The 72,089-nt window shown below is 32.6% G+C and overlaps 1 protein-coding gene, 3 long non-coding RNA genes, 1 other non-coding gene and 1 pseudogene across 5 annotated transcripts; 2 read left to right on the top strand and 4 right to left on the bottom strand.

Annotated features, from left to right (window-relative positions):
- Positions 1-3,655: 3,655 nt before the first annotated feature.
- On the bottom strand, positions 3,656-3,872 carry LOC122514388. The gene has a single exon (XR_006303046.1). It is a non-coding gene; the product is annotated as a small nucleolar RNA U3 (small nucleolar RNA).
- A 14,187-nt stretch (positions 3,873-18,059) lies between these two features.
- On the bottom strand, positions 18,060-18,436 carry LOC122514198. The gene is made up of 2 exons (XR_006302997.1): positions 18,397-18,436; positions 18,060-18,198 (listed from the first exon to the last, which is right to left on the bottom strand). It is a non-coding gene; the product is annotated as an uncharacterized LOC122514198 (long non-coding RNA).
- A 1,198-nt stretch (positions 18,437-19,634) lies between these two features.
- On the bottom strand, positions 19,635-30,715 carry LOC122514298 (fatty acid synthase-like). Its single transcript, XM_043631030.1, is given in 17 exon segments — positions 19,635-19,890; positions 21,513-21,761; positions 21,814-21,966; positions 22,186-22,320; positions 22,384-22,400; positions 22,531-22,602; positions 22,675-22,829; positions 22,832-22,979; positions 23,055-23,372; positions 23,458-23,618; positions 23,731-23,776; positions 24,171-24,308; positions 24,393-24,508; positions 24,547-24,819; positions 28,394-28,582; positions 28,669-28,806; positions 30,568-30,715. Coding segments are annotated over 17 exon segments (2,661 nt in total). The 5' UTR covers positions 30,665-30,715.
- Positions 30,716-41,573: 10,858 nt separating this feature from the next.
- Positions 41,574-43,570, top strand: LOC122514217 (annotated as a pseudogene).
- A 2,548-nt stretch (positions 43,571-46,118) lies between these two features.
- Positions 46,119-46,580, bottom strand: LOC122514179. The gene is made up of 3 exons (XR_006302979.1): positions 46,541-46,580; positions 46,302-46,394; positions 46,119-46,173 (listed from the first exon to the last, which is right to left on the bottom strand). It is a non-coding gene; the product is annotated as an uncharacterized LOC122514179 (long non-coding RNA).
- A 6,562-nt stretch (positions 46,581-53,142) lies between these two features.
- Positions 53,143-56,479, top strand: LOC122514147. Its single transcript, XR_006302957.1, has 3 exons — positions 53,143-53,177; positions 56,060-56,192; positions 56,375-56,479. It is a non-coding gene; the product is annotated as an uncharacterized LOC122514147 (long non-coding RNA).
- Positions 56,480-72,089: the final 15,610 nt, after the last annotated feature.

Raw genomic sequence — 72,089 nt, 5'->3', positions numbered from 1 at the left:
GGTGTATATTTAAATTTTTAGATTTTCGACAGATTGAAGAAAGAGCAGAAAGATGTCGAAAAAAAGATTATTCTCATAGAAGGAGACATGAATCAAGTGAATTTAGGTTTGTCGGAGGAAGATCGTAAACGTATTCAAGATACCAATTTGATATTTCATGGTGCAGCATCCGTGCGTTTTATGGATAATATTCGTTTTATAGTTAATACGAATATTAGAGGAACAAGGGATCTCCTCTTGCTTGCCCAGGAGATGAAAAGTTTAGAGGTACTTTTTTCTAATATAATCACGGTTTCTCTATATAATAAAATAAATTTACCCTAGCAGAAATCATGGCGATGCTTGGTTGTTTCCAGATAAAGTCGTTTTATAGTTTAAGCTTATCAGACCAACGCTCAATCCCGGACCAGGAGTGCCTTTTCCCATCAGCTGTCCTCGACTGCTTATTCACTTTGTTCGCAACTAACTTCTATCCCTATCCGAGAAAAATAGGCTATTCATCTATCCGCAACCTGAGGACACACTGTGTCCTGGTGACTGGGACCCATTAACTCGATGAATTATAAAACCTTGTTTTACTTCCCTGAGAATAGCAGCTTTTGGGCTAACACAGAATCTGCAAGAGTTTATAGTTTAAAAAGAAATTTTTTTAAAAATAATTTATAAGCAACACAAAAATGCATTCTTTTTTTAATTCTATTGATAGAAAATTAATGCACATGGTTTCTTTCTTGTATAAATAAAAAGAAGACTGTGTCTTCAAAAATCTTTAATGATTTCAATACCATCGGCTTCTTCTTATCGTTGGTAAAAATAATGCGCTCTCTCTACTAGTAAAATGATTGATCATCTATAGAGATAGAATAAGTTCTCTAATGCTTTGAATAAATATTTTTAAGAGAATCACAATATTTGTTTTATCAGAAGAAACATTATTTTTTTTACCTTGTAACGAATCCATGCCTTGCTTATTCCTTGTTACAGTGGTTGAATTCTATTCGCATAATAATTCACATGGGATCTCTACGAATAAAAAATTAGTTAAAAGAAATCTTTATATTGTTAACCCATTGGAAAATGAAATTTATATGCATAGATCCGATGCTGGAACAAAGTCTTTTTCTTACAGCCGTATACTCTTAGATAAAACTATTTAAGAAAATAGTTTATGTATGAAATATAACAAATATAAATACAGAAGCAGAGTACCATAAATTGAATGAAAAAATAATATAATAAACATATTTAACTCAGTAAAGTATGTTTCTGAACATAATATTGCTAATCTACTTACTATTGTCTTTTATAATATTACTATAAAGAGTACGATTGTAATTCATCAGTATTCTTACATTTAAATCAGAAAAAAATTCATCCTATAGTTAAGGTATACAAAAACGCACAGCATGTTATCGTTTATTATTTTTAACTTTAATTGATGATCACTATAGAGAAGAAATGAAAGGAATTAAAACTAATATATTACTATACATACCTTAGTTAACCTCAAAAAATACTTTTATTACCAATATTCATGAATAATAAATGATGATGTGATGTGTATATTAAAATATCAGAATATAGATACCTATCAGTCCAAACTTAATTTAAGGGAGAATTATCGATTTACCTTATGCCGTAATTTTGAAATAGATGTGCCGACGCATCGTAAATTCCGACAAACTTCAAGATGTAGATTTAGTGATTGGTGTTCAAGCATCGTAAAAATTCATTTTCATCATCTTTTCTCAAACACTTTAAAAGAAGTATAATTTCAAGCACTTTTCACGATTTATAATTAAGGTGCAACTATGTTTATAATTTCCTATAAAATTAATATCACATACTCTAATAAAAATTTAGAAAAGTATAAAGTAAATTAAGCATACCTTAAAATACCAAAAATAAAAACGAAACAAAGAAAATCAAGACAAAAAATTTTTCATGTCGAGGATTCACTTCGACGATATTACGTTAAAGAAACTGTGTTTTAACTCATCACGCTACTGAAATGTAAATAAATATAAAAATTTTTTTAGAAATCCTACTACTCCTTTCTTGCAAAAGATTTGCTGTCTGTATTTCGTTAATGGTGCAATGTATAGTCTTTAAAAACTTTTACATTTGTTCAAAGATCTTAAAAAACTATGGCCAGAATACCTAAGATTAAACTTTTTAATTTTATTTAATATTTGTTTAATTAAATATGTATAGCATTCGTATAAGCATTTATAGTTGTTAAAAAGGTGTAATAAAACGTTACGAAGTAAATATTAACTGAGAAGAATACCTCTATCTAACTGCATAAGCTATTGTAAAAACTTAAAATTGTTTCTATAGTCGTTTAAATGTTATTCCAATTTAAAATAATTGTTATTTTACATTAGGTCTTATGACGATTCTGCCACACAGCAGAATAAATACATAAGTATTATAAGATCAAAAGCTACAAAGTGTCCTAAATTTTTATTACATTTAACTTCAATTCTTTTAAATTGATTTTGCACAATTATAATAAAATTAAAAGTACAGTCATTAGAGTTTAAATTAAGAACAATCAGAAAAAAGGTTATAAATAAATAAATTAAATTGTGTAATAGTCTAATTAATTATGTATTAGCCAGATATGATAACAATTTTTTTGTTTCCTACGTTGATTAAAAATGCCTGGCATTGTGGACAACAGCAATGAAAAACTCATAATTTTGGCAGGTCAAACTTTCCCTATAACATATATATGATATATAGCGTAGGAGAAAAGAGCTTGTATAAAAAAAGAGTCAGATATAGTATCTAGCAAACTGCAAAACTTAGAGTGTTTTCACGTTTTCACGTTTTGTTTATATATCAAGACGATGACTACCTAACATTCCTATCATTTATTATTCTTTACGACCGAAAATAAATAATATTTAAATGTCGCGATTCATATTTAGAGATTATAAAAACTTTGATATTCAGAATTAAAAAATGTGTAAATAAAATTTATTATTTCCATAAAAGAAAAGTAGAGGCATATAATCTGTTCAAAATTACACTAGATTTTTTCATATAAGCTATGATTACTAATTTAATTAATGATTATTGGTAAAAATTGCCACTTTTTTCTTTAACTGATTGACTGTCGTGTAGATCACCGTAACTTTAAAACAACCAATAGTAAAAAATTATAAGTTAAGTAAATATCGATACTGATAAATTTTTAAATAATACTATTGTTTTTATAACAGTAGGAAAAGAATAATGACATAAAATATGCAAAATAATTTTATCGTTGTAACATGTAACAACGGTATTTCTGTTCTTTATTGCTTGATAAGAGGCAATCCTCTTATTAGAAAATTTCATTAAATAAATCGCTAACTTAATCCTGAGATCGGAAAAGAAAATATTTTTCGAATTACTTATTAGTATAATATTTTTTAATTTACAGCACAAGTAATAAGTTGAAGATATATTGCCAATTTCCTGTAATATTTTATAGTGTTTTTATAGTTTTTATAGCTTTGAATGTTTGCTCTTTTTTCTGTGCTGCTTTCTCGTTTCGTAAAGTTTTCAATCACAACGTTTCTAAAAATGTTTTCGCTTTGAAAATCGTTGGGAAGAAAATGATATAATTAAATATAAAGCTAATTTTAAATGTTCCTTTAATATTTATTCGGAAAGCTCTACTTCCTTTAGCTCTCTTATTAAGTAATAGGAGTAAACGATCATCAGTGACCAAAATCTTGATGTTAAAACCAAAATTCCGAATCCGTCCTTCTCCACTCAAAGAAGAGAGCTAAAGCTGTCATCGTAGTTACATCGACTCAGCTTTATAAAAAGCAGTTTTAAATATATACTACAAAGATGATCCCATGAAGTACGATCTAAATTTTATTTTGATCGAATCATATATAGAGATCAAATATAGCATTTTACTTGTGAGAAACGGCAAATGGTATTCGCTCTCTGGTGACAAGTCAAAGAAGTAACTGATTTTTTCTTATATATGGTATAAGTTAACATTAAAACAAGATAGCTTTAGGGCAACTAACTTTATGCTGTAAATTTCAAATCGCTTTGCACACGCACCATAGATATAATTATATTATAAATCTTTTTACTTTTCCATAAACAGGTTGTTATCCTTACTATTTGAAAATCTCATAGGTGTACTGGATATTAATACTGCGTCATTGTTCTTCCTATCTAACTAATTTCTGTTTAAGTTTCTTCTGCGTACAATACTAGCAGCTGGAAGAATTTTTTTATATATTGCTTTTTCGTAAGATTAATTATTCATATAATGCTTAGAAAAAATAATAATTAAAACGTTAAATAAACAATTTAACTGATAATTAAATTCTTTCAAATGTTATAGATTGTTAATTTTCTGTAATATTTGTTTGTTTGTTTTTATATTAACTCATACAAATTTACAATTTGTCCATTGACATTTGGTAAATTGTTATATAAGTGAAAAACGGTAGCACGTGTACGGTTTCTCTAATGAGATAGTGTCGCTATTGTCGTTTATTTCATTTAGGTTTAGTTTTTACTAGGTCTTCTGGGTGGATTCTTTTGAGCTTTCTACGGATATATTGGTTTTAGTTATCTTTTGCTACCGGTTGTATGTGCGTATCAATTCTTCTTTTGTATCTGCAGGTTGACTTGGTTATCTCTTCTTCTATTGTGGGAATATTTAAGTCTTTCCTTATTATCTCTTCGATACGGACGTACAATGGAGCATTCACGATTTTTCGTAAGGAGTTTATGGATTGCTTAGCATAGAGCTTAGCAAAGGAACTTTTCGCTGCTATACCGCTTAGCGGTATTCCATAAGTCCAGATTGGTTTTATTATTTTTTTCCAAATTATTAGTTTGTCTTATATGCTAAGTTTTGATTTTTTCCAGTTTGCTAATCCATTTGTCTCCTTTTTAAACAAATTTCTTCGATTTTGTCATTTATATGCTTCTTCCATGTTAGATTGGAATCTAGGTGTAGTCCTAAATTCTTTACTGTTGTTACTTGTGGAATTTCTGTATTATATAATTGTAGTTTCGGTATTTTGTTTTTCCTCAGTGTAAACGTAATATATTTACTCTTGGTAGAGTTTACCTCGATCTTTCTATTATGTAGCCATTCTTCGAGAGAGTTGATTTGGTTTTGTAACGATTGAATTGCTTGTGGTGCGTCTTTCTTGATGGTAAGCATTGCTGTGTCGTCTGCAAATGTTAAGACTGTACAGTTTGCGTTTATTGGTATTTTTGCTGTATAGAAGGTGTAAAGAAAAGGTCCACAGATACTTCCCTGCGTAACCCCAGCTTTGATTAGTTTGATGTTCGAATGAGTGTCTTTTATTTTTACATAAAATGTTCTTTCAGAAAGGTAAGATTTTAGGAGTTTGTAATACGAGTGTGGAAAGTTTTTATTTATTATTTGTTATAATTCGTTATGCTACATTTTATCGAAAGCTTTTTCTACATCTATGAAGACGGCGGAACAGTACTCTTTATTTTCTAAAGCTTTGATTATCGTATTAGTTAGTCTGTATACTTGTTCAACGGTAGAGTGTTTGTTTCAGAATTTAAACTAATGGTCAGGAATCAGGTTTTTGTCTGAAATTATTCTTTTCATTTTATATTATTTTTTCCAGCAATTTAGATAGTAATAATAAGAGCGATATCGGTCTATATGAATTTACTGTTAGGATAAGAGTAATTTTTATGCTACTTATACTAGGTATTAAGTCGTATAAGTAGAGTGTGTATGTAGGCATGCGTGTGCAACGGTAGAAGCGATATCTATAAAGAAGACTCTTAACGGAAGTAAGAAGATAAGATGGCCAAGTAGATTACCTAAGTACATGTTCTGTGTATTCATAAGTATATATGTAATCCATAAGAATAAAATATTAAATAATGTTAAAATAATAATGGGAAGAATCTGATAAGGTGATGAGTAAACTCTTTGCACTCGAGCGGCGCCGATACAGCGCACGGTTGATTCCAAGTGTGAATTCGAGCTGCGCTGCTGCAGTGTCCGATTTATTTGAAATCTTAAATCAAGCGACTAAGTAAAACAGCACAAAAAGGGACTGCAAGGTTTGCTCTGACCGTAATACGACTTCTGGGTAAAACATTTTGAGATGTAGATGCCCACGCTGCTTCTTGTATACCATATGATAAATTATTAAAAGCTTTTTCTATTTGTAAAAACGTCTTGAGCGGAATATTACAGTTTAATTTGGATTCTAAAATTTCTTTTAAGATCATCCAATTTGTACTTTCATTGCACAAAGTTTGTGATTTTTTATATCTTATAGCTTTTTTCTGGTAAGTTATTATTATAGGTTAATAGTCTGAACTGAAATCAAGTGATGATTCGGTTTTGAAGTGCATTAGGTTTAGGCCATTAAGAACGCTGAAGTCTATTAAGTCGGGAGTATTATTAGAAGCTGATGGGCAGTATGTTGGTTCACCTGTCGTGAGAATGTCTAGGTTTGCGTTCGTTATGTAGGAGTTTAAAATATTACCTCTTGGTGAGGTGGTTTTTATCCCCAATATGGATCTTTGGCGTTAAAGTTGCCAGCTGTTACAAATTTATTCTCTAATGCCTTGAAAAAGTAGTTCCATTGATCTATTGTAATTTTGAATTTTGACGGTGAATAAATAGCCGAGAGTTTAAGGGAATTACCCTGAGTTCTTAAGGTAATTGTGGTGGCTTATAGGTAATCGTTGGTTGTTTTACTGAATAGATTATGTTTGATCTCGTTCTTAATAGTTAAGGCAGTTTCACCATGCGCTTTACCTGAAGGATGTTTTGTGTCGTACATGGTGTAGTATGAAATATTTAAATAGTTTGTATCTTTGAGATGAGTTTCGAAAACGAGTAGAATGTCTACGTCGCGCGTGTATATGATTGCTTTGGTATCTTTAATTCGTTGTTGTAATCCGTTTCTGTTTCAAGCAAATATTTTTATTTGTGTATCATTATTTGTTATTAGTAGTGTTTTTGTTATTAGTCTTAGCATTGTGGTGATTTGTTGCGTTTGTTGTTTTAAAAGAGAATTTTACTCCATTATCATTGTTGTAATGATTTCTGTATTTTTAATAGATTGTTTTAGTAGTTCTTTAATGTCCGATGTCTTCTCAGTGTTTAAGTCTTTTGTATTTGTATGTGCACGTTTGGTTACATCGGCGTAGCTTCTCTTGATTCGCTGAGTTAAACTATCGGTGTATTATCCCTGTTGGCATTTATGATTTGTTTATTTTAGTATGTTTTTTCGTAAGAATCTTCTAGAGAAGGTTTTTCCAATACTTTTTTTCGCAGCGTAGGATACAGTTTTGGTTGTAGTAATTTTCTTGTCTGACATTCTTTGTAATTTACTGGGTGGTTACCGTTGAAGTTTACACACATGACTTTTTCTATTTTGCCCTCTTGAGGACAGAGTGCTGTTAAGTGATTTTTTGCACATTTTACACATGCAGGATTTCTGTTACAGTAATTTTTTGTGTGCCCATAGGCTTAGCATCTTGTACATGAAAGTATTTCTCTTTTAGTTGTATGTGGTTCTACTTTAATTATTGTATTAGGCAATGTTTGTATCTCGTATATATTTTTGCTATTATCTTGAGGAGCCAGTGCGCTAGAAAGTCGTTAGAAAGACGTTAAACTTGAAATGTTTTGACTTAATAACGTCAATGGATATAAACCTTTCGCATATCCCTGACCAGGATATGCAAACATTCAGGCCATCGCCGTGGGAAATAGCTACTGGATCCATGCGTCCGAATAATAATTATAGCAGCAAAACACCACGAGCAGAGGATGATAACAACAACAAAAATCATGAAATAGTAGGAGTTTTACAAACAGCAAATAGGTACTAAATCCTGAGTGAGTTCACGAAAGTAGATGCACTGGCTCCAGTAAATAGAAAGTCAGGAAAAGCGCCTCCTCCTCCTCCTCAGATATATATAGATGACGTTATTGATATTTAATCGCTGAAGAAATGTTTAGAAGAGGTCGTGCATGAAAAAAGCTACACTCTTAAGATAAGCAATAATCAGGTTCGTGTCCTGCTAGCTAATCCGGAGTCTTATAGAAGGATTGTGAGAATTTTGGAAATCATCGAACGCTAATTTTCACACATATCAATTAAAACAGGAACGGTCGTTTCGGGTTATCTTGCTCAACATTCATCATTCCGTTGATTTGAATGCCCTAAAGGACGAACTTCTAGAGCTTGGGCTTAAAGTTGTAAACATAAGCAATATAAGACACAGGGTAACACATAACCTGCTCTCAATGTTCTATATTGACTTGGAACAGAAACCAAATAATAACACAATATATAACATAAACAAACTAAAAAATACAATAGTCAAAATTTAACCACCGCTTAAAAAGAAAGAAATAATTCAATGCAAAAGGTGCTAAAGGTACGATTACACTCAGAAGTATTGCAATCGCACATACCAATGTGTCAAATGCGCAGGTCAACACGCAACAGCTGATTGCAAAAATCCATTGATACTTTACCAACCTGTATTCTATGTAGCGGCCTCCAATACTGCGAACTACAAGAGATGTCTACGGTATCAAGAACAGCTTAAGAAAACATTCCCAAAACCAAGTCTCAGGGAAAATCATATATTTAGACAAAACTACAAGCCGACCAGGTGGGGAAAAACCAATATTAAAAAAACCACTGTTATCTTATTTTTAGGCAACGAAGGGAAATTATCGCCCGTCATAGTAATAAAATAATAATAATAATAAAATAATTCAAACCTGGAGACATCCAAGAACAAAAATACAAGCAATTGTACAAGATCTTCCGAAAGTCTGAGGAAATTGGAAAAACTCATTGAAAAACAATCTAGTCAAATAAACATCCTCATTTCATTGTTACCAGTTATCATAAGTAAATTGTCAAGTATCGGCAAATAACGAAGACTACGTATCGCTGTTTAGAATGCCAACGGTTTATTGCAACGAAAAGTTGAGTTGGAAGCTTTTTTGAAACATCAGGATATTCAAATAATGCTGGTATCTGAGACACACTTTACTGACAACTTACTTAAAAATTTTTGTCTTTAAGGTTTACTGCACGAATCATCCAAGTTGAAGAGCACATGGATGTACAGCGATTTAATTAAATCTAGTCTTAAACATTACGAACTTGCACCCTATAAACAAGACTACCTTCAGGCAAATAATGTAATGATTTAAGACTGGAATAGCCCACTAGCTATCTACGCAGTCTACTGCCCCCCTAAACACAATATTCAAAAAGCAGAATTCGATCATTTCTCGGAAAGTCTAGGCACCAGATACATGGCGGGAATTGATTTTAATGCTAAAAATAACCATTGGGGCAAATCCCAGATTTGCTTGAGTTTTACATAATTAAAAATATATCTCCTAGATATATACAGGTATGCTCTTTACTTGACCTTTCTTCTGACCATTCTCCAATCATAGTAACAATAAACACAACAATTGTTGAGAATAACTCTCCAAGCTCTATATGCAATAAATTTACAAACTGGGCTCATTTTCGAGAGACAGTCAATACTGCTACTAAAGCCGCAACACTATTGGTAAAAACCGACGATGTAGACGTTTAAATATATTACCTATCAAACAATATAATAAATGCAGTTTGAGGCTCTACACCTATTCCTAAATATAGGAATAGCAACCAGTTCCCTGAATATATTATATCAAAAATCCAAGAGAACAAAACCTAAGAATAATTTGGCAAAATAACAAATTACCGGTTGACAAACAGAAATTAAATAAAGCAACGAGGATTATAAGAAAAAATCTTAAAAACTTTAAAAATGAAGGACTATAGACCTTTTTCTACCAAATTTAAATCCCGTAGTTAACAGTAACTATTCACTTTGGAAAGCAACCAGGCGATTCACACGTTAATACAAGACATACTGCTAAATCGACAACCAGTGGATGGCCTAGAAGACCAATAGACAAAGCGAATTAAGTCATCTTAAACTACTCATAATTCTCGTTAAGAATTGACTGTAAGTTCATATAATTCTAATAAAAAAAAAAATACAGTTTTTCAATTCATTTGTTATTTTATCTGTATTAGACTTGGAATTAAGTTCTCACATTTCGATTTTATAGCTTTTCTCGTTTTTTTCTTGATACGTGTGGTATCCCGCGTTTTTAGTAATTAGAGCATTTACTACCTTTCTGAACGTATCTGATGTAGTATTATGTACTTTCCCTTGGTTATCTTTAAGTTGCTTTATTACACAGTTATATTGTACAACTGTTTCTACCAGTAACTGGAGCAGAGCGTCAATGATCTCTGCGTCAATGCATATTGGTGATGGTTTTACAGCTTTTCTTCCTTCCAATTTTTCTATAGTATTTTGCGGTTATGTTAGCTTGTCTAGTAGATTGTAAGAGTTGCTAATGGGTATTTCTTGAAGCCATTTTGTTTGTAGTTGTGCGGAGGAGTTATTATTATAGTTTTTTTGTTCACCCATCTAGCGATTTTTTGAAGCCTGTGTAATTTGGTTCATTTAGCGGGAATCCAGTTTTGCGAATCGTCCGTATCTGTATTCATTTCACTTTCGATTCACGAGTTTCTATTATCTATTTTGATTACTCTCTTTTCTGTATTAGCAAGGTTAGAGGATTGTTTGTTTGGTTAGTTTCTATGGTCAAATCTTTTCGTCATAGGATAAAACACGCGGTTGCCCGCGTGAAGCAGTGTTACTTCGTTAGGACGCTGGTCGCTTCACCCTTGTATCTTCTATGTCAAACTAAAGTACGTTACACTGTACCTCAATGTATTTATTATTTAAATATATTCTCTGGAGCGGTAGATAAACACGTCTGTATTTACAAACGATTTAAAGAAGAATATTCTTTAACATTAAATTCTTTGATCTTGCATAAATAATGTTCTCAAAGTGTTTCTACAACAACTATATTATATCGAAGTATATTACTGTTTACGTATGTTCAAAATAATGGGTGCTTCATAGTACGTCCATTATAAAGAGATAAAGAAGGACTTAAATATTCTCACCATAAAAGAAGAAATAAACAAGTAAATCTGCAGATACGAAAAAAGAATGGATACGAACATAAACCCGCTAGACAACGATAAGTACAAACAATATATCCCTAGAAGGCTCAAAAGAAACCACCAAGGAGACCTAGTAAAAAATATAACTAATTGAAATAAACGACAACAGCGCCGCTTTCTTATTAGAGAAACCATCCACGTACTATCTTTGTCACTTATATAATAATTTAAGCAATGTTTACGGACAAATTGTAAACATGTATGGAATTAGAAAAATAAAAACGTCTGTTCAACGGATTTTAAATATCTAGAAAAATTTTTTTAATTAATCAAGTAAAACATTTTATTGAATTAAAAAGTATTAGGTATATCGAACCGATTACACTGTAGATGACATACAGATAGTTTTTTCTTATATAGAAGACAATCAATTATTTTTCTTAAAAAATATTTTCGTGAAATTTTCCTAAGCTTTCTATACTCTAAACATTAAATATTTTCTCAAGTATTGCTTTTTCCTTGGAATTATGATCCTTATAATGCTCTTAAAAAATGGTAACTAAAATATTAAATAAAAAAATCTAACTTGTTATTAAATTATTTTATATATTACACATTGATAATTACCTCTAATACTTAAATACGTTGATGTTGCATTAGGTATGTTCGAAATGTATTTGTAAAAAAAACTATGATATATGAATGAATATTGCTATTTACGTCTGTTCAACTTATTTATAAGATCTTAAAAAAAATGTTTTATCAATCAAATAAACATGCTACTGAATTTGGAAGTATTAGGAATCTCGAATCGTTAACTCTGTAGATCACATACGGATATTTTTTCCTTATATAAAAAACAATCTAATGTCATAAGTCATCAGAAGCCGTGGGAAAGATTTCTTTTACATGGAAGTACAATAACAAAGCTTTATACGTAAAAGAATTCATTATGCTAATCAAATCGCATAAATAAATATTTAAACATTATTTAGCAGTGCGGTTAAATCAAGGAAGTTTATAATAAAAATCTCTATAGTTACAAAGAGTATAAGCATTGGAATAGTTTTATCTTTTTTATTTTTTCAGTTTTCCATTATCTAGTTTTTATTCTGACTATTTAAAAATCTCATAGGTTTGCAGAATATTTCTAATAAAACATTTTTCTTAAAAAACTAATTTTACTTTCGTTAAAGTTTCTTATGCTTACTGTACTACTAATAGGAATTATTTTCTCAATAATTGCTATTTCCTGGGATTTAGGATCTTATAATGCTCTAAAAAAAATGTTAACTAAAATATTAAATAAAAAAATCTAACTTGTGATTCTTCTTCTTCTTCTTCTTCTTCAGTCTTTAGTTTAGGAAAGTTGCCTGTTTCGTAACGACGTTTTTCTGCCTATCGCACTGTTAAATTGTCGCACCATCGTTTTCGTGGTCTTCCTGGGCTTCGTTTCCCTGGTGGTGATCTATCCCTAGCAATCTTCACAATTCGGTCCCCTGTCTTTCGGGTTCTGTGATCGTTCCACTGAATTTTCCTCCCCAATACCCAATCATTGATGTTTTCGATTTGGCATGTTCTTCTGAGGGCCTCACTTCTTTGTCTATCCCATAGAGATTTTCCGGTTATTCTCCGGATTATTTTCATTTCCGCTGCCTCTATCATCTGGCGGGTTTTAGATGTCTCGGGTCTTGTTTCCGCCGCATATGTTAGTATGGGTCTTATAGTGGCCTTGTAAATACGGCTTTTTGTGTCTATTCTGAGATGATTGTTGCGGAATATGGTTTCATTGAATTGTGCCGCAGCTCTTGTTGCCTTAACCACTTGTGTTCTTACTTCCGTTTCTATTTCACCAAAGCTGGAAATTTCTATGCCTTAGTAGTCAAACTTCATCACTTTTTGTATAATGCTCCCATCAACCACCAATTTACATCTAAAGGGTATCTTGGATGTGGTCATGCACTTAGTTTTGGATTTAGATATTACCATCTCAAAAGATTGAGCCTTTGTGTTGAACTCATGTAGATGTCTCTGCAGATCGTCTTCATTTTCCGCTATTAAAACTGCGTCGTCTGCATAGCATATGATTTTCAGTTCTCTATCTCCCATCCTATAACCTCTCTGTTTACAGACTTTTTTTATAATTTCATCCATGATAATATTGAATAGTAGCGGGCTCAGTGAGTCTCCCTGTCTAATGCCTCTTTCCAGTGTTATGGGTTCTATTAGTTCGTTATCTATATTTGCCTGTATGTTGTTGTTCTGGTATATATCTTCTATTGTTTTTATGATGTTGTTTGGTATTTGTCTGTTATAGAGGAGATGAACCACATCAGTTAGTCGTATCCTATCGAACGCTATTTTTAGGTCAATAAAGCAGAAGAACGCCGGTTTATTATTTTCTATCGACTTTTCCGTTATTTGTCTGACGACGAATGCTGCATCTGTACATGATCGTCCAGGTCTGAACCCTTGTTGTTCGTCAGCTAGTGTTATCCTTTCACTGATAAGATTTGAGATTACTTTGGTGACTAATTTCAAGGTAGTGCATAGCAGATTTATTCCTCTATAGTTCCCGGGCTGTTTTTTATCTCCTTTTTTAAAGAGTAAAATCATTATGCTTGTTCTCCATTCGTCCAGAATTTTTTGTTGTTCGAGGATCCTTTGTGTGAGAATAGTCAACTCCTGAACCAATCTTTCTCCACCGTATTTGAGGAGTTCATTTGCGATGCCGTCTTGACAAGAGCTCTTCCTGTTTTTCAATCCATATAGTGCTTTTCTCATGTCAGCTTCGTCGATAGAGATGTTATTATTTATCATGATATCTGGGACACCTTGTGTTGTGTTAGGTTGGTCATCCTTGTATAGGTCTTTTAGATATGCGGTCCATGTTTCCTTATCAATTAGTCTTACTGGTATTAATTCCGTAATTTCTTTCTTCTGGTTTCTAATGAATCTCCACATTTGTTTTTGAAGACCGTAAAGTCCTTCTCTAGTTGTTTTAAAAACTTTTCCCAGTGCATGTCCTTCATTCTTCTAACTAGCGTACCAGTTTTTTTCTGATGTTTTTGTATGCGTTGTAAGACTCGGCAGTTCTACTTGTTAGATATTTAAGGTAGGCTTGTTTTTTCTTTTACATTGTTCTTTTATCTCTTCGCAGAACCATGGAGTTTTATTTTTTGCGAGGCCTCGTTTTTTACATTTCTTTGTTCCCAATGCCTCTATAGCCGCGCTTTTTATGTTTGTTTTTAGTTTTAGCCATATAGTGTTTACTTCCTCACGATTATCAGCTGGGTTCAGTTCGATTTTTTCTCTTAAACGTCTTTTTTATAATTCTCGTTTTGTTGTATCCCAGAAGGTATCTATCTTTATTGTTTCTTCGTTTGTTACGTGACTTTGATCTTTTCTTTTGTGATGGCATTTGATTCTAAATTTACCAAGAAGTAGACTGTGGTCGCTTCCAATGTCGGCTGATTTAAGTGTTCTCACATCCAAGATTTCAGATGATGGTATATAACTATTGGTTAAGATATAATCAATGGTTGAGCGTTGACCCCGTGTGTTGCTAAAAGTGTACTTGTGTTGCTCTTTGTGTTTAAAAAATGTGTTTATGATACAGCGTCTTCTGTTGTCCGGAAAAATTGACCAATATACTACTTCATCTTTTCGCACGTTTTGTATTGGATGTTCTGTATTTGGTCTTCTTTTTATATTTTTATGTAATTTTTATCTACATTGATAAAAACAGAAAACTTTTTTTCTTATGGATTCCATTGTGCTCTTGACATAAATAAAATGCAATATTAGTTTTAAATGTCAACGATTTATATTGATTTCTGGGGCTTTTTTTCCGTAAAAATCTATCCCTCTTGTATCTTTATAGCTCTTCCGCAATAAAATTGATAAACTTGGTAAGAAATTGTTCGCTGCAACAAATTCCTCAACTTGTTCTGACATTTGACCGAACACACAAGCTTTATCCTAAATAAAAAGAAATGTCTCTACAACAAAAAAAGATTTAGCTTGCTTCTATTGCAGACAGCGTATACAATATTTATTTTGTTATTTCAGATTGATGGTATTAGCAACAATCATTAATATTGGTATTAGTTGTCTCGGAAACATTATAGAATTAAGATTTATATGCCATCTCGTTAAAAAAAAACTAAAATTATTTCGAAGAAAGCCGAAAAATTATCATGTCACCTAAAAGTAACACTGGCTCCTAAAGGGTTAATATGTAGTCCATATCAATTTCTGTCCTCTCGTGTTTTTGTAGGTTAATTTGTGTTGCAGTTTATGGGGGTAGAACGTGTTGTAAATGGATAGTTCGTTCATGACACAGAAGTTAGTTAGCCTGTCCCTATTGCAATTGGTGGTATTCTCATTAAAACAGTTTTTTATCCCATTGACTATCATATTACCGATCCTTGCATTGAAGTCACCAAGTATTACAGTCACGTTATGCCTAGGTATGTTGTCTAGTTGCGCTTGCATCGGTTCATGGAATTCCCCTTCTTTTTTTGTGTTTTGGTAACATCTGGAGCATATGCACTAATTATGTTTGTCGGTATCTTCTTTTGGAACTGTAGCGTTACCTGTAGTATCCTGTCGCAGATATATTTGGACTCTGTTGAGGAAAATAAAAAAAAGTTAGATGGACGCCGAGCACTTTACAATAGACAGGTTTAATTTTAAATATTTCAGTTACAACAGGTGGTTATCACGTGTTACCCTAAGTGAGACGGGTAAGAAGTCGGTTTTTAATAGAGTGAGACGGCTAAGAGAGGTTCTGGATTGTATTTATCACCTGAGCAAGGCTTTGAGAGACTGTATTAATAACTTGAGTTGTCAAACAAATGGTATAAGATCGACAATGAGCTAACTGAGATTTCTTTCAGGTGTGCACGTTGTACGCGTAAGAAAACTTCGATTGTAATGGCTACCGGAGAAGCCAGCGTTACGGCGAGTCTTCAATAGTCGCTAGGGAACGAGGAGTGTCTTCATCGCGCGATAACTGTCGGGTGGCGCCTTCCGTTGGGAACGCTCGTTCCCAAACAGACTCTAATACGTTATTTTCGACTTTCTCGTGTACCAGTAGGCTCACTCTTGAGGTGGCTCTTTCATTTTTGTTTCTTTTTGCTATTAATCAAGATGTACTTTCCATATTTGATGTTTCACTTGCCTTTTTTTTTGGTATTGGGAAAAGCACAGATATCTAGTCTGTGTTTTTCTATTTCCCCTAGTACTTCCTGGTCTTTAATGTCTATGGAAGTTACATTCCAGCATCCTATTTTAAACGTTTTTATTTACCATTTCTTTCGTATTCCTATTTCTCCTTGCTATGTCGTCATTATTATTTTCTGTCCCCATACGAGACTACATTTTTAATTCTTCTAAGAGCGCTTTATTTTTTTTACCGAGGGTAGGTTTCTAGCATCACGCTCAAATCCTCCTTTTTAGTCTTGGCTTTTGACCAGCTAGTTATTAACTAGGCGGATTTCTAAACCTAAGAAAAATATTAGTAACCTAAGAAAAATTTTAATTTAAAACAAGTGCGTATTTAGACATGAGAATTAAAAACACGTGCGTGTTTTTAACGATTTATAAAATTATATTTTTAATATGAGTATTTTTCATTTTAAATATGTCTGCTATCTGCTTTATTAAAACCTTTAATTTTCTACACTAATTATATTAACATTGAAAATACAGAATGTTTTTAAATTTTTTTAAATATTATTATATGATATTATGTTTTGGTATGCCATAGGAGTATAACTTCTTCCGTGCGTACATAAATGCATACATCTGTGTTTTTTTATTTGGTTCTTTTGTGGTAATAATAAACCTTTCCTTGATTACGTGACTATTTGAAGAGAAAATATCGAGCGTAGAGGATAAAAAAAATGACTTTGGACGAAACAATATTAAAGTTTTAAGAAAGTTAGAGAATGATCAAATAACCTTGTTGATCGACCGACGCCTTGAATCAGTACTCCAATGGTTTTTCTTGTCGTAAAAAAATGCCTTCAAAGGTGAATGTTGGAAATAGTTTATTCGTTAGGAATGAGTATAGGTGAAATAAATTAAAATATATTTTTTGAGCCCAGTCAGTACTGAAAAGTATACTTTATTTGGCCCGTCAGGGAAAAGCCTTTCGGCATAAAACTCTGGTTAAAGTATACAGATGTCGATGAATGTTGAGTTAGCTTGATTATCAGCAGCTATCAAAGGTGATGATATATCAAAGGCAGAATAGAATTCTGACACGTGTGCCTTCTTCCTTTGTGGCTTGTAGTGCTTCGCTGATATCTTCGTTACGCAGAAGTGTAGCTCTCTTCGAAGTGATCGCTCGCAGTTATCGTGGTAGAATATGACGAAGCGCGAGAACACAAAGCATTTATAGAAAAAGGCGATGCAAAGTGCGGGCCAATTGCCGAAAAGACAAATACCGTAGCTGTCGATGCATATGATTGGCCTAATAGAAGTGGTGGGAGAACGCGCGTTAGAAGAACGAAGGCGCCCTTACAAAAGAATCGCTGTGCTCCTTTGTTTTTATCACTGTACTGCGATGCTTCCTTATCGCTATGTCTAGCTGTTTTAGATTATTATTTAAGGACATTCCTTCATAGCCTTATGTCGCATGACTAAATTATCCCTTCTGCATTTCGAGAGTAATCCAGTCGCTGAAAACTCTTGTGTTTTTGGACAAAACTATGTGTATATACGTATACGTTAGTGGAAAATGTGTTTCGTTAAACAAGAGAATAACTTAAGTCAAAAAGAGGCGAAAAGAGCCATAAACGTCGAGAAACAATGTAATTTTACTATATACTAATACTAATTTTATTCTTAAAAAGTATACTTTTAACGTTTCATATTTCGATAAATTTCATTTCATATTTTGTTTCATATACGATATCATTATTATCTTTTTCCAAACTAAGTTACAAAATTTGCATATAGAAAGAAGAAACAACGTGAAAGAGAAGAGACTTATTAAAATTAGGTAAGCGTATACTCAACGAAACTTACATAACTCTTGTATAATTTTACAGAATTGTTAATCATAGTTATAAAGATATTGTTCTAATTGTCGTTTTTCCTCTTCTTGTGGATTCGCGTCATCAATTCGTTGCTAAAAAATTTTAAACACAGTCATAATTAATGAGATATAAAACTTGCATATAAAAATAATATAGCAATATATATATATATATATAATAATTTAAATTATAATACCAGTGAAAATTATAACAATTATACTATCTTAAGAGATTTGATCGAAACAAAAAATAGATAATGTCATTATTGACATAAAAATAAAATTAATTACCTCGTTGTCGGTCTCCCTAACAAAGATATTTTTCTTGTTGTCATTTGGGGAATTATCTTTTAATATTTGGCGAGCAGCGATTACTGAAGAATCTGTGCAAAGTACAGCATTAAGTCATTTTAAGAACCATGACATCTTTGTGTTATATAAATTTTTGAATTTGGTCTCAGCTAGTGTATTTCCCGCAAAATTAGGCAATAATATAAATAAACCATGCAGGGAAGATTCTTTTCTTTTTTTGCATAATTTTTCCACATTTGTGTCTCCTAAGCTATCTTCGTCTAAGTCGAGCGAGGAGAAAATGAAGAATTTTACGTGTGATTTACAGTGCTTTCTGCTATATTTATCGAGTATTTCAGTAACTTTAAAATACTTTAACGAAGAAATTGACGAATCCATCTTCGTTCTCTGTAAATCGAATATACCATCGAGTTGACCTATAGTTAAAGCTTCTTTAAATATTTTGTCAAAGCTTGTGGCATTGTTTAAGTCAACCTCTTGTCGAACAATGATCGTTGCTCCATATTCGCGCCATTTAAGGACCAAATTTTCGTTACTTTGTTTTGACATATTAGAAACAATGATAAATTTTCTAGCTCCTTGTTCGATCATCCATTCGATCAGTACTTTTCCAAAGATATTAAAACCGTCGATAACGAGGTAGCATTTATCGCTATGAAAGAAAAGTTGAGGAATTAAGTTAGAGAATTTTTTTCTTCTTGCAAGTTGACTAAAACCTGTAAAAAAATACATTCGTATCATAATTGTCAACAAATCGAACGTATTATTTCATAAAGTTTATACATAATTAATTACCTTTCCGTAACGTTCACAAGCCTTAATTTTTCTTTCTTCTGTTGCTCCTGAATCATAATTCTTCGTGATATAATTGGTTTTATTAAACCCGTGTAGAGCTTTTCTCATCAATTCCGCTAATTCTCTCTTTCTTTTTTGTGGTAACTTAATAAGGTCTTGTAAACAGTAACTATATACACTTATGAACCGTATTAAATTAGATAGTGGTAATGGATTGTAATTAGGCCCTTTAAAATCGTAAATCATTACCAAATGTTTTATATTTTTAACAATGTCCAAACAACTTTCCATATCGTCTAAGATGGAATAGTTTGCAACTACAAAATCAAAACCTTTGCCTTTTGTAATATTCATAATATTAATTGTATAGTCTTCAACTTTGATAATATTAGACTTTGGTAAACTTGGTCGCAACGACTCGATCACCCGTTTTTCTGCATCCGTTTCGTAAGTAGTGTAAACATCAAAATTAAAGATAAGGATAAATTTATGAGAGCCTGTCCTACGTCACTAGCACCATAATGTACTAGCACAGATTTAATTTTTTTAAACCTTCAAGTATCCGAATGCAAAATGCAGAAAGCTGCCAAATATGCTTGGGGAATTGTTGAAGCATCTTCGAAGCTCATAGTGTCTGGAATAATCCAAGTAAAATCTGGATCGGCTGAAATTTCATTACTTATATAAAATTATCAACTAGTCCCATTACTCTACGACCTTTCTCATCTGTCCCTGAATATTCTGTAATAGATATCTGTGATTCTGGCTGACATCATTTTTTAACCAATATTCGTATGCACCTAAGTCAAATGCAGAACATTTTACTTTCACCATCCTATTATTTTTTTCTTTAATCAATGATAATTTTTCAATCTATACTAATGAGCCTGATTTATTAATTTTCGCTTGCAACGCATAGAAGAAGTAGACTTTACTCGCAATGGCATCCATCTGTATGTGCCTCATACCCCGTTTGGGGCTAATAACTTTTCACGAAGATTAAGTTTTATTTGTGATTCATAGAATTCATTTTAAAGTGAGAATTTCGGTGACTTAGCATCTTGTAGATCAAAAATTTGAAGTTTTTAATACGCCAGTTCTCCTTTTATATCTCGAAGTATCTCAAATATATCATTATCGATAATAGTGTTAACCACAAATATAACATTGTCATATTATGTGTCTTGTAAGCAGATTTTTAACCGATCTAAACAGTTTTCGTCGTTATTAACGACAACAGTTTTTCCTAAATTTCTTTCTTTATGTAAAAGAAGAGCTGTACGACAGAGAGCAATTTTTATTTTCAGGACGATGTTTAATCCCACACTTGTTAATGCAGAAATCGCACTATCTTCCTCTTTTGTTTCAATGATTGTCAATAAAAATTATTCTTTACCGAGAGTATTAATAAGTCTTCTTACATCGGTATAACGCGCGTTATTTATAATCGTTAAAATAAAATTCTCATGAATTGTCTCATAAAGCAACTCTCTACTAATTAATTTTAAATTAAAGTTTTTCCTCGTCTTTTTTATGGTATTCTCGAGAAAATCTAAAATATTCTCATTTTTCTTTTTTGACTCATTCGTTAACAATATCTTTTCTTCACTGTTCATGCCAATATTTTTTGAAATTAATCCTAGTACTGCGTGTACTTCGTCGTCGATATCCATCTTTGTTTTTTCGATATTCTGGATAAATCGAAGTTCATCCGCGACAATTTTCGAATTGCTGTTTTTAAATATTATTTCTTTAAATTGGATTCCACTTATTGCAATTCCGGGGCAAGCAATTACGTTTGCCCGTTTTTCAAACTTCTTCGGTAAAGGTACGATAAAAAATCAGTATAGTCCATATAGTTTGTTAAACTATGATACATTTTATTATTTTTTGTCTAAAACATTTATAAAAACGATATTTAAATAAGTTATCAGAAAAATGTTTTTTAGTAATATAACAAGTTTGATGTACAAGCATATTTGGTGTAAAATCTATTTTTATGTCGTTTGAAAAAAAATATACGTATTAAATTCTTGTCTACTAGAAATTTTTGTTTTAACAAATTGTCTATTGTAACATTTCCTAATTGTAAATGTTAGTACTTATACGTTAAAAAATTGCTGCAGATTATTATTGTTAAGGAACAGTCATAAATAATGTATTATCAAAGCATAATTTAATAAATAATATTAATTTTATTTTTTTATTCTTTGATTGTAAACAAAGAAAATTAAAATTTATTTATTTTTAGTCCAAAAATGCTCTTAAGATTTTTCACATTTATTTCAGTTTTTATTTACGTGGTAAAGAATTTGAAGAGTTTTTGAACTTTTGGTCTATATTGTATCTTTATAATCACGAGTAAGTTAATATTAGGTTTCAAATTCTTACCATAGTTTCCTTTGATTTTTTCTGTTAATTTTTCCATGTCGATGAAGAGTTTCTGTATCCTACTCGGTACAAACATATTTTTATTTCTACTGCTGATAATATGAACTTGAACTAATCCTTCTAGTAATAACCTCCAGTCTCTGCTCCATTTAAGCGTTCTATTGGAACACGATGTAGAAAGTCCGCTAATAATTGTAAGATTCTTCATACTGGTAACCATGTAAAAGTAGATTAGAGTAAATATTTTCTTCGTCTAAAATTTTCGTTTCTTCTTTTAGTAAAATGATTTCTGGAATATCTTCCTTCTGTGTTTCTGCTAAGCGAATAGTTCCAGAAGCTATCATAATTTCATCTTTAGTTTTACTTCAAATTTTCCTGAACCTGAAAATTTACATTATTTCAAATATTGTTTTAAAATATTATATTTATAGGATTGCTATTTATACCTTTATATCATAATAATTAAATGAATTTTGCCATTTCTAGTACTTCTAGTAATTTATTGTGAATAATAATGTTCTCGAGTATAAAAGAGTATTAGCCTTATTCGGTATTAAATTCGAGTACATATTCACAACCAACTTTAAATAGACAGCTGAAGAAATGATAACATTGCCGTTTATTTTAAAATTTCCTAAAAACTTGTATTTATCTGATTCCAAATCTACCAGTACTTCTATTTGTTGAGTTTCCCAAAATTTACCACTTTCCACGTGCCTGTCAAACATACACAATAATTGTTTATAGCATCCATTTGAAAAAAGTCTATTTTGTACTTACCAATCAGAACTGTGTTCCTATCGAACAAGAAGAGAAATAGATGGGGTTTTCTGGAAACAGGATAAGGAACTCTCGGATAGAGCTTTCCTGGCGTAATTGGAAATCCAAGATTATAAAGCTTTCCTAATGTGGATAAATAAAAGTTGCATTGTCCTTATGGCCTCGTTTTGTTAATGATAAATTAATGCAACACCTGTCCAATGATTTTCTTTGAATTGCCTAATAAATGAAAAGTATTAGGTTATTTAATTTAAAAAAACTGTATTAAAATATTTATTTCAATAAATAAACCTGTAAAAGTCCATGGGGAGAAATTTCAATCATTATAGCGTTTTTTGGTAACATTGTTAATATTTCTTCGAATAAGACAGGAGAAAGGAGATTATTCGTATGATATTCTGGTGAAGAACGGTGAGCTTTCATTAAATGCCACTCATTTTTCGGAGTGACGTGCATAGCCAACGTTTACTGCGATTTTTTGGTTGAGAGATGACTTTTTTTAAATATTCTAACAACTTTGGACCAGCTGGAGAAATGTACCGACTATGAAAAGCAATATTACTAGTCGGCACGGTTTTAGCAAATATTCCTTTACCCTAAAGAAAAAATAAGTATAGTTTCAAAATTTTAATATTTTTAATGTCTATCAAAAAATATCTCCTAAGCATTACCTGTAATTCTTTTACAAAAGCTTTTATGGACTCGGTAGGTCCACTTATGGTAGAACTGTCGGGTCCATTATGACAAGCAATATCAATGTCTTCAGGACAGAAATGCCGCAACTGTTTGTAACCGAGACCAACTGCGGCCATCGTTCCGTGTATCAAATCACTTTCTACTGAAGCCAAACCACGAGAAAGAGCGCTTAAAATCATTTCCTCAGCAGTAAAGCAACCATCTGCGTAAGAACAACCCAACTCACCAACAGAATGCCCGATCATGTAATTTGGTTTCACACCAACAGTATATAGAGTATCTACCAAACCAATCTACGTAACAATTATCCGAAATTATTCATTTAAAAAAAAGAAAAAATAAACACTGCTGAAGAGGAAACATTAGATATATTATTACTTGTATTGCTGCTATTCCCAGAAAGCAATTTATAATATTATCGTATATTGTTGGATTTTTATCGCATATAATATGCTCAATATCGTAACCTCGAGGTCTTAAAACTACATCACATTTTTTTATTGCTTCGGCAAAGATTGGTATTTTCATTAGTGATTCACCTAAAAGAGAATTTTACATTTAATATATACGAGAGAGAGAGAGAGAGAGAGAGTGAGAGAGGAGAGAGAGATGTAACATTTTTTTAATTATTTAAATATAAAATTGTAGTACCCATTCCGATCCATTGTGATCCCATCCCCGAAAAAACGAACCAGATCTTCGAGATTGAACTGACATATTAGGTTGAACCATTTCTATCGATTGCTCTGAATCAGCTGCTTCAAAATCTGGAATTACTGTATACCCAGAATACAGAGAATTGGAAAATGGTTTCTCAGTAATATCAGTAATTAATTGAGCCAATTCATCATCTCCTTTTTCGAATTTAACTAAACACAAAAGAATATAGTTCACGATCATTTTGCCTAATCAGTTCGGTCGTAAATTAAATATCTTACAATATCAAAGATCGACGATATCATTTCCTGAGTTCGACAAGAAGCTACAAAAAGTCGTGGCATATTATATGGTGAAAGTTTTCTCTTTGATTCTTTTTTGAATGACGTTTTAGGATAATGTGAGAGAAGGACCGTTTAAAGCGGCTGTGTTACTGCAGCGTAACAACCCATCCAAGGTGTTGGTTCTGTAATTACTTTTACGCGTCCATCCTGAAGGCATTGGGCCTCTTCTGGAGGCTCAGAATAATGAAGATTCGGAGGTATAACTTCAGTCTCCATAGCAATTAGTACCTAGAAATATAAAATAAACAAATGTGAAATATTAAACCAAATTAGCGTTTTTTATATTTAATTTTGTCTTTTCAGTAAATTTACCTTGATTATCGAATTTATTGCATTATTATTATAAGCGTTACCAATGTTTGACTTAACAGATCCTATTAAAAGAGGATTAGAAAGACTTCGATCTTGACAATAAACAAGATCATTGCCTTTAATTCTTCGAGATCCATAGATTTGATTGCTTTACCATCAGCCTCGATGTAAGTTACGTCGCTTGGCTTTAGACCGCAGTGTTTCAATGTCTGTTTCATTATTTGAGCCTGAAATTCGGCTGTGGGAAATAGACACGTGTTTCTTGGAATTGCTTCAGTGTACTTAACAGAAAGATTAACGACCTCGGCATAAACTCGCTTTGCATTTTCGGCTCTTTGAAGGAAAATTGTTCCTATCGAGTCGCTTCTCGTGAATCCAGACGCTTTCTTATCAAAAGAACTATTTACCCCGTCTGTTGACAATGAACCTAAATAATAGAATGCATAAAACAGAAAATTATTTAAAATTACGAAAATATTTAACTTGCTGTTCTAAGACCTTTAATTATTATTGAAAGAAACAAATATAAAAAAAATTGCCTTTTTGTCTTTACACGCAAGAATTGGAATTAATTAAACCTAGAATAGTCTTATTTTACCAAAATCATACAGTTGGTAAGATGTTTGGGAAGTAAGCTTAAGATTCCTCCACTAACAATAGCGTAATCGCAATCTCAGCTTTTATAGCATCGTACGCATTTTGAATCGCTAATGAACCTGATGTGTTGGTTGAATCGATAGTGCAGCTTAAGCCAGTTAAACCCACACAAAACGAGATCCGGTTTGCTAGCAAACCACGGCAAATCCCCAGTAGATTATATCCTTCCAACTATAATGAAAATAAAAAAAATAAAAACAATTGCACATAGAATGATTTTACCTTTAAATTAAATCCATTAGATCATTTTATTTACTTACTTTAGTTTTATCTTTCATTGAATAACAATCTGACTCATATAAACTCAATACTCCGTAAACATTGGTTTTCTTGTTCCGTAATTTCTTCTTCTTCTTCTTCTTTCTTTAGTTTAGGCAAATTGCCTGTTTCGTAACGACGTTTTTCTGCCTATTGCACTGTTAAATTGTCGCACCATCGTTTTCGTGGCGCCCCGTGCTTCTGCGGCCTACCGGTGACTTATCCCGTGCAATTCTGACAATTCTTCCGTTGTCCATTCTGTTGATATGTTCGTTCCATTCTTTTTTTCTTTTTAGTATCCATTCGTTAATGTTTTCCACTTTGCATGTTCTTCTTATATCTTCACTTCTCTTCGATCCAGTAGTGTTTTTCCAGCTATTCTGCGAAGAACTCTCATTTCGGTTGTCTCTAGTAACTGTTTCGTTTTCGCCGTGTCTGGTCGAGTTTCTGCGGTATGTGACATAATAGGTCTTACCATTGCCTTGTAAATTCTTGCTTTGGTCTCTATGTCCATGTTTTTGTTTCGCCATATTGTGTCATTCAAACAACCCGCTATTCTGGATGCCTTCATTGTCTGTTCTCTTACCTCTGCTTCAACATCACCATATCCTGAGATTTCTATTCCTAGGTACTTAAATCTCATTTCCTGCTGAATAACCTTCCCTTCAATTTCCAGTTTGCATCTTAACGGTGTCTTTGATGTTGTCATGCATTTAGTTTTCTGGGCCGATATTTTCATGTTGAATGATTTGGCTATGCAGTTAAATCGGTGTAGTAGACGTTGTAGATCATCCTCATTTTCGGCCACTAATACAGCGTCATCAGCATAGCATAGGATGGTTATTTCTTCGCTGCCCATTTTATATCCTTTTAGCAGTCTTACGTTTCTTATTATTTCGTCCATAATGATGTTAAAAAGCAGGGGACTTAGGGAATCCCCTTGTCGGATACCACGACCTGCATCAATCGGTTCAGTCAAGGCGCCATTTATCTTTGCTTGGATCTTATTGTTTCTATAGATGTCCTCTATGGTCTTGATAAGATTATTCGGAATTTGCCGGTTATAGAGGAGGTGTATAACATCCTTTAACTGCACTCGGTCGAATGCCTTTTCCAAATCAATGAAACACATATATGCTGGTCTGTTGTATTCAATTGTTTTTCTGTTATCTGTCTTATGATGAAAACCGCGTCTGTGCACGATCTGCCTGATCTGAATCCCTGTTGTTCGTCTTATAGATTCGTTAAGCTGTTAATTTTATTCGTTATAATCTTTGTTGTTAGTTTTAATGAAGTGTTTAAAAGATTTATTCCCCTGTAGTTTGTAGGCAGCTTTTTGTCTCCTTTTTTAAACATAACTATAGTTGTGCTAGTCGCCATTCGTCAGGTATTTTGTGTTGGTATATATTTTTTGGATTAGGAATGTTAGTTGTTGTGTGAGACGTTGGCCACCATATTTTATTAACTCGTTTTGGATGCCATCTTGCCCTGAGCTCTTCCTATTCTTTAGTCTTGGATAGCTGTTTCTACATCACTGGCTCAATTTGTATGTCGCTTCTGGTTATTATTTCTGGCGTATTTAGTTCCGTTTGAGGTTCTTCTGATTTATAGAGCTCTGTTAGATAGTTAATCCAATTTTCTTTTGTGATCTGGTTTGTTTCTATCATTTCATTGACCTCCTTTCTTTGTTTCTAATAAATCGCCAGATTTGTTTTTGGAGTCCATAGAAGTCACTCTCCATTCTTTTCGAAAAAATCTCCCAATAATTTTGCTTTGTTTGCCTTACTAATGTCGCTGTTTGATTCCGGATTCGTCTATACATTTCGTATGACTCAGGTGTTCTTAATGTCCTATAGTTAAGGTATGCCATTTTCTTTTTTTTGCATATTTCCTTAATCTCTGGGCGGAACCAAGGAGTTTGATCATTCTAGCCCGGTTTTTTACAGTTCGTGTTCCCAGGGCTTCATACAGCTTCTAAAATGTTGGTTCTTAGTTTTTCAGGCTATGTTTATGTTATCTTCTTCTTTTATTGGGTCTTTTTCGATTTTTTCTTTCAACCTGTTCTCGTATAGTTGTTTGGTTGGTAAGTTCCATAGTGACTCGATGTTTATTTTCAATTCTTGAGTTGCTCGTGCAAGATTCTTTGGGGTTTAAACTTCATTCTTATTTTGCTAATAGCAGGCTATGATCGCTTCCTACATTCGCGGATTTAACGTCCTAACATCTAATATTTGGTTTGGTTGGACGTATCTGTTAGTAACAATGTAATCAATTTAGACCTGAAGCCTCTGGTGTTGCTGTATGTAAATTTATATTGTTCCTTATGATTGTAAAATGTATTATTAATCCTTAGCTCGTTAAATGTGCGTAGCTGTGTCATTAGTTCTCCATTGTAATTTAACACGTTTTCGTTGAACCTTTTTTTATTCCAGGTATTATTTCGTTTCCGATGCGGGCGTTAAAATCTCAAAGGATTATCATTTGTTGGTTACTTGGTAATGATCCGACTAAATTTTGTAGTTGGTCGTAGAAGGCTTCTCTTTCTTCTTTGGGTTTATTATCTTCTGGTGCATAAATTGACACTATATTTAATTTTTGGTCTTCCGCTTTATTTTTACCACCAATATTCGTGAAGATATGTAGTTACACTCTTGTATGTTGTTTTTGTATTTCTTGGATACTGCGATGGCTACCCCTTCTTTTGCCCTGATTTGTTTTTCTACACCACTATAGATCACTAAGTAGTCTTCGTACTGTATTTGTCCTTTGCCTTTCTTTTTGGTTTCTTGTAAGGCGCATATATCGATGTTATTATCTTTCAGTTCTTTCAGGGTTTCTTGATATTTATTATTAAATGATTTGATGTTCCAGGTAGCCAGACGCATTATATGTTCTTTTTTCCATTTCGTTGTCCTTTTCCTTGCATGTGTCGTCATCTGTATATCAGTCCTATTCCGAGGCAGAGTGTCGGTTCTATGAGCCATAGTCTTTTTTTTACGTTGGGTAGGGAGCTAACCTGATCCAACAACCTTCCTCCTTTTCCCGGGCTTAGGACCGGCAACATGATCGCTGATCTGCGATCATGCAGGCGGAGTTCCGTAATTCTACAGGATTTATTCCAGCATCAATGATCGCTTCAAACGTAACTTGCAATGCCATTCTTACTTCTGGCGTCAGATATTTTGCTTGAATTTCATTAATTCCAAAAAAAACTTTATCAAATTTCGTTAAATTAGAGAAGAGCCCTAGACGCGATGATACATTACACGAATGACCTAATAAATAATAATTTAATGAATCAAAAATAACGCACATTATTACATTTTATTTCTGTACAAAAACAAATTAAGCATATTCTTACCTAATTTAAATCTTGTATGATCCGCAGATACGCAATCTTCTCCATTTATTAGATTTTCCCTTAAATCATTGATATTGTTACTCTTTGGAAATTTTCCCGATATTCCAGAGATGACCACTGCACTATCGTCCAAGCCTTCTAAATTCATATTTGCAAAAAGTATAAGCACGAGCAACACAATCAACCACTTATTCATATGACAAATAAAGCTATTCATTGGAATCGCTGTTTATATAGCCAATCGAATAAGTCTTATTTAAATTGTTAATTATGCGATTTAGTTATGAAATTTAAATTTGTTTACTATGCATTATGCTGCATTGTCAATGCTGTATTGTATAAAAGATATCTTTTCCACGGAATCCGATGACGTTTGACTTCTAATGGATTCTTTAATAAGAAATATATTTCCGTTAGAACTATAGGATAAACGATTTCAGATACCTATTTCATTATATTCTAAATAACATTTATTACTAGCTTTACTTGAAGATTTTTTCTAGATCTTAACAATAATTAATTATATTGTAAGGAGAAGGTTGCATTAGAACGATTCATGATATGTATGAGATTTTCAAAAAGTAAGAATAACAATTGGTTAATGGAAATCTCATAAAAAGAACTAGATAAAACAATTTCAAAACAAGTACTCTTTGTAACTCGAGAGATTTTTATTTAAAATTTTCTTGGTTTAACTGCACTTTTAAATTGTGCTTAAATGTTAATTTATGAAATTGAATTAGCAAATTAAATGCTTTTACGTATGAAGCATTACCATTCTACTTAACTTTAAAAGAAATCTTTCCCACGGAATCCGATGACGTTTGACTTTTAATTGATTCTTATATAAGAAATATATTTCCGTTTGAACTACAGGATAAACGATTTCAGATACCTATTTCATTATATTCTAAAGAACATTTATTACTAGCTTGACTTGAAGATTTTTTCAAGATCTTATCAATAATTAATTAGATTCTAAGGAGAAGGTTGCATTAGAACGACTCAGGATACGTATGAGATTTTCAAAAAGTAAGAATAACAATTAAATAATGGAAATCTCATAAAAAGAACAAGATTAATCAATTTAAAAACAAGTACTCTTTGTAACTCGAGAGATTTTTATTTAAAATTTTCTTGGGTTAACTGCACTGTTAAATTATGCTTAAATATTTATTTATGCCATTGAATTAGCAAATAAAATGCTTTTACGTATGGAACATTGTCATTGTACTTTCATTTAAAGAAAATCTTTCCCACGGAATCCGATGACCTTTGGCTTCTAATTGTTTTTTATATAAGAAATATATTTCCGTTTGAACTATAGGATAAACGATTTCGGATACCTATTTCATTATATTCTAAAGAACATTTATTACTAGCTTGACTTGAAGATTTTTTTAAGATCTTAACAATAATTAATTAGATTGTAAGGAGAAGGTTGCATTAGAACGATTCAGGATACGTATGAGATTTTCAAAGAGTAAGAATAACTATTGGTTAATGGAAATCTCATAAAATGAACAAGATAAAACTATTTAAACACAAGTACTCTTTGTGACTCGAAAAAATTTTTATTTAAAATTTTCTTGGTTTAACCGCACTGTTTAATTATACTTAAAGATTTATTTATGCCATTGAATTAGGAAAAAAATGCTTTTACTTATGAAGCATTTTCATTGTACTTTTATTTAAAAAATATCTTTTCCGGTGTTTCCGATTACTTTTGATTTCTAATTTTTTATTATATAAGAAATAAATTTCCATTTGAACTACAAGATAAACGATTCGAAATACTTAATTCTTTTAAATTCAAGAACATGTAATACTTCCAAGATTTCAACATTTTTTCAAGACCTTATAAATCCGTAGAAAAGATGTAAATAGCAATACACTTACGTATAATATTTTTTTTGAAGTTATACGTCTTTTGGCGCGTTGGGAAAAATGTAGTTTTGAGTGTTTTTGTTCGGAGCGTCTGGAGAAACGACACCATGAAGTTTGTCGGTTTTAACGACGCGCGGCAAAGCGATTTCAAGTATACGGCATGAAGTTGTCTTCTCTTTTCTTTTTCTTCCCCTTTTATTCTCAAGCGGGTCACCCATCCAAATACAAATCGTACTCAGCGCTGCTATACTTAAATGTTCGAGCGAGAACTAATGCTGTAACCGCGCCATGGCTGTTGACGCATAAAGTAATTCGATATATCTCATTTACATTTACTGTGGACTGATATCTATATTTTTATATTTTTTTACTTTTTTATTCTTTCTTATATATATGTAATAGTAATTATTTTTTTCTTTTAAGTTATTTTTTTCGTTGAAGTTTTTTTTTGAAGTTTTTTTAAATGTTATTGAGGTTATATTCGTTTTGGTACGCCAAAGAAGTATAACTTCTTACGTGCGTACATAAGTACTCACACCAGTTTTTTTAATTTTTAAATATATACAGGAAAGAAAAAATTATTTATTACAAAAAAATTAGAAATAATAAATTTTTTATCATCTTGCGCAAATAATAAAGAAAAATTGATTACTTGAATTACAGTTGACATTTTATTTTTTAACAGGTATATAAAAATAGATAAATCTTTAATATACTAACAAATATAACAATCGTATATATTCTAATTATTAACAATTTCATATATAATTATTGTATATCCATGAGTTTTAACATTTATTCTTCATTTATGAATATTTATTAAACGCAGATTCCAAAATGATAGTTATCGTAAAAGCATTCAATAATCCATCATCAATTGTCATCAAAAATTTTTCATGAAACGATTCGATATGCATAGTACGCTTCGATATTATTAAAACCAAATGATAGAGAAATATTTTTAAACGGTTATGAAGTTTGTTTTTTACAGATCCTTTAAAAAATTGTTGTTTATATAATTTTATTAATTGAGCGAGATGCGAAAAAATTTATTGTTTCTAATTTTTTTGTAATAAATAATTTTCTCTTCCCTATATGTATTTAAAAATTAAGAAATATGAAAAAAAATTTGAAAACAGATAGAAAAAAATTATCAATAAAAACTTCCCCCATGAAGGATCGAACACTAACTAGCGGCACAAGAAGCAAGAACGCTATTATTGACGCTAGCGCGCTACCTGATAGACAGTCGAAATTAGGATAATATAAACATGTATACAACAAAAATCAAAATTTTAAAATCTTTTTTCTCAAAATCGGCTAGGCATTTTGAAAAAACCCTTTACGACGATAACACCCTATATGTATACTACTAATATACTAAAGCTCGTTAAAATCCGTGAGTATCCTAGTGTAAGGTCCCCTTGTAAGACGTAATTAGTAATATAATTGTTTCTAAGCTTTTAAAAACGTCAGGTAAATGAAAAATGTCAGCTTTCGAAAATAAATCACTGAATTAAACTTACATTTTGATATTTGCAATGTTTTAAATGCTTATTGCGTTTCTATATTTGATATAATGAAGGTATCTTCACTTGTAAAGCTATTATAAATGAATATACGATCGAGTAATAACGTTTCTTTCCATTATTTATACGGCATTACATATTCATACAGTAAGATTCCGTTTCGAATGAAAAGCGTCAGTTTTTCATAACTAATAAACCGATATTTGTAAGTAAAGACTTTTAATTGGACTTTGTCGAAAAAAAAATAATAAATTTTTTTATTTTAATATTTAAAATCTAAACGACTATAGAAATCGTATCTTTGTTTTGTTTTCGAAAGCACTTCTTGGATATTTTAATATATTTTCTAAAAGAGTTTACCCAAAAATAGTAAAATGTACCAAAGATTTGAACAATAATAATCCAGCTTTAATAGCGTCTTAGCTCGTTACCAAGTTTGTGTCTAGTAAATATGTTTGACACTCATTGAATACGGTTTATACATGCGAGTTCATTCTGCAATAAAAAATTGTTTGCATTATTTTTATACAATACGGATTTCCACGCGTGGCTTCATAGTTCGTCACCTGTAAGAGTCTTATGTAAGCTTCGTTCTGGCAGAAAAGAGTGGAAGGAAGATCTCACGTCCGCACTTCTAACAGTGATCACGTGTTAGCGTTCAATGGTAATTCGCCGCCATCGTAACATTCCAAATTCTAGGAAATGTTAACGTGTACATTAGTTAGGCGAAAGTAATCTTCATTTTTATGGTCACTTGATCGATTGCAAAAACTGACTAATCAAAAAATGATTTTACAGCTAAAGTCGTTAAAAATTTTAGTAAGACAAAAATGTATATGCAAATATAGAGAACAAATAGATAGTTTATTTTTAATATAATTTTAACAGTTTTCTTATAAAACAGATAACTAAGATTTAATGTTCCAACAGCAAGTCTTACAAATGTATTAAATTGTATACACGTATTGGTATTAAATGAATTTATATATTTTTTCTTTTTTTAATATTATGCTAATGTATTTATTATATTCTTTTGCTTTGTCCCGTTATAATAGCTTTTCGAAGATATACTTCTTTTGGAGCGTTTGGAAAAATGTGATGAGATTGAGATTTTTACGAGCGACATGGTAAAAACCGACACCACGAAGTTTGTCGGTATTTACGATGCGCGTCAAGCGATTTCAAATTTATGGCATTAAGTCGTTTTTCTCTTCTTTTCTTCCTCTTTTTTTCTTTTTTCTCAAGCGGGTCACCAATCCAAGTACTAATCGTACTCAGCGCTGCTTGACTTAATGATCAAAGCAGGAACTAGTGCTGTCACCGTGCCATGGGCGTTGACGTATTTATTACATATATGTAAAAAAATTTAAAATTCTTTAGCTCCAATGTGCCACGCTTTGCATGCGCCAACGTTGTAGTTAGGATTACCGGAAGAAAGAGAGAAAGAGAGAATAGAATTATTACTTAAAAAGGCACATGTGTGCAAGAACAATATAACTTCAATTGACGTTTCTTTGTTTACAGGGGTAATATCATATATATTATACTGAAGATAACCCGTACATGTACAGTTAATTAAATTTATAACTTTATTTACAGAGAAACACTTTTTGGCTTATTTATCAACATAATAATTATAGTTGTCTTAAAAACCACAATTATTTTTACTATGACGAAAATATTGAAGCAAGCATTAAAATTTGCGGCATCACCAAAGGGTAGAAAAACGAACGTAATCGCTATAACCTGAATTAGAAAAGAGAAGAATGAAGAATAAGCATTACAACCACAACACATGATGTTTGCAAATGAATATGCAGAATTAATGAAAACAGAGATATTAAAATCAATTAAAAACAACATTCAATCATAGACTCCAAGAAAAAACAGTTTAGATAACAATAATAAAAGAATTAGAAAAGGTATACTTTAATGAAGTGGGTAACATAATGTTCAATGACTTGTATTTGAAAAAGGTAAGAAAAAATAAGAGAGTAATGAAAAATAGACTAAAAATGGGCAAATTAAATGTAAAAAAATTCGTGTGTAGACTTATGTACGCACGTAAGAAGTTATATTTCTTTTGCGTAACGAAATATTTTTTTTCTCAGCCTATACGCTTCAGAATGTTCTGCGTTTGTTTATGATGAATACTTTCTTTTAGATACATTTTTGTAACGATAGTAATAGACATTACACTTCCCTACATTAGTTTTTGAGATCTCCAAAACTAAAACAGAAATTTACATGCATACTGATACTGGACAAAAAGTTGCAAGAGATTATAATTTAATAAGAATTATTGTAGAAAATAATTTATAAATAACTAAGATGCATTCTTTTTTTTATTAGGAATTATAATATTTATAATAATATAATATATTATTATAAATTTATTTTAATATTTTTTATTATTTATTATTATTATAATAAAAATTATAATAATATATAATATTTGTATCTCTTAGAAGCAAGATTATTATTTTTACCTTTTTACAGATTCATGTCTTACTTATTAGTTGTAACAACAGTTGGATTCTATTAGCATAATAATTCAAATTGGAACTCTACGAAGAATACATTAGTTAAGAGAAATCTTTATATCGGTAATCTTTGGGAAATTAAATTTACATGCATAGATCCGATGCTGGAATGAAGTCTTTTCCTTGGATGTGCTACGGTCTTTGAATGGAATTCAAAATGTCGAGCTGCATACTTAGATAAAACTATTTAAGAAAGTAGTTTATATATGAAATATACAAAATATAAAAAGGGAAGAAGAGTATGTGTTAAATTGAATTAAAAACAATACAATACATATATTAAAATACTTACTGGTATACCCAATAGAAAAAGACCATTAGGTAGACCAAGGCGTAGATGAGAGGACAATACTAGAAGGGATATTAGGGAAATGGGATATAAGGATCGTAATTTGAGGGATCGCGCACAGGGACGAAAACACTGGCGGGATTTAGTATATGCGGCACCGAGCTTTCGAGTTCCCAACGCCACTTAATAATAATTCTACATACATTTTACACGGTAAAGTATTTTAACTAAAAAAAATATCGCTATCCTACTTACTAATGCATGTTACAATATCAGGATAAATAGAACGATTGTAATTCATCTTTATTCTTAGATTAAAATCAGCAAATTTTTCAAATTGAATGCGTAACTGATGTCAAGCGAAACCAGGACATCAGCACGACGCCTCTCTGCGCACTCTAGTATATAGTTCTTCACTATCACATAAGCGCTTACCGTCGAACGACCAACACGGATTCGAATGTCTTGACCAAAGTCCTCTAGGCCTCCCGCAGAGCCTCAAGTTATAGGTCGATCCTTGGTTGTTTCCCATTGAACCTAGCTCTTAGATAGAGCCTTCAAGCCGCGGTAGCCGTAGCCTTCAACATCGCGACATCGCGTGACCACTAATGTACCCTGAAATTCCTGTCCTGGGTGTGTTTACCGCAATTAATCTTTTGATAAAATACCTAAAACTTTTAAGGCGTTTTGTTCGCGATTTTGTAACTGTCTTCTAAATGTCTAACAGGATTCACCACCGCTTTTGTCAGGACCCGCACATTTTCAGCAAGCTGCCTCAGGTCCTACTCTTCGTCACACGTAGCTAGCGCTAGTCGCTGCTCAATCCACAACCTTGCCTGGCTTTCTGAAATCTTCCTAGCCGTGAAAGGTGTAGAAGTAGTGGTATTGGGGGGAGGAGGGTTTCTCCCTCTCTTTCATATCTCCTTTCTGAGAAGCGCAATCTCTTTTAAAAGGCCTTTATTGTCCCCTTCGATGCTTCTATTTTCGGCCTGAAGCTGGGTTATAGCCTCCGTACTCTTAGCGTCCCCGAAACATCTAGCACCTAGAAGCTCGTACAGGACTTTCATCACCTCGAGGTTCTCGAGGTGATAACGCTTCACACGTCCTGAGATGTCTCTTTTGAGATTAGCCGATCGCCTTCTTTCGGACTTAGCAACCAGCGTATATTCCCTGGCCCGTTTGAGTAGACTGCTTGTTTCCATGCCCATGCAGGAGTCTTCTCAGAGCCTTGTTTCTCTGGGCTCGTTAACTTAACAACCTCTTCCTTCTGAGGAATATGTTAAGGGCCTTGCCCACTTAAACAACCTCCCCAAAATTGGTGAAGCCAAGCTGCAGAGCTTGAATCTCTCTGCGGCCCTGGCAACCCTCTGCCACTTCTTCAGGTGACGTTCTTCTCTTCCTGTCGCATTTGTTACATCGCAGGCAAGGTTGCCTACCTACGATCTATTGCCTGTAGCATTTACCAGAGCTGAGGCAAGGTCACTTACCCCAAACTCATGACAGTTTCTTGCTGTCGACGATTGCACCTACCACCACCTAACACCGCCGTGGCGTGGCTTTCCCTCTCGCGCAAACTCTAATCTGGAATGCATTTTTTAAATAATAAGAAAATGCTTTCTCCAAATGTTATTTTTCTTGGCACTTTCTATAGTGAATGCCATAGCCTCAAAACCGTCACAATTGTCTGCAATTATTTTTTTTATAATAATAATAGTAAATAATAAAATATCCAGACGACAGCATTGGTAAAATTCTCTTAATGTTGGTCTAAATTTTGTACCTATGTTACCTAAGTGACTATACATGGACTGTCGCCAAACTTAATTAGTTTCCCTCTAATGTATACCAGGTATGAGAGATTGACTCAATGAAATTTGGATTTTAGTAAATTACATGCAATTTGCTGACCACTCTCTCTCAGACTATTACAATTTTATGTAACAATAATTTTCTAATGAATTTCTATTGAATCATAATCAGACAAGATAGTATAATAAAAGAAGTAATAGAAATTGTTTGGGAATAAGAGTTCCCAATGGACGGCGACACCCGACAGTTTTCGCGCGATGAAGACACGCCTCGTTCCCCAGCGACTATTGAAGACTCGCCGTAACGCCGGGTCCTGCGGCAGCCATTGCAATCGAAGTTTTTTTACGCGTACAACGTTGGCACCTGAAAGAAATCTCAGTTTGCTCATTGTCGATACCATTTGTTTGACCACTCAAGTGATTAATACAGTCTCTTAAAGCCTTACTCAGGAGATTAATACAATCCAGAACTTCTCTTAAGCTTTCTCACTTACGGTTACACGTGACACAATCACCTGTTTGTAACGGAAATATTTAAAATTAAACCTGCTTATTGTAAAGTGCTCGGCGTCCATCTCACTTTTCTTTTTATTTCCACAAAAGAAATATATAACATATAAATTCTACGAGAGAAACACGTGCGATCAAAAAATTTGTCTAACACTGTTTGTAGAATATAAGACTTAAACAATTTGAAATTAATGTCGTGAGTTCGGTTAATTTAATGTACGAATGAGTGAGATAGGAAAGGTTAGATAAATCAATCAACACAATTTTACGCGATGTAAAACACTTGCCTAGCATAAAAACTCTCACGGAGTTGAGAGAAAAGCCTGGGCAAGCAAAGGCTTTATTCAAACAAATAGTACAATGTAAATAGTACCCTGTAGACAAGTTAAAGAAAGAATACAAGAACTAATTTTGTTGCAAAGGGACCTCTTTTTTTCTTTACGCTAGAGATCTCTCTTACCTTTGTTTCCACCGCAACTATTCATGATACCCCACAATCTACTTAGACACGTTATCAGTCTTACAAAGGCGCGTTATCCTCGTTGCCAACAACCTCAACTTAGGTGTAGCCCGTACCGCTGTAACTCTATCCTGTATTGGTAGACCGGCAAGCACTGTAAAGAGAAACCGCTACTCGCGGTAAAAAGAATGGTTTTGTCCGTGGATAACCCTTTTAATCTTAGTAAATAGCACTGTTGTGTTCTTGCCCAACCCCTTAAACTTAGTAAAGAGCGCGGTTGTGTCCATGCACAACACCTTCAAACTTAGTAAATAGCGAGGTTGTGACCATGCACTACCCCTTCAAACTTACACGTCGGTAGCTCGGAAGCACACACAAAAACAACACAGCTCTCACTTATAAACGGCCAATATGGCGTCACTTTCTTTTTCCAGAAACGAAAACTTACTCTCGCTATCCAGATCTGGTCTGCCGTGTGCGCCCTCGAGACCAAGGCTCCACGCACAAATCTCCCCTCCAACATACCGCAAGACGCACTCGCATGTACCTATCATGCTAAGGCGGTCCTACATGTATCTCATAACTCAACTAAGGCAGTCGTGACCGATCCTATTTAGGATGTAATCCTAACTAATCTAATATCTCAACGCCGTCGCTATCTAACCTATTCGGCGCACAATACAAATCGGTCAAATGCCCTAATTTCACCGAACAAGCACAATAATTTACTATTTCAATAAGATAAGAAAAAATTGTATTTTATCTTGAATAATTAAAACTTATCGAAACGCTTATATAATAATGCAAAATAAAGTCATTTCAATCTGACCTGTAATCGAAAAACTTCTTGCTTTTCATTTAATGTATCCCGTTTATCTAGTAATTATTTATTAACATAAACAAAGTCAAATAGTGGAAAGGGATAAAAACAAGATTTCTTTAAAAAGAAACTATGTTAATAATATCGATTAACTTTTTCTAATATAAAAACTATATAGATTGCGACTATGCAATATAATAATATTACGCACGGAATAAATGAATAGATAACATACAGATTTTTGTCTAATTTTGTCCACACGTGTTGAAAGTATCTTTGACAACTGGATGAAGTATGATCTCGATCTTGCTTAAATAGGTTCGCCGTCTGATGATTCTTTCCCAGTTTCTGTTAAATCACGAAAGATACAAGAAGTCACTGCGAATTGTTAACTTAATATCACTTCCTGGCTTACAAGATAGGACCCAGCAATATTTTAAAACTATTTTAGCTTGTTTTATAGTTTTGTATTTGTTTAACTAAACATGGTGTATATAAATAAAGTTAGTACTTCAACAGCAATAATAATAATGTGATTCTATGGTCTTAAATATATAATAAATAAATTTCGTAAGTATAACATGGAAAAAAATTTTTCAGGACCTAAAGCTTACCTTTTGATTGGAAGCCTGAATAGTTTCCTTGGTGATTTAAAAGGTACAATTTTATTTTACTTTTATAATGTCTATATTTATGCAAGCTCTATTGAAAGAATTTGTCTTACAATTACATATAACTCATAACATAATGAAATTATTCGCATACTATTCTTCGCCGTTGCTATTGTGGCTAGGCCCTAAATTAGTCCTAATCTTCGATTATCCTGAAAGTATTGAGGTAAGATTTATCAAATTTACTGCACTTTATAAACGATTTGCCCGTATAAAATTTTCTTTTAATCCCCTTTTTTTATATCAATTTTTTGTTTCTTTTTTATTTTTTATCAAAAATTGATTTAAAATTACATAAAATTTCTTTTTATTCATTAAAAGTAAAAAACATTTTTTATTATTTTTTAGGGAAGCGATGGTGAAGATAATACACTTTCATTTTTATTTTTAATGTTAGCAACGTTTTCAGACATTCAAGTACGCACAGATTGCACTTAAGCAGTATCTTATTTTTCATTATCTTTTAAAAATCAATTATTTTCATACAAAACTTGTATCATGTATTCAGCTTTTTCGATTGCAGAATCTAGTATACGAAGAGTTGTACGATTTGTACGGCTTAAGCGATCCGAAAGATGTTCCTATTATAATGGAAGATATTAAGAAAATGAAATATTTGGATCGAGTCATCAAGGAAACATTACGTCTTTTTCCTCCAGCTCCATTTATTGCACGCAAACTATATAGGTATACAAAAGGTATATTTACATATAATAAAATATTTTTGGTATATTCTTTTTTCCATTGACATTACTGTCTTATGTTAGAATAATATGTATTTATTTATTTCATTAAGTGAACAACAATGTGATAATACCAAAATATTGTCATGTAGTTGTTTCAATATTTTCACTTCGTCGAAAAGATAAATATTGGAATGATCCTTCAAGATTTTACCCGGATCGGTTCTTGCTGGGAAATTATAACCCGAAATGTTTCATCCCGTTAAGCTTGGGATAAAGAGGATGCATAGGTAAAAGCGCATCTTTATGCATTCTTGAAATAGTATTCTAAAAAATTTATCAGCAAAGTACATGTTTATTTATTCTTACTTTTTTAGGTCAAATATTTGACATGGCCCAAATGAAAGCAATCGCTACTAGTTTATTGAGAAAAATTACTGTTCGAATAAACGATCTCGTATCAGTTGAAAATGTTAACATAAAATTCAGAATAACTTCGCAACCAACTGAAACTAAATTCTTGAGATTTAACAAGCGATAATATTTATTATTTTTGTCGATACTATTTTTCCAATAAAATAATTGTAATAATTAACGGTACAAATAAAACATAATTTTTAAAAACTATGAGTTTCAAGTTCTTATTAAGGATATCGGTATTCGTATTCTTAGCAATAAAGTATACAATATCACAAATAGACTGAAAAATAAACACATTAAATTAATAATTAAGTATTTTAAAAAATAACTCAAGAGATACTCAAGTTGCTTTTATCGATAATTTGGGTATAATGAGGATATTTGATTTTATTCATAGAAGACAAATTTTTTATCATATGTTTATTTTTAAATTTAATATAAAGTTATTAGTTTTGAGTAAGTCTTTTCTCTGCATCTTCGAGTTTTATTCTCACTGTCCGAACGGTGTCAAAAAATACGCTGTTCGATTCGATCCATTCCTTTCGTTACGGCTTTACGTAACCGCTTTCCTACTTCGAAGTAACGATAATAAATCCAAAAAAATTCATGCGTGCAGTTCACACGCGCTAGAAGTGAATTCTTCATAAAATTAAACTTCTGTCGAAGGACAAATGAGAAATCGATAAGGTAAGAAATACATCTTCGATTCGTTTAACACTATTCCTACCAGGACCGGTCAAATGACCGTTTTTAAATTTTCATTTGGAATTTCCTACATTCAACGTATGTGAATCGCCTTTAAACTTTACCACTTTTCCTCATATATATGTATGATATATTTTCAATATTCACTTATTTTTCTATTGTTTATTTTCCGAGAAAAATTTGTAGTCTGTCTTACCTACCACGACCGGTCATTTGACCGGTAGTACGATTTATACATTTATGTAAGAGTTTCTCTCTAAGACTCAATGCCAAAACTATAAAGTCGTTACAAACGAAAGGTAATGTAGTTATGACACATTTTATCCGATAAGTGCCTTCCAGAAAATGGTTTACGGCACTTCCAAGTGTTTACAGTTCTCACTCGACTATCGGGCTAGCGGTGTTTATTTGCTTGATTGATATCCGATACGGTCAAGATCCTCGAATGTTCTACGCAATCTCATCTACTATGACGTAAAATAAATAAACTTGTAACTGAAGGAAGTGTATAGACGTCTTCTCACGAATTCAAATCAGTGTAGTCTTGCGACACGAACAGAGTGCATCGAACGTAAAAGTCACAAAGAGCATACTTGGCAGTCTTTTATTATTATTTTGTAATATTTTATATCGTATTACGTGTTATAAGTGCCATTTTCAAAATAGTGAACAAGACTAACAATACTTCGCAGTAAGTTTCACATTTTATCTTTTATTCTTTTTTTATCTATTTTGATTTACATTTTCATATTTTAGTTTTTATTTGTGTAGAATATTTGTCCCCAAAATGGCAAGACGTTTGAGGAGTGCGAATGTATTATTAGAGAGAATAAATGATATCGATGCAGAATGTTCTGAAGATGATCAGGAAATTCTGGATATGGAAAATAACAATACGGAAAATTATGATCCACTTGAAACAGATTCGAACACCGATGAGAACAAAGAGAATATTTCGAACGTACGTAGACGACGAAAGAGAAGAAGATTCTTAGTTAGTTCCGATAGTGAGAATGAGGAAGAAGTAAGCGAAATTGCGATGGACGGAACTGTTTAGCACGAAGTAAAAATAGGGTCTAATCCTGGAAGAGCACCTGGTCATAATATTTTTAGGGAAACATCAGGCCCGACTGGGTACAGTAAACGTAATATTATGAAAGGCGAAGTTAGGGCGGCATTTTCTGTGATAATTGATAAGAATATAATCGAACTTATAAGAAAGTGCACAGAGGCAGAGGCATTTAGAGTGTTGGGATATAAATGGGAACTATCTACTGCAAAGTTATATGCATTTTTTGCAATTCTGTATGCCGCGGCGCATATGAGGCTAAGAATATAGATATAGCACTTCTATGGAATAAAAAGTGGGGCCCGCCTTTTTTCTCAAATACTATGAGTAGACATGACTTTACGGAGATTATGAGATTTATTCGATTTGACGACAGAAATCAACGAAACCAACGGTTACAAACCGATAAATTTGCTATGATTTCCGAAGTTTGGTACAAGTTTATTGACAACAGTCAGAATTGTTATAAACCAGGACCATATATTACTATTGACGAACAATTGTTTCCAACGAAAGCAAGGTGTAGATTTACTCAATACATGCCCAATAAACCGGACAAATTTGGTATAGAATTCTGGTTAGCATTCGATGTGCGTAGCAAATATATAATAAACGGCTTTCCATATTTGGGAAAAGATGAAAGTAGAGAACCCTCAGTTGCTCTTGGAGAGTTTGTCACTATGAAATTAGCAAAACCGTATGTAGGATGTGGAAGAAATATAACCACGGACAACTTTTTTACAAGCCTACCTTTAGCAACAAAACTTTTAGCAAAAAAAACTACGATTGTTGGGACAATTAGAGCAAATAGAAAAGAGCTACCAAGACTGGCAAAACTGAAAAATGACGACATGGCACTTTTTTCAACCAAACTCTATCGCTCAAATAATTGTATGTTGACAGTTTACAAAGCCAAACCAAGAAAGAAAGTTCTAATTCTCAGTTCAATGCACAACTCCGTACAAATTGAAAAAAATGACACCCGAACACCGGAGACAATTCAATTATATAATAGCACCAAGTTTGGCGTAGATGTGACCGACCAAATGGCCAGAAATTATTCGGTAAAATCTAAATCTCGGAGATGGCCTTTGCAAGTATTTTTTAATATCTTGAATTTAGCCGGGATAAATGCATGGGTGTTATATAAAGAAACTACAGGAGGAGAAATTACAAGACAGGAATTTCTATTTCAATTGGCAGAAGAACTTGCCATCGAATACCAACAAGAGCTCGGCAAAAAAAATCAACCAATACCTATCGCAAGTACAAGTACAGGTTCTCGTGAACGGAAAACATGTCAGATAAGGTATTGTAAAGATAATAAGACGAACAAAATCTGTCTAAAATGTAAAAAGTACGTATGCGGAAAATGTACAGTTGAGAAGCCCATTTGTAAAAAATGCGACGAAAACGAATAAAATGTAGATTATGTACTCTTGAATAAAAGAAAATATATTTTTATACTGGTAAGCTGGCCATTGGTCTGCATTCAATATTGAAAAATATAAGTTGTGAAAGACCGGTCATTTGACCAGCCGCGGTAGGAATAGGTATACGTGAAGTGTCGGTAGGAATAGTGTTAAAAAATTTCATTATTTTTTCAGAATAAAATTTATATTTTGGAGGAATGAACGTTTTTTTATGTAATAGCCCTATCGGGACCATCTTTCGTACTATAGCTGTATGAGATAACTGTGCGAAGTCGCAGTATTTATTCTAGACACTTTATTTAAATAATAATACACACGAATTCGCAGCAAGTTAAGCCACAATCTAGTGATAATTTGGATAATAAGAATCTGATGCTATTTTTGTATGATTGATTTACTGATTGAGAAAAAAAGTAATTACTTTATACTGAATACAAATTATGTGAAATAATGTGAAAAACGAATAGAATATATGTAGTGATACGTAGACTCCGATACCAATACTCTTAGCCTGCTTTCTGTTTCTCCTTATCTTTTAGAGGAAGCCCAAAAATTAATAATAGAAGTTCCCTTTTAAGCCAGTCAAAAAGAGCCAAACTTCAAAAATTTCTTATCAGCCTGCGAATTTGATCTAAGAGAAACTTGACGACGCTAATTCGAATGGTACAATTTTTTCTCTAACTTGATGTGTAAGCTTTAAAAAAAAGGGTAAAAAAGGTTAAAAATTGGTAAAAAATAGCCTTTTCTTAGAATCTAGGCATTTAATCAAAAAAAGTTTCAAACGAAAGTTGCAGAGAATTAAAAAATACATAAAAATAGTTATATGGTTTATCTTTGTATTTGCACAAATAAGCGAGAAATATTGGAAAAAAAAGGTTAAAATAATTGTTAGAAAGGGGAAGCAAGTTCTGCCTCTCAGTCGGCTTTTACACGCGAGCGGGCTAGTGTGCGTGCGAGCGTCCGTGTGTACTAATACACAAACGAAGGATCTTCGGTAATCTTCGGTTCTTTCGGCCTTAAAGGCAAGTGCGACTGAAAGAAGAAACCGATATTTCTCTTTTTATATTTTTTCTTTCGATAGCGAGAATTTTTCGTTTTGGCAATCGAGTGTCGTGCGTTTTGTATATTTATATATATCGGCGTATAAGCTCGGCGTTTTTTTATTTTTTGTCAAAAATTATGAAATTTGAATAAAAGAAAAACAATTATTCATTTTAACAGAAACTAATATTATATAGTTAAGAGTAAAAATAATGAATTAATTTTGTGTCTCGCCATATAATTAATTAGTATTAATTGATATAAATTTAAAAAAACTGGTGTGTGTACTTATGTACGCACGTCAGAAGTTATTCTTCTTTGGAATACCAAAATTAATATAGCATCAACAACCTCAAAAATAACTGCAAAAAAAATAAGTAAAATCTTATTTATTTATACATGAAGAAGAAGGGTTTAATTAAAATAAATAGGAAATAAAATAAGAAATAAAAAATTAAATAAGAAATAAGAAATAAAAAAATTCATCAAATTATAAACTTTGAGGTAAATTTTCTTCGCCAGGTGCAATACGTAATATTGTTCTTCATCCCACATTAATGTCGGTTGGTGCGCCGAAAGACTCTCTTCTACAGGAATGTGTTCGCTGACATCATTTTGTCCAACTTTGTCGTGAATTTAATTATCGTTAAAATATTAATCATTAAATTTAATATCGTACATTCTATACAATGCAGACGGTATTAAAAATTGAATCCAAGCTTTAATTGTACGCTTGTTTACAATGACATGTATGTAACTAGATCATTCAATTTTCTTACGTTTACTATGTACATTTATACAATAATAATTATCGATATTTCTTTGAAGAGATTTGACCATTGTATTAACTGAAACAGGCAGGTTAATTAATTGACCATAACTGGCGTATTTACCATTCACATGTGTCAGACGTCTGATCTGCATAAAAGAAATACGAGGAGAAATTAATCTTTCAAAATCTAAATATAAATGTGGTAGATGCTAAGGTACATCTGGATATTTGAAGCCGTTATATGTTAGTATTAGAGGAATATTCTTCTTGTTTAAAGCTTGCATGAATGTATTACAAGGCTTAGTATTTTTCATAGGTACATTAGGTATAAATTGTATTAGAATATCCTCATGTTCATTAGATGGCTCTTTTAAATCCTCTCTAAACCACAATCTGTCACATACTGAGCATGGATGTTCAAATGAATTGCCCAAGAATTTTATTTTAAATTCCTTATGAGCTCGTTTAAATTGATGATAATTGCTATATGGTAAAGAAGGATCTAAATCCATATCAATTTGCTCGCCAGTGGAATGATTAATTACTAACTGGTCTGAAGAGTTAGAATAAATAGAGGGTACATCTGATTGAGGTAATTCCTGATACATGATTGTGTCTTGGTTTAACGAATTGCGTTCTTCATCCGGTACAATGTCTTGATTAGACAATACATGTATAATCGAAGCATCAGCTAAATATTGATTATTTCGTGTTTGAGATCGTGAACTTTGCTCCATGTATTTTAATGTAATGTTATTTGATGTTATACGATGATGACACTGCATAGAAGTATTTTCCATATTCACATCAGTTTGCACAGTAATATAATTGTGATAGTTATCTTTTGCAGTAGACAACGATGCATCTTGAAGAAGTAAAAGTAAAAAATAAAGACTAAATTCCCAAACGTACCAAAAAGAAGTATATGTTCAAAAATAATAATTAGCAGTACTATTAGTTATTGCTGTGAATTTTAAATTTATAAATTTGTACCGTTATTCATAGGCTGAGCCAATGGTTCAGAAGTCACTAGTAAATTCGAAGTCGATGGGGCACATAAAGTTCCATTCGCAGAAAATTGGATTTCTTGAAGAAATAAATGTAAAATAAATGTTAATAAAATAAATGTAAGTAACTTCAAATAACTTCAAAACATAAAAACCAAACAAAAAAATAAATAATTAGCATTATATTATTTAATGCTGGGACATTTAAATTATTTAAATTTGTACCGGTAATCACAGGCTTAGCCGATGGTTCGCAAAGTAAATTAGAAGTTGACGGAGTACATAAAATTTCATTCGCAGGCTATTCATAACCTTTTTGAATAATTTTTCTCCGCAGCCAAGAACCCTACAACGTTTGCATTACCGTGCATTATGTTTTCTCATTATTTTCCCTCATTTTTTCCTTTTTCCTTATTTTCCTTTTCCTTTCTTACGAAGACGATAATCTCTACATTTCTCTGCTTAGTTTAGCATATTGAAAACTAAAACAGAAATTTATGTATACTGATCCTGGTCAATAAAAGCTGCAAGAGATTATAGTTAATAATAACTTCAAAATTAAAATAATTAAATAATTAAATAAATAAATAAATTTTATAATTATTAATAAATTTTAAATTTAAACTATATAAATGTGAACGCTTAATCTTAATTTTTGTATTGTTGCTAAGGAGAATAGTTGAAGATCTACGTCCGATCGGCACTATTGTTTTTATTAATTTAAATCGCAACGTGTCCAGCAACTTTTTGTACGATTTTTGGCAAATCTTTAGTGAAACTGGAAACTTAAGCCACACAACATTTACTTCTCCATCTTCATTGTATTCATATGAAATAACTACAATTTTCTCGAATGCCAATATATACTCTACATTTGTAATATAACATAAAATATAACTTCAATAAAAACTTAACAAAATAAAGATATAAATACAATTTAAATAAAATACAATTATTAAAAATTAATAAAATAAAACAACAAATAAGAAAAAAGAAAAACTCTTGGTTAAATCAATAAAGTTAATACTATATTGGCTCGTCAGCAAAAAGTATTGTAGCATAAAAGCTCTGGTTGATAAATTAAATAATAACGGAATTGCGGTTTTACAAAAATTAAACACGTATCTCACCTCTTGCTCGCTTCGCTTATACGGATTCAACAAAAGGTTCACCTCGTTATGGAAGTATGGAATACTTATATTTCTTATTTCGCTTCTAGCTTAAATCGCTTGTTCGTCGCTTTCTTTGTAAATTCTTTGCTGCTTATCTCAGACGTGTCTTCGTAGGCGTCCAGTGGAAGAATAGGACGAGTGCTTTGTTTAATAGGCCCTGCAGGGCGTGCTTAGCACACGGTTTAAAAGTGGGAGGGACGATAAGAAAATTTCCTATTTTCAATATTTCGAAATGATGAGCCGCGTATTCGACTTCTTACCGCAGAAATCTATAATCTTCTAAAATAGACATACATGTCATACGTTGAGTGTTTCTCACGAATTCTGAAGCCGATACTATCCCTCTTCAGGCCTTACCGCTCCGTTTTCCCTCCCTTTCCCCCTCCCCCCCCCTCCCACTCCCCCCCCCCCCCCCCCCCCCCCCCCCCCCCCCCCCCCCCCCCCCCTTTGCGTCCCCCCTCCCCCCCCTTTCCCCCCCCCCCCCCCCCGTCCCCCTCCCTCTCATCCCCCCCCCCCCGTCTCCCCCGCCCCTTCCCCCCCAAGCTGTATAACTTCGGAACCAATTATAAAAACATACATTCATGTAGCACCAATCCGTTTCCATTCTTTCATGCTAAATTTCTCCAATTCTATGATTAATGACAGATTTACCTATCACAATGATAACTAGATTTATCTTATATTATTAATCAGTATAATTTTCAGGTTATTAGGTGAACAAATAAGTTTCCGCCGTTTTAATGTAGCTTAGCGACGGCGCGGAGTTTCCGGTACAACTTTGCAGATGATATCCTGCCCTTAAAAATAAGTTTTAACATTTAATAACATCAACATAACCTTAATATTATTGAATTATATTGGTAAAATATATTTTTTTTAGTTGTAAAATGTTCCAAATGAGCCAACCTAAGCGTCATTTGCGGGGATAAATTTTAGTTTCCTACGTTTATTTAAAGAAAGAAATCTGCTGCTGAGGGCGCTTTTCGATTCTCCGTAGAACCATAAGTGAGACTCGCTTTTGAGTGATGAGAAGTGTCGTGAGGGTTTCAAAAGTTTAATAAACGGTGATCTCGACGAAGAGACAAAGATCGCAGTGGAAGGCCCAAAATTTACGAGGATGCAGAATTGGAGGAATTATTGAAGAAAGATTCATCTTAAACACAAAAAGAACTTGCTGTAACATTAGAAGTCACTCAGCAAGCAGTCTCACATCGTTTAAAATCGTTAGGAATTAATAAACAAGGAAATTGGATTCCGTACGAATTAAAGCCGAGAGATATTGAACGCTGATTATGCTTAAGTGAAATACTGCTTGCTAGATATAAAAAAGGGTTTTTTACATCGTATCATCACTAGTGACGAGAAATTGATACATTATGATAATCCAAAAGAAAAAAATTATGGTGATTTCCAAGCCATTCGTCAACATCAACAGCAAAACCGAATATTCACGGAAAAAAACTTATGCTGTGTATTTGGTGGGATCAGCTGGGTGTAGTGTATTATGAGTTGCTTAATCTGAGCGATACAATCACCGGAGCCCTCTATCGAACACAATTAATGAAATTGAGCCGAGCTCTGAAGAAAAAACGCCCTCAATACTATTCTAGACACGAAAAAATTATTCTCCTGCATGACAATACTCGTCCACATGTAGCGGCTTTCGTGAAAAAGTACTTGGAAACACTTGTTTGGGAAGTGTTACCCCACCCGCCGTATTTACCAGATATTGCACCGTCCGATTATCACCTATTTCGGTTCATGGCACATGCTCTGTCGGAGCAGCGGTTCAAATCATATGAAGATACCAAAAATTGGGTTGATTCGTTGATAGCCTCAAAAGAAAAGGAGTTCTTCCGAGGTGGGATTTCGAATGTTGCCTGAGAGATTGGATAAAGTCATTGCAAGGTATGGACAGTATTTTAAATAACCTTAAAATTACCATTCTTCTAGAATAAATACTTAATTTTTGATAAAAAAACAGCGGAAACTTATTTGTACACCTAATACTTTTTAATTTTCCTAGTTTATTTTTTAATTAATGTTATTATTATTACATTGTTAGTATTATTATTATTAATTTTATTTTTACATAGAATATAGTTGATAAAGAAACCTGTTAATCTTCCCTGCTTGATGATCGATAATATTTTCTAATGAAAGAAGATTATTTTTATTTTACTATTATATTTCTATTCTCATTTATTTATTGAAGTTATTTAATTTTTTATATAAATATATATATGTAAGTTTGGGGATAAATCCAAACTGTAATGCGACTCGCTAGATGGAGCTGCTTGACACTCAGACTAAGCTCAAGTCGCCTGGCCGCGGCACTTGAGAGTCGTAACTACGTGAGACGAGAAGTAAACTCGTAGAGATATTTTTGTTATATTCATTTATTATTTAGGTTTAATATTTTAAGTTTATAAATATTATATATCGTTTGTTATTTATTATTTAAGTTATATTCGTTTTAATCATAATAAAAGAAAGTTGTACATTTTTGTTGATTCAGTTTCAACTTAGCATCAACCGTTGTACTAATTATTCAAACCGTAGTTACCATCACTACCAAGACAAAGAAATCGTCTTATAAATCAACAAAAAAAAAGTGGCTGTTGTTCGAGCAAGATTCTGCTTTGTCTCAGAGGCATTAGACATTAAGACTACCATTTTGAGAGTTCGTACGATTCAATTAGAAGGAGATGACACTACCTATGAATTCCCGGAAAATTTTTCAATGAAAGAGAAACATCGAGACCTTTTCGAAACCGGAATCGTGAAAAACATAGGCAGAGTTTAAAAACACGGGGAAAGTTCCGGAAGGTGTGGATTTCTCTTATAGATGATCTCAAAAGTCGTTACTTGGATGAAGAGGGTAACGTATGTTACGACGGTATTTATTTGGATGAGTGTCGGGCATATGCTGATCCTAGCTCCGTTTCTCCCCATAACCTTGAAACCTTTCCGTATGAAATATCACGTCGCGAATAAAGAACATGGTTCTTGATAAATATTCTGGAAAAAATATACATTTATATATCAATGTATATATTGAATACGTTAGGCTCAATAAAGCTAGAACTAAAGTCATGAGTATTTCTAAGACAATATGTTTTTATATTGTAAAAAGTGACTCTTTTCAGGATGACATTTTACTAGGTCTAGATTCAATTAAAGATTTTAAACTTTGTCAGGACGAAAATTTGAAAATTTTTCAAAAAAATTACAAAGAAAGATCGGTTAAATGGGAATATGAAAACAGAGTCAATATCAACAAACATAATTATAAGCAAGGAAAGCTCGTGGGAAGAGATAAAATAAACACAAAGAGTTGTTCACGGAAGATAAGTTTGAAGTAGGAAAAATTAACGGTTATGAGGCATCACTAAAGCTGTCGGTAAATAAATATATTGCACGCACGCCGTACAAATGCTCTATAGCAGATAACGAAGAAATAAAATTACAAATAAAATCGTTATTGAGAGTAGGCTTAATTGAACGCTCTACTAGTCCTTTCGCAGCTCCGGTAACTCTTGTTTTAAAGAAGGAAGAAGGAAGAAAGTCACGATTGTGGGTAGACTATAGTGAACTAAATAAAATTATCATACCAGAATGCCATCCATTCCCAATGATTGATGATATGTTAATGCGAGTACGAGACTGCAAATTGTGTTCAAAACTATATAAAAACTCGGCCTTCTGGTCAATCCCGATTAGGGAAAAAGAAAGATATAAAACCGCGTTTATTACCCAAAACGGGCATTGGCAATGGAAATGCTTGCCTTTTGGCTTAAAGTCTGCTCCAGCGATTTTTCAGAGAACTTTGAGCGACGTTTTAGCGAAAAATAATCTCGAATCTTTCGTGATGAATTATATGATGATATTCTGATTTTCTCAGAAAATTATTCAGATCATGTACGTCATATTAACGAAGTTCTTATTGCCATGGGAAAAGCGGGTTTAAAGTTAAACAAGAAAAAATGCGCTTTCGCAAAAAAATCAATTACCTATTTAGGACACGAAATCAAAGAAAATATGATAAAACCCGTAAATGACAATTTAATAGCAATCAAAGACTTTCCTACACCGCGAAATCAGAAAAAAGTTAGACAACTTTTGGGAAAGATAAATTTTTATTTAAAATATATACCACAAGCTTCAATAGAGTTAGAACCACTGCATAAATTACTCAGAAAAAATGTAAAATTTGAATGGAGACAAGAATGTGAAGACAGTCTAAGGAAGATAAAAAACTACCTCTGCTCGGAACCAATATTAAAAATTTTCGACCCGAAACTTCCTATTAACATTTTTACAGATGCATCTAAAAAAGGAGTAGCAGCAATTTTAAAACAACCTCAAAAAGACAACTCTATAAAATCCAAACTGTAATGCGACTCGCTAGATGGAGCTGCTTGACACTCAGACCAAGCTCAAGTCGCCTGGCCGCGGCACTTGAGAGTCGTAACTACGTGAGATGAGAAGTAAACTCGTAGAGATATTTTTGTTATATTCATTTATTATTTAAGTTTAATATTTTAAGTTTATTATATATTATATATCGTTTATTATTTATTATTTAAGTTATATTCGTTTTAATCATAATAAAAGAAAGCTGTACATTTTTGTTGATTCAGTTTCAACTTAGCATCAACCGTTGTACTAATTAATCAAACCGTAGTTACCATCACTACCAAGACAAAGAAATTGTCTATATATATATATATATATTTATAGCGTGACCAGGTAAAAAGGAGGAGGATTTAAAATATGAGTAGATAAGCTACTAATTATTCGTTTCTATTAATTTAACTAAATAACTTCAAAAAAGAAAAGAAAAATATTTTCAATCGATTGATATATTATATATGTAAAGAAATATTCTTCAATTGATTTACCGCGTTAGTCGAAATCGTTGGTATGTACCTGACATACAGGTCAGCTGATGTAAAAGAGAGGGGGAATAGATAAGGTAAGAGTTGCGAGAGCAGTCGCGAGCGTTTACTTGGGCAGTAGGAACGATACGGTTTATAACGAACACTAAATGTCGTTTCTTCTCGTTACAGGTAAGAAATGTAAATATTTGTCACATAAGTTTAAAAATAAAAGGTTAAATCTTCTCGTTACAGAAACACAATTTTGTTTTTAACTGTACTCGACCTAGACCATAAATAGTCTTATATATGTGGGGTTTGAGTTATTTAAAAGTATAATATGAATGTGTGAATGGTATGAGTGTGAGAGTGATTGAAAGAAATGAAAGAATGCATCCGGTCGAGACAAAGGAAGAGCGTTAGATAGGAATGTTAGTTTAGGTTTAAGGTTACATCATCTGGACTTGTCGCCTTTGTATAGCTACATCGAAGTCTCCCGAACGTTCTCGATAATGTGAAATAGCGGAAAAGCCTTTGCGCGTGGCTTGGAATGATCGGGAAGTTTCCAGGGAGATGACGAGAAACAACGGGAGACGATGGAGGGGATGTAGAATATAAGTAGGCGACGGGAAGGACTGGGCGCGCTGCGTGCGTTGCGTTTTTCTGAGAGTTGAATAATAATTGAGGAGTGATAAGTGTAACGGGAGGTACGAAAGACAACGGGGAACGGCGAAGGATTACGATAGCGACGACGAGTCAGATTCGGGTGTTCCTTGTGGTTGTTTTCGGACGTGGGGAGTTACACTTATTGTTAGCATTAGATTATCAGATTATAGATACTTACCATTTTATTTTCTTTTTACAAACATTATACCTTGTTATTTATTTTTAATAAATACTACTTTACTATTATCATTATAAATACATATATCTCTATACATAAATCTTACATATATATAAGAAAGAATAAAAAGAATAACTTAAAAAATAGAAAAATATAGATATCAGTCCACATTAAATGTAAGGGAGATATATCGAATTAATTTATGCGTCAACGACCATGGCGCGGTTACAGCATTAGTTCTCGCTCGATCATTTAAGTAAAGCAGCGCTGAGTACGATTAGCATTTGGATGGGTGACCCGCTTGAGAAAAAAAGGGGAAGAAGAAGAGAGACAACTTCATGCCGTAAACTTGAAATCGTTTTGCCGCGCGTCGTAAATACCGACAAACTTCATGGTGTCGTTTTTCCAGACGCTCGGAACCAAATCAATCCCTATTACATTTTCTCTAACGCGCCAAAAGAAGTATAACTTCAAAAAAAATAAATAATAATAATAAATAAAATTGATTAGAATTTATTAATATAAATTTTTTGCCTCACAAAAATTTATTTGTATATCAAATTAAATATGTATTGTCTTTAAAACGAAATTTACAATTTAATATTTTTCCTATTAAATTATTCCTATATAAATTTTAAATTACTGATTTTTAGTTTCGTAAAAATTTATTAGTTTATCATATTGAATACATATTTAAAAAGAAAGAATCTTACATCTACACATAAATGAATTCAAAATATACAGTAAAGAGTATTCTAAAAACATAGAATTTTTTTTTTTGCTAGACATATTTAATTTTAATTCATTTTTAGTATGTTCTATGAAAACAGTAATGCATATTTATTCAGCTTCTAAGTTATAAGAATTGTACGAAAAAAATTGAATACTCGTCAAGTGGTACGCTAACGTAAGTTGTATCTTCCTGGATTCTCGTGCCAGTTATTAACGTTCGATTCTTCGTAGGGGAGTTATTTTTTTTATAAGTTTTTTCTATCCTTAGGTATATTAATAATTTTTACATTTCCTAATTTCCAATTATATACAGAAAAAAATTTTAAGTTATTACAAAAAAATTAAAAGCAATAAATTTTTTCACATCTTGCACAAATAAAGGAAGATTTATTACTTAAATTACAAATTCATTCTGTAAATATCATCCTAAAAATGTATCGTTTCGGCACGTTAAAAATTAATTTTTGTTATTTATTGGATATTATTTAATGTCTAATTAGTAATTTTATTACTCGCGTAATATTGTTGATTTCTTAATAAAATTTATATCGTTAGCACAAAATTTAAAAAAAATCTGAGGTAGGACCCACTGACCGTCTCCTTGTTAAGGATAGAAAAATTTATACAAAAAATAACTCCCTTACGAAGAATCGAACGATAATAACCGGCATGAGAATCAAGGACGATACAACTAACGCTAGTGCACACTGGACGAGTATCCAATTTTTTTCGTACAATATTTAAGACTTTGAATATGAGTAAAAATGCATTACTGTTTTCTTAGAACAATAAAAATGAATTAAAAATAAAAATGTCAGCCCAAAAAAAAATTCCATGTTTTTAGAATATCTTTTCCTGTATATCTTGAATTAATTTTATGTGTAGATATAAAATTCTTGTTTTTCAAATATGTAATCAATTTAATACACAAATAAATTTTTACAAAACAAAAAATCAGTAATTTAAAATTTTATAAAATACATAATTTAATAGGAAAAAAATTTTAATTTTAAATTCCGTCTTAAAAACAATACGTATTTATTTTGATATACAAATTAATTTTTGTGAGGCAAAATATTTATAACAAATAATTATTTTATTTAATTTTATGTGTCGAGACACAAATTAATTCATTATTTTTACTCTCGACTAAATAATAGTAGTTTCTGTTAAAATAAATTATTGTTTCTTTTATTCAAGGTTCATTATTTTTGACAATAAATAAAGAAACGGCGTGCCATAAGCATTAAGATTCGATTTAAAAACGCCACGCTTATACGCCGATATATATAGATATATAGAACACTCTACACTCGATGGCCAAAACGTAAAATGCTCGCTACAGAGAATAAAAAAATAAAAAGAGAGAAATATCGGTATTTTGTCTCACTCGCACTCGTATACAGAACGCTCAACAGACGACGGCCAAGACAAAAATACTCGCTATCGCCTAAACATATAGAATGGGAGAAATATCGGTTTCTTCTTTCAGTCGCACTTGCATTTAAGGCCGAAAGACCCGAAGATTACTGAAGATCCATCGTTTGTGTGTTAGTACACACGGACGCTCGCACGCACACTAGCCCGCTCGCGTGTAAAAGTCATCAGAAAGGCGGGACTTTGCGCCCTACTCTACAATTATTTTTTTTAATATTTCTCGCTTATTTTTGCAGATACGAAGATAACCTTCAGAACATTTTTTATGTATATGTTAATTCTCTACAACTTTTGTTTGAATTTTTTTTCGATTAAATTCTTAGATTCTAAGAAATAGGCCATTTTTACCCTTTTTTACCATTTTTTCAGAACGGCACATTTTATTGCAAAAGAATTAGCACCGTTCGGTTAAGCGTCGTCTATTTACCCTTAGATAAATTTTCGAATTCTTACGTAAAATTCAGAAATTTGGACCTTTTTGGACTTGCTTACAAGCCAAAAAATCAATAGAAGTAGCTCCCTTTATAATACTTCCTTTCGACTCGCTTTATCAGCCGATCGCTTCTGTGGTGTGTGTGTATGGGTGCGAGTAATTGGTTTTTTTTCCGTATGTTGCTGTGCTGTAACCGATAATGCATTCTTTTCAACGTTGCCTAAATAGTAATTTGGTATTATATAGGATACTAAAATATTATGTTCAATGCTGAGGAAAAGCTGTAAGAATTCTCAGGTTTCCGACTTTGTCTAAAGGCGCTTTGCATTGTTGGCTGTGTCTAGGAACTGCTACCAATGGCGGATTTCCGGCTTTGAAGGTAATATATATATATAAGTTATATTTTTCATATGGTTCTTATAAGGATTATATTCTATTAAATATAACTGCATTGAGTTTCTGCAGAAATAAAAGTCAATTTTTTTTTAAATATTTTTTACATTAAAAACTACATTATCCGCTATGCTTTACATTCTATAAATAAAAATCTCTCTATATCAGAAGGCTAATGACGCTACGCCATTCGTGGAGCTTTTGAAACAACGTAACATCATTCCTGGCATCAAGGTTGATAAGGGTGTCGTGCCACTCTTTGCTACAAACGATGAATGTACGACTCAGGGATTAGACGACCTCCAAGCACGTTGCATCCAATACAAAAAGGATGGTTGTCATCTCGCAAAGGGGAGATGCGTTCTTAAAATTACAAATGATACGCCTGGCAAGCTCGCTATTTTAGAAAACGCAAATTTTTTCGCTCGTTACGCTTCAATTTCTAAGAGCGCAAGAATCGTACCGATTGCTGAGCTCGAAATCCTTCCCGATGGTTATCACGATCTTGCTCGTTGTCAACAAGTTCTTAGATGAGAAACCTTGGGCATTGAACTTTAGTTACAGTCGTGCTCTTCAGGCCTCCGTTCTTCGCGCTTGGGCAGGCAAAACAGATCAAGTAACAGCTGGACAGGAAGAACTTATCAAGAGGACTAAGCCAACAGCGAATCGACACTTGGCAAGTACGCGGGATGTGTCACAGGTGCTGCCGGCGGTGCTGCACTTTTCGTAGCAAATCATGCTTATTAAAGAAATTGGAAAGTAGTATTTATTATAAATGCTATACTACTTCATTGTGAATCATATTGCGATATATATTTCGTTTAAAATTTTCTATTGATAATATAGAACAATAATATTTGAGTTTTTCGTTTACTATTGTATAATTCTATAATTATACTTTATTACATGTTCTAGCATATATTTATAATCGACTAATAATATATCAGTACATTTTGCTTTTGTTAATTTTTATAAATATTCTTATATATATAAATGTGTGTGTGTGACATGTTTTAACTTACATATACATAAATATCTTTAAATAATAGTTATATATCGTATAAGATTATTTCATTAATATAATAATATTGAATAATAATATATAAAAGAAATGCGTCTATTAGCAATTCGAGGGATTACTTGGATCAATAAATCGAGAAGTTCGTACTAATTTATAAATATATACTTGACATATTGATGTCGAAACATAAGAATGTTTATTTTATAAATTTTTTTTTTCTCGTCACAAACTTTTCGAATAACCGAAAGGATAGAACTTTATACATTATAAGAAAATTTAGACAAATTTATAAAAATATTTCTTTACACTGAATTAATTAGCCAACAATTACGGGAATAAACAAAGATGTTTTCCGATAATTAACAAAAACAAATTTCCCTGCTTCTCTCTAAGGGGGGAGGTATCACGTCCTAGTGACGACTTTTACCCGATTTGTTAACTTTATAAGCATTTCCATGAACAACCATCGTTTTAATAATAATAAAGCATAATAATATATTAATAATAAAATATTATTAATATATAAATAATTTAGTATTATATATATGTTAATAATTGTATAAAAATAAATTTTAATAAAGTAGGAATTAAGCGATAGTCGTTCGTGAATAAACCTTTATTACGTCTTAACAACGACTTTGTTCGATATGCAAGTGTTCTCAACTTTCATTATAACACATATAAAAATATATATATATTTTAAGACTAATATAAGAAAATAAAAGAGAACACGCCGATCACGTGATCCATTCCTTTTGCGCTATGTACACGTAAACACGCCGATCACGTGATCCATTCCAGTTGCGTACGTAGTCGTAAACACGTCGATCACATGACCCAAGCATGCAGAGCACGTGATCGCGCGTCGAACGCGTGATATGTAGGTCTTCTCAACTCTCATTGTAACATATATAACACATATAAATTATAAGAGTAATATAAGAAAATAAAAGAGAACACGCCGATCACGTGATACATGCGTGCAGAGTACGTGATCGCACGTCGATCACCTGATCCAAGCATGCAAAGTACGTGATCGCACGTCGCTCACATGATCTGTAGCTAACTACAATATCTAATATAAGTACTTTGAATTAAAAAAATATAGAGAGGAATTACAGGAGAAACAGAGGAAAAAGATAAATAGCAGTTAGTCTACCGGAACATTTTGCTTAGTCCACTTAATACTTTTTTTTTAGTTCGACATCTATTACTAAGTTTGCTTCGTTTGTAACCGAGTTTTTGTTAATTTTCGATAATTGTTCTTAATCATTACATTTATAAAAGTTTTATTTTTTCATTTGTTACTATCGGTGAATTGTTTTCGAATCAACCAACTAAGCTCCTTTCCACACCTGATTCCGTATACCTATCATCTCTTACTTATTACAACAGTTAAGTTCCACTTCCGGCCCAGATCCCGGGTAATGTACTGGCTCTACAGGCTGACCCAAAATAGGGCATTTATTCTCTTTGCCGAAAGAGAGCAAGAAAGTCGCTATCGGATCGGAGAATTATAAAAATTGTTTTTACTCCCTGGCAGTCCTCTTCTAGGACGTCACAGGAAGATATATATATAAAAACTGGTGAAATAAATGAGGCTGATATTAGACGGAACTTAAAAAGGATTATTACTACTGTTGTGGGTCCAGATGGTTTATCTATTAAATATTACAAGCTTTTACTTAATTATTATGTGCCCTCAATTGTGGACTTATTCAATAATTCAATATTGTTATGTCAATTTCCTCAACAGTGGAAGCAATAAATAATTGTGCCTTTGCCAAAAATTAAATCTCCACAGTCATTTAATGATTTAAGACCAATATCTATTTTGTGCACATTATCTAAAGATTTGGAGCGTTGTGTCTACGATCAACTCATTAGGCATTTAGTTTAATAATCTATTAGATCCGTATCAGTCAGGCTTCCAGGAAGGAATGGGCACTAAAACTGCCATTATTCTTCTTTGTGATGATATTCGACTTGGAATTGATGATAAATTAATTACGATTGCAGTATCATTTGATTTTACCAAAGCTTTTGATTGTGTGGATCATTTACTACTCTTACGAAAACTTAAGGATTTAAATTGTTTATCTGATGTCATCAAATGGTTTTGTTCCTATCTAACTGAGAGACGTCAAGCTGTGAAGCTAAAGGACAAAATATCTGCTTGGAAATATCGTCGTTGTGGTGTTCCGCAAGGCAGCGTTCTTGGTCCACTATTATTTGCTCTTTTGTTTCAGACTTGGGATGTCTAATTAGCTGCAAACATCTCTTCTTCGCAGATGATCTTATTGTTTATTTGACTTGTTGTCTTTCAGATATAGAGAGAGCTGTGAATGAGCTTAACGAAATAATTACGTTAATAATCACTTGGTGTATGAGGAATTCCCTTAAACTAAATGCTTATAAAACAAAGGCTATAATTTTTGAAGTCCTCAACATGTTAACAACTCTGTATGTATTAATGCTCCGAAAATCAAAGTAGATCAAGTAGTTATTGATTACGTCCGATCAATTAAATACTTAGGAGTTATTTTGGATGATACTTTGTCTTGGCATCAACAAGTCTTGTTTATTAGTAATCAAGCAATGAGTTGCTTGTCCCGGTTGAAAATGAACAATCATTTGTTTAATATGACTATGCGTAAGAGATTAGTTGCCACCTTAATATTACCAATCTTTGATTATTGTTCAGCAGCTTATACAAACATCTCAGGAACATTACAAACTAAATTACAAAGAAAGTTTAACGCTTGTATTCGCTTTATATAAATACAATTGGATGTATTATGTTTACCTTATGCAAGAACCAGGACTTATGACAAATCATTTTTGGTTACTGCTGTTCGTATGTGGAATCAACTACCGGATGATATCGTAGCTCTAAGTAACTATAAAGAATTCAGATTAAGAAGTTATACCTACTTTATTGATAGAGATATTCAGCGTGTTTTGTGACTTACGATTTAATTAAATTAATTTTTTTTTTTTTAAACCATATGTTTATTGCTTTGAACCTATACTACTATACTACTATTATAGAACTATTATACTTTTATTTATTATTTACTATTTTCTTTTTACATTTATCTACTTACTGTGCGTTACTACTAATATAATGATAAGATTAATAATAATTACATAATTTTAATTTTTGTTTTGTTTTATCTATACATTACATTGTACTTTACTGTAATTAATGGCCTTTAGGGAGCCTAGGCTCTAGGGTCAATAAATATCAATAAATAAAAAAAAAATAATAAAAATTACCCTTAAAACTACACTATTTACATTAGTTTACATTACCTGCAAATAAAAGAAACAACATTTACAGCTAATATTTCACTTCGTTTAATTGTCTTATTACTGGTTTCGCAATTCGAACTCTGCTAACGAATTCTGTTAGGGAACTTCTAAAAGTTTCTATGTATCCTGTCATTATCAGCATTCCCAAATCTTTCTATGTCTCGCTCACTCTAATACGCATGTGTGTCTTAACTATAAGACAGCAGCAAGTTTCAATAATTACTACAGGTAACGAAATATAGCTACTAATAATGTGGGATGCGAGCACCTCCAAGCAAAACACTTAAAAGGCATTCGTGAGGAGATTGGACGGTGGGCCCTGGATAGCTCAATTGGTTAAAGAGCAGTCGCCCGGAAAGCGGAAGATCCGGGTTCGAGTCCCGGTCCAGTCTGTCCAACGGCCCAATTTTTTCACGAATCCTATAATAATAATATTTATTAGTATATAAATCTAAAAAACTAGTCGTTTATTACGTCTTTAAATAAACTTATAAATAAATGTATCACAGGGAAGTTGAAAAAGGTAAAAAACTGGTGTACGTACTCATGTACGCATGTAAGAGGTTATACTTCTTTTGCGTAACAAAACGTCGACACAACGTTGAATTTGCATACAGTAATATTTTTATTACGTTAATTTATTGATAATATAATTATTTATTACTTATGTAAAAATTCTTTATCTGCTTAAAAATACGCTCATTAGATAGAAGTAAATACAGTACTATCTGCTGACAATATTTCTATTTTGCGCTGAACACTTAAACATATGTAATATGTAGCGAGCCTTTTGCCTTAATGCAAGGGTTAGAGGGCGTTATTATTAAATGAATAGTTTGTCAGGATTAAAGTTCGGAATACACATATATTTAATTTCACATAAAGTAACTTAAACGTAAGTCTTCGTAATTACACAAGCATAACATAAGAAAACATAAGACATAAAAAACCGTAAGACATAAGACAAAAAACTCAATAGGGCCACATAACACTTTTATATAATACAACCACATAAATACCTCAGCATAATACCATAAGACTTCCTATAACTCAATCATAAGACTTTTCGAAGCGCAATCATAAGACTTTTCGAGGCGCAATCATAAGACTTTCCGAGGCGCAATAATAAGACTAACTCTTTTCTTATCTTATGCATCGGTCCTACCGCCGACGGAGAGGGAAAGGGGACGCAAAGCGATCCTAGTCCCTTTCCGACACATCATTGGTCATCAACCGTCTTTCTTCCAAATCTACGTAACACCTTAGAGTGGGAGTGCGTACAAAGCGTTCTCGGAATCTCCACAGTCAAGATCACCAGATGTTATTTGTTCAGAAATAATATTATATCCTTTTCTTAAGAGGACCCTATCTTACGGATTTTATAGTGCCATAGATTCTTTATGTATCTTATACAAACAAAGATTAGATTATCCTATATCTATCCTAAACAAATATTACTCCTTAAAATATTTCTTACAATTACGAATCGAGCTTCATACATACGAAAACGTCATATTTTAGCTCAGTCTGATTTTTTAATGTTTATGTTCAATTTTTGTTTCCATTTAATTTAATATTCTATGTATTTTTATTTCCTTTAATCTAATTTTTAATTTTGTGTTACTTTGTGTGGAAATTAAGTTTAATAATTTTTTGGCATTTATCAAAGCGTTTATTACGAGAATATAATTATATTTTCTTTTTTTTCAATGTTTTTTATTTCGTATTTTTACCTTTTTTTCTTATTTTTCAGTACAACTACGAATGAAATGTGTAACACAGCCAGAAAAATTAAACTGCCTAAACTTCAAGAACTTTCACAGAGCTATTGAAAACTTTGCTCAACAGATATATCGCTGAATCAGAACTTTTCTTATGAAACATCAGGAAATACAACTCATTTTTCAAAATGACGTTCTTCTTCGAAAAAATTGAAACCGATCAATTCATGCGAACTTTCAAAGTCAAAAGACAAATTTATCATAAAGTCGGCTCCCTGTTTCCGGTGAACAACATAAATTTCTACAAATGTATTTCATCAGTGATAGCAATGATAAGTTAAATGCACGTTGTAGAATTTCTAGCAACATAAAAAGGTCCATCGTATCCTGAATGCAAGAGCATTTCCACGAAAAAAAAAATTCGTGCGTTTGTTAAAAATAGCAATTGACATGATGCCATCTGATACTCACGTTACGTCGCGACCGACGAATACGATTAGGTAGTAGTTTTTAGCTTGTTTCATCCACTCGGCTTTCAATAAATTTAGCCGAAACCAGGCAGGCTCGTTTTTAAAGGATTAAATAGCAATAAAAGGTAGCAAATTGTGTAAAAGGATAGGAAGATAAAGGTAAAATAAGGAAATGATTCGAGGTTATTAAGATTAAAGATTCCCGGAGCTATGATTCACTAAATATGTAATGATGAACTCAATTACTCACAAATTAGAAAAAGATACAAAGCTTTTTGAATTACATGCCATTGATTGTTCCCAGTAATGCTTAGGCTGGTTGACGGGTTGAACATTCACCAGTTAGCACAAATTTATGTTAAGTTACGAGATCAAAGACTAAATAGTAAAAGATGTAAGAACATTGATGTACAATAGTAATGCTTAACACTTTCAGAAAAATCTAATTAGTTAATGAAGCTAATGAATGAATCAAGCTAATCAGATCCGAGGGTGATGCCATTCAAATTTTTATATTGACGGGAGGTCTATTTGTTCAAAGGATGGCTCCTGTCCCACTTTACGACGCAAGTAAGCCTAAGCACTCCTGATGCATCATCTTTTCTAGAATATTCTTATACAACATACGTTTGGATATGGATATTTTCTTATGATTACATAATTTTTCGAACTTTCCGTTATATTTCTATAGGTTATTAATATAATTCCTTTTTCTTAACGTCTAAATCCTAATAAGTAATCCTCTAACAACGTATTATAATGCACGGGTAATTATCTTTTTTAGGTAATTATCATTCTGAATAGCGAATTTTTTCATTTTCTATACATGAACAAATACCCGCTGTTGTTCATTCAGCTGTACATCTAAAAAATGCACAACGCTTTAATTTCACTAATGCAAATGTCTAACAAATAGCCCTATTTCCACTGGCTGTAACGTTAACAGCTGTCTTCAAGTTATGTCAAAATAGCGCGTTTGCGAGGTCACTGTTGTATACCAAAGTGCCTACGTAATTTACATGGAATGGAAGTAGAAAATTTTTTGAACGACGCAAATGAAGAGAACAAGTCGATAGGCAACATGGAATATTCAGAAAATCTACGATAATCAATCTATACACCGTGTATTCTAACGAAGTTGAGTGCTTCTTTCTTTGCCTGTTGTTTGTAAATGTGTCCGGTTCAACGTTGTTCGAGCGACTGAGAACTGTTTAAACTGTTACACATTCCACTTCCAAAAGTGCATGTCAAGTTCTAACTTTATTAACAACTGACTGACCTTGGGATTTATGCATTAATGACATATGTGACACATAACATCGTAATTAAATTCGTGCATTGTTCGCAATAATATTGACTTTCTACTCTCGCTTATTATTAACAGATTTATGAGAGAAATATAAATCGCACATAGCTGAAGATATTCTCCGACGAATTCGTCAGAAAAATTCAAATTTAAATATGGGTCTAACAGAAGTAATCTACAACAAAGTGTTGATAATCACTGAAGATTTATGTTTGAAAATTGTGAATAAAGTTATCAATCAATTGGGAATGCCATCGCTGAATCGACCAGCTGCTGCAGCGTTCGATGCAGAATTATGTTATGAAAACTATTACAACACAAATTATCTTTTGTTTTAAGTGCAATAAAATATTTCTAAGCTAACGCTTAAGCTAAAAAGGCATTTATTATCAAATATTGCAAGCAACTAAAGTTAAAGAAATCTTCTTAGATGCGCTGGGAGAAACTGGTAATACGTTCCTAATTAAATTTTTTTTAACAACAATTTTATCTCAAAATGACATTGACTTAGCTCTTGCGTTGTCCAAATAGCTACCACATTGCTACCAAGTGGAAGAACTGCTCATTCCACTTTAAAATTTCATTGAATATACAAGTCATTAGAATTTCCATGTGCAATATCTCCAAAACATCTAACATGGAAAAAGTATTGCGGAAATGGAAACTTATTGTTAAGGATTAATGCACAATGACACACACAAAATCGCTCAAAGCTCTTGATCAATCAAAAGAAATCAATGCTTGCCTGAAATATTTAAATTTGTGGCAACACATAAAGTCGTAGAAATAAACTACAAATATGAATGTCTAACTGCAAAGAGATCCATTAACTGAGATATTCTCACATCAATTGTTGAAAATTGGAACGGAAAGATGCCGGTTTATAATTCTTAAAAACAAATTACATTGCCTTATAACTTCTGTAATTTAGTGACGTTAAAAGAAGAATTTATTAAAAATGTATTTCCTAATATTCAAGCCAATTATCAGAATCACGATTGGCCAAGTAAACGAGCTATTCTTGACGCCTTGAACATAGATGTCTACGAATTTAACAATAATATTTAGTTTAAAATTTAAAGCAAGGCAGTCACATATAGTCCGTCGAAATTATCTAACAAAATTTTTAATTAAGAATTTTTTAATTCACTCGATCTTCCAGGAATTCAATCGCATGTACTGCAATTAAAAATAGGCGTGCTAACAATTATGTTGCTGAATATAAATCAACCAAAGATTTGCAATAGAACGCGACTTGCAGTAAAAATACTAAGCAACAAGCAACGTTATAGAAGAAAGAATTTTGACAGGACTTTTTAAAAGTGAAAATGTCCACTCTCCACGCATCTTTATGATTTCAACGATTATACCATTTCAATTTAAGCGATTGCAATTCCCAATTTGATTAGCATTTGAAGTAATCAAGGCTCAAGTCCAGTCTTTAAAATTGTGCGGTATAGTTTTACACACAGATTGTTTCTCACATGGACAAAAATATGTTACGTGTTATAGAGCTGGCAAAACAGAAAATCTCTATATCTGCAAAAAGAATAATACAACTAGAAATATTGTGTACTGTTCGAGAAATTACTAGTTTAGATAGAGATGCGCGAAGAGAAGATCGGAGAGTACTAAGAAAACGAATAAGAGACTGACGAGATAGGCAAGTGGACTGTATTATGTTAATTTCTGGTAGAGTTTGTATGTAACGAGATTTATAAAAAATTTGTGAACAAAAGAAATAGAGATAACAAAATTTTAATATGATTTAATAAGTAGTAATGTATAGACTACGCCACGTGTACCGGATATCACGCCACGTGTGCCGGAAGTACGTAGTACGAGAAGTCGTTAGAAAGGTAATAATAAATTTAATATGAGAATGGATAGAAATTAATGAAACGAGTAATACAAGAATAAGAGGTCAGAGGTTAATAGATTACCTGATATGTCGTTAATGAAAGATACTGTAAAGAGATGATCAGTGAGAAAACCCAACACAAGGCTGGCCTCGATGAGAAAAAAAAAAGGAAAAGAGTTAGATGAGATGGAACGATGAGAGATGGAACGGTGAGAGATGGAACGGTGAGAGATGAGAAGAAAGCGAGATGTAGTCTAAGGAGATGATGCACAATTATTTTTGATTTCGAAAAGTACGTCCGCACAGATTAACTTATTAAACGATTCTACCTGGACCACGCCACTTTTCGGTTCGAGAAGAGGAACAGAGAGGAAGAGAGAAAAGGACGATACACCAATTAGCGCGTTCCACGCTAGGAAGCGAGAACAACAAAACCAATAGGAGAATAACACGCAGAGGATGACGCCACAAGGGACCAATGATCTATTTACACGTTAAGTGGCGTGATCCCTTGATCAATAAGAACAATCGATATGTCTTCTTCTCGATGATAACAGACGGCGTCTTAATCATGCTATCCGAGAGGTGCTGTCATCTAATTTGAGAGGCGCAATTTTCGATCATGTACCCATAAGTATTTTCAAATTAATCTTATTAGAAACATATGCAAATTAAACATATTAGGCATACTCTTATAACGTATTGCGATGAATTTAGGAAAAAGATGAAGGTCGTTCATTCAATAACGAGAGAGCATTTGGAAATGAAAACCTGCAAAGTAAAGGCTTGGTACGACAAAAAGGTCGGGATGTAAGGCTTCGAAGAAGGGCAGGAAGTATGGCTTTTCAATTACCAACAGATTAAAGGGAGTGTAAGAAAATTCACGAGCGAATGGGACCTCACATGATCCTTAATAAAATTAACGACTTAGTGTTCTGGGTAGGTAAATTTGGTAATGAGGACTCGAATAGCTTGGAATTTTTTTGATGGGCGAGAGGGAATAGTAGGTTATCTTCTATAGGAAAAATGCCATTTTTACATCTTTTTATCTAGCGAAAGAGTAAGGTTCTCACGCTTGGACAAGTGGTCGGAAATCGAGTTCGTCTCAGAGGAAGATTTTCTTTCCTGGAGGAAAGCGTTCGGCTCCGGGAAAACACGTGCTGTTCCGAAGGAAGACGCACTTTCACTAAAGAAGTCGCGCTGTCCTAGGAAGCGTCTAATTCTGGAAAAGCGAGCTAAAGGGAGAAGTGTTTTGACGACTGGAACCTACGACTACATGGGAGTTTTTACGGCCTAGATTCTCCTTCAGGCGGAGCGACTTTATGTACCGGGTAAATACCAGGTCGGTGAGTTGTGTAAAGGAGATCATAGCAGAACTTCTTCCCTCCATGTCAGTGTGCCTCGGTTTTTCGTGGGAGCAGCTTGGAGCAAGAACTTTGTCCTTCTTGAGGAATACAATAGTTTTAAGGACAACAACTTCTAGGAGCAAAGGCAATATTACGAGTCGGCCTGGGTAGCCCTGAATTAAAAGCTTGATTGCCCTTTCCAGGCGTCTCGATGCTGTGAATGTGTGAGTGAAGACACAAGGAGATCTTAAAGGGTGTCGAAGCGAACGGACGTAACAACACGAAGAGCGCGATTTAAATAAATAAAGAAACGCGAGACATACGTTTGTACTTAAAACTAATTACGCTTCTTTTCTATTACTTAACTGAGTCTGGGGAGGTGTAACATTGTACAAACCTATGCTTTCTTGTTTTTTTCCTATTAATTTAATCAGACTGAGCAACAGCAACTCGTGTTAGAGTACAGCTAGTTTTTACATAAAAGGTTCTATTGTTTAAGAAATGAGATGCAGTCAGGATTTTCAAAAAATTGATATTTTTATTTTTGCAACTACTTAAAGTACGATGTTTAGAAAATATTCTCAGAAAATTTTAAAATTATCCGATAAATAGTTTCCGAGATTTCCCACAATTGATAAGTAGCGGACAAAAGTAGTTAGCAAACGCTTTCGACCAGCCTATAATATTTTATGAATAATCTTGGGAAAAAAACAACAAAAAAACACATCGATAGCTGACTGAAAATAAAGAAACAAATTACTTGACTGTATAGTTCTTTGTAAGTATTACTATATTTGTGTTCAGAAACTTATTTGATTATTTTATTATGAATCGTAGCAAAGGTTGTAAAGAATTTTGGAGATCTGGTAATTCTCATAAGTCGTGTACCGTTAAAAAACTAAATTTTTTCAATCCGAAAACAGCGGAAAGTGATGAAAGTGTTAAAAAATCATAAGCAAAAAAATTAAAATATGACATATAAGATGATGTACCTGAAGAAAGATAGTCATGTTAAATATAGAATTATAAACCTTATTTTTGTATTATAGCCATTTCGAGTCTCTTAAATTACAAAAAGTGTAATGGGAATGTGAAATTTCAGACAGCTAGCGCACGTTGTATGGGATTGAAAATTTTGTTATTTGATGATTTGACCGATGTTAACGATAAATTTCCATTTTACGGCATGAAGTCCTCTCTTCTTCTTCCTCTCTTCTTTTCTCGAGCGGTTAACCAATCCATGTACAAATCGTCATCAGCGCTGCTTGACTAAATGATCGAGCAGGAACTAATGCTGTTACGGCGCCATGGTCATTGACGCATGAAGTAATTCGATATATCTCCCCTATATTTAGTGTGGGCTTATATATATGTGGGATGCGAGCACCTCCAAGCCAAACACTTAAATAGGCATTCGTGAGGAGATTGGACGGTGGGCCCTGGATAGCTCAATTGGTTAAAGAGCAGTCGCCCGGAAAGCGGAAGATCCGGGTTCGAGTCCCGGTCCAGTCAGTCCAACGGCCCAATTTTTTCACGAATCCTACATATATATAAGACTATTTATGGTGTAGGTCGAATACAGTTAAAAACAAAATTTTGTTTCTGTAACGAGAAGATTTAAACATTTATTTACAAACTTATGTGACTAATATTTACATTTCTTACCTGTAACGAGAAGAAACGACATTTAGTGTTCGTTATAAACCGTATCGTCCCTACTGCTCAAGTAAACGCTCGCGACTGATCTCGCAACTCTTATCTGTTCCCCCTCTCTTTTACAACAGCTGAATTGTATGTCAGTTGTATGTACCGACGATTTTGACTAACGCGGTAAATTAATTAAAGAATATTTCTTTACATATACATTTTAATATTTTTTTATTCTTTCTTATATATATGACATATCAATCGATTGAAAATATGATTCCTTTAATTTTTTTGAAGTTATACTTCTTTTTCGTTAAATAATTAAATAATAATAAAATTAGTAAATTATCTTCTTATACTTCCAATTCTCCCCCTTTTTACAAGGTCAGGTTATATAAATATATTTATATAAAATTAAAGAAATAAATGAATAATAATATAATAAAAAAAGAAAATTAATCAGCTTACATTAGCGAATATTATCGATCATTAAGCAGGGAGGGAGAAACAGGTTTCTTTATAAAATATATTCAACGTAAAAATAAAAAATAATAATAATAATATTATTATTATTAATTAAAAATAAAAAAAAATAAAAAGAAAAATTAATAACGATAATTGTAATAACACTATATTAATAATAATAAAAAAAACGGGTGTGTGTATTTATGTACGCACGTAAGAAGTTATATTTCTCTGGCGTATCAAAACGAATATAGCATCAAAAACCTCAAAAATATCTAAAAAAATAAGTATAATCATATTTATTTCTACATAAGAAAAAATAAGGTTTTAATTAAAATAAGAAATAAAATAAGAAATAAGAAATAGAACAATTCATAAAATAATAAACTTTGAGATAAATTTTCTTCGCCAGGTGCAATACGTAAATATTGTTTTTCATCCCACAATAATGTCTGTTGGAACGCAGTAAGACTCTCTTCTAAAGAAATGTGTTTGCTGACATCATTTTGTTCAATTTTGTCGTGAATTTGATCATCATTAAAAAATAAATCACCAATTTTAATAACGTACATTCTATCAACGTAGAAGGTATTAAAATTTTTAGCTAAGTTTTAATTGTACGCTTCTTAACAATGCCATGTAAGCAACGAGATCGCTGAATTTTCTTACTTTTAACCCCTTGAACTATTCGGAACCTCAGGAAACGCAAGGCCAAACGCAGCAGTCTCTATCATCGCGGTGAAAGGCGAGCGGCGGAGCTCGTCTGCCGAAATTTGAAATCTATTTTTACGACCGACCGCAAGATGTCGAGAACGAGTAGGACTCATGATATTCATGTTCGGCCTAAAATATCTAGTACGAGTCAAGCTCGTGATACTCATGTTTGATCTGCAACTAAACAACGAGCCCAACTCGTGACATCCATGTTTAGCCTAAAATTTTCATCACGAGTCAGACCCGTCAAAATAATGCAAGGGGGTAATATGAACATTTATACAATAATCGTCATGAATATTTCTTTGAAGTGATTTAACTGTTGCGTAATCCTACGCAAGCGAGTGAGTGAGAATCATCAGGACGTTTCGAGACGTATCGACGCGTGTCAAAATATAGCGACAAAGAAACATCTTAGTTATGGTGTAACAAACGAGCGCAGCAAGCTCCTTGCAGAGCGCTTTCTTTCTTCTAGCACGCGTTCTCCCACTATTTCTATTAGTCCAATCATATGCATCGACAGCTACGTTATCTAGCTTTTCGGTAATTAGCCCGCGCGTTGCATCGTCTTTTTCTATAAAAGCGGCGCGCTTTAACGCTTAAATTCTATTTCTACCACGAGACCTGCGAGCGATCACTTCGAAGAGAACTTTACTCCTGCGCTACTATTACATCAGCGGAAAAAAGGAACAAGAGAAGAAGGCCACGTGGTCAGAATTATATTCTGCCTTTGGATTAACATCATCAGCGATAACTGCCGATAGGCAAGCAAGCGACACATCAGCAACAACTGTATTTCAACCAGGGTTTTTATGCCGAAAAGCTTTTCCCTTGCAACGAGCCAAATAAATCGTACTTATAAGTACTGACTGGGCTCAAAAAATATATTTTAATTTATTTTCAACTACCCTCATTCCTCATGCACGTTTAAGTGCATTTTCAACGACAAGAAAACCACCGGAGTACCGATACAAGGCGTCGGTCGTTCAACATTGACCATTGTATTAACTGAAACAGGCACGATAATTACTTGACCATAAATGCCGCATTAACCATTAACATGTCTCAGAAGTTTGATCTGCATAAAAGTAATACGAGGCGAAATTAATCTTTCAGAAACTAAATCTAAAAGTGGTAGAAGATGCTGAGGTACATCTGGATATTTGAAGCAGTTATATTTTGATATTAAAGGAATATTCTTCTCGTTTAAAGCTTGTATGCATGTATTACAAAGCTTAGTATTTCCCATAGGTACATAAGGTATAAATTATTTTTTTTTGAAACCACAATCTGTCACTTACTGAGAATGGATGTCAAAATGAATTGTCCAAAAATTTTATTTTAAATTCCCTATGAGCTCGTTTAAATTCATGATAATTGCTATATGGTAAAGTAGGATCTTAATCCATATCAATTTGCTCGCCAGTAGTATGATTAATTACTTTATGGTATGAAGAGTTAGAATAAAAAAAGGATCCATCTGATTCAGGTAATTCCTGATCAAAAATTGTGTCTTGGTTTAACGAATTGCATTCTTCATCCGGTACAATGTCTTGATTAGACAATACATATATATTCGAAGCGTCAGGTAAATACTGATTATTTCGTGCTAGAGATCGTGTACTTTGCTCCATGTTTGTTAATGTAATGTTTTTTGATGTTATACGATGATGACACGGCATAGAAGAATTTTTCATATGCACATAGGCTTGCACTGTAATATAGTTGTGATAGTCATTTTGCAGAAAACAACGATGCATCTTGAAGAAGTATACATAAAAAATAAAGACCAAATTCCAAAAAGTACTAAAAGAAGTATAAGTTCAAAAATAATAATTAGCAGTACTATTAAATATTGCTGTGAGTTTAAAATTGTAGAAATTTGTACCAGTAATCATAGGTTCAGCGATGGTTAAGAAATATCTAGTAAATTCGAATCGATGGGGGTACATAAAGTTCTATTCACAGACAATTGTTTTTCTTGAAGAAATAAATGTTAATAACTTCAAATAACTTA

The sequence above is a fragment of the Polistes fuscatus genome, unplaced genomic scaffold, assembly GCF_010416935.1.
Source record: "Polistes fuscatus isolate 324 unplaced genomic scaffold, CU_Pfus_HIC Scaffold14, whole genome shotgun sequence".
In the NCBI taxonomy this organism is placed as follows: domain Eukaryota; kingdom Metazoa; phylum Arthropoda; class Insecta; order Hymenoptera; family Vespidae; genus Polistes; species Polistes fuscatus.
The sequence above is the reverse complement of the archived record's forward strand: the minus strand, read 5'-3'. Positions and strand labels throughout refer to the sequence as shown.